Source organism: Rutilus rutilus, assembly GCF_951802725.1.
Source record: "Rutilus rutilus genome assembly, chromosome: 2".
In the NCBI taxonomy this organism is placed as follows: Eukaryota; Metazoa; Chordata; class Actinopteri; order Cypriniformes; family Leuciscidae; genus Rutilus; species Rutilus rutilus.
The window spans coordinates 40,451,404-40,503,225 of NC_140210.1; the positions used below are offsets into that span (position 1 = coordinate 40,451,404).

At 37.9% G+C, this 51,822-nt stretch overlaps 1 protein-coding gene across 4 annotated transcripts; it reads right to left on the reverse strand.

The window, feature by feature from the left end:
• Nucleotides 1–763: 763 nt before the first annotated feature.
• Nucleotides 764–51,601, reverse strand: npnta (nephronectin a). Of its 4 annotated transcripts, XM_084403251.1 has the most exons (14): nt 51,279–51,597; nt 41,217–41,317; nt 37,722–37,772; nt 31,933–32,025; nt 25,195–25,287; nt 19,951–20,070; nt 17,066–17,185; nt 12,414–12,548; nt 10,763–10,885; nt 7,373–7,810; nt 5,256–5,345; nt 3,233–3,331; nt 1,790–2,049; nt 764–1,707 (listed from the first exon to the last, which is right to left on the reverse strand). In XM_084403251.1, the coding sequence occupies exons 1-14, from the start codon at nt 51,344–51,346 to the stop codon at nt 1,597–1,599; spliced, it is 1,902 nt and encodes a 633-aa protein (XP_084259377.1). In that variant the 5' UTR covers nt 51,347–51,597; the 3' UTR covers nt 764–1,596. The 4 variants fall into 4 exon arrangements, with proteins under 4 accessions (XP_084259377.1, XP_084259378.1, XP_084259379.1 ...); XM_084403252.1 differs by lacking the exon at nt 37,722–37,772 and having other exon boundaries at nt 51,279–51,601; XM_084403253.1 differs by lacking the exon at nt 25,195–25,287.
• Between the last annotated feature and the right edge of the window lie 221 nt (nt 51,602–51,822).

Here is a 51,822-nt window from a genome sequence, read left to right on the forward strand (position 1 = left end):
AAATAGTCACTCAGATTAGCTGCAAACTGGGCTAACAAATCACGTCGGTCAAGTTGAAAAGGGGATTTTGAAAGGACATCATCATCATTCGGGTGACGAACAGCTGAACTGGGCAACTTACATTTACAACGGCACGATGGCGTCTGCTCGACAGTTTGACAAAAAGATTTGAGGTGGGAGACAAATTTGACATCTACAAAATTAAAATGTAAAAAAAAAAAAAAATTACATTTCAGACTTTGACATTTTAGACATCTCATCCATCAGAGTGCTGCATTGATGACGTATTTTTGTAAGTCGTTAGCTACTCTGGTTGCCTTGACACCCTATAGGATTTTTCCATTGGCTTTAGGATTATTGCAGAAAATAAGCTCTGTGAAAATCCAGTGAAAGTTTATGATTCTTACACGTTTTGTTCATCATGATAATCTTCACAAATGAATACAACTTTCGGGAATTTTGAAGCCTAAATACAGTCAACAGAATTAAAAAACGGTCGCATGACTTCAACATCACCGTCACTAAGCCTCCGACAACTCTTTTCAGTCTTCAGACTTTTTTTCTTGCAATTGCAAGTTTATATCTCGCAATTCTGACTTTATAACTAACAATTCATACTTTATAACTCACAATTGCGAGTTTATACAGTATCTTGCAATTCTGACTTCTTTTCTCAGAATTGTGAGATATAAACTCGCAATTGCGTGTTATAAACTCCAATTCTGAGGGAAAAATAGACAGCATTTTTATTTTTTAGTTTTTTCAGAATTGTGAGTTTATATCTCATTTCAGAATTGTGAGATGAAAAGTCGCGATTACCCCTTTTATTTTTTATTCGGTGATGGAAACAAGCTTCCACAGTTTCATAAAAAAGCAACATTTTGAACAAAAATCTAGTTTTTTTCAAAGACTACAACATGCATAAGCTTTTATCGCTTGTTTCTGCTCCTTTTCGCCTGTGTTTTGTTCCGGAGATTAAGTACTCTTTCAGAAGATGCGTACCCCTACCGTATAACAGTGAAAAGTTGAAAACAGAAAGTTGGAAAATTCCGTCAATGGCAGGGAAATAGTTAAGTAAAACTGAGCCAAAGTTCTGAGAATATTCCCTGTTAGCTGGGTCGTGTATAGATGAGTTAAATGTTTGGCACGGTGATGTTTAATGCCCCCCATAATTTCTGTAGTCCCATTTAGCCACTTGTTAGCAACGGCCTTTTTCAAGACAAAAGCTTTTAAAATATCACAAGGATGTATTTACTGATGTACTTTATGTTGTAGAAAAAAAAACATGAAAATATCTTGAGCTTAACCACATTTAACCAAAAACCCATTGAGAAAACCCACTGACTTTGAAACGATGGAACCGGACGTGCTAAAATGCTAACTTGTTTCGGGGTTTTGGCCTACAAAAATACGTCGTCCCTACAGCACTCAACTGAGCACATGCACTTGTAGCCATTGAGGAAGGCCAGGGGAAGTGCACCCATAACCGTACCAGGACTGACAGGAAGCCACGTCCCTTTCCGTAAGGTGTCCGTCTTCCTAGAGTCCCGTGAGTAAAGCTGGCGTTAAAAGTCTCTGTTCATGGTGTTGTCGGTGTTAAAGTCTCCTCAGATTGTGCTCTTCCTGACAAGAACCTCGTTTGAGACTCACGTCGTCCAGAGCTATTTCGCCCTTGCGGCCTCTCCGCCGCTCGCCCTTCACGATCACCTGTAGTGACAAATCAAATAACACCTTGGTGAAACCTTTCGCAACATTCACAGACGTGAGTGTATTCAGTGTTGACACCTACACTTTCTAGGCCATTGCCCCAGATGGTGATCTGCGTGGACCTCCAGCCGTTTCCTCCCGTTCGACCCCAGACCGCGGGGCTGTGCTGCCGTCCCTTCTGTACGAACACCTGCAGCATGCCCACGTGATGGCCCGCCATGTTGTGTCTGAAGGCCAGGCACAGGTTCCCCTCGTTCCAGGGCGTCGTCAGGGGGAGGATCAGCTGAGCGCCACGCCCACCTCGCTTCTCTCCGCCCTCAGAGATCGTTAGGTAACGCCCACCTGCCAAAGAGATCATGATGGTTAAACACTGCCTCCGAAACTTTCGTCCGTCAAAAAAAATCGAATCGGGTTCAATTTTCTGCATTTTTCGCATCTGTAGCAAGCATTTTGAGAGGTGTTTTGACAATTCAGAGCCACCGAATGACGAATACGAAAAAACGCATACGACAATTTCGGACTCAGTGTGCAAGGACCTTAACCATGAATAAACAAACCATGTATAAGAATGAATAAATGCGCAAATATATACTGTATGTATATAACTGTGTGCAATTAAAAATAAAAAACGTCACGGCATGGTAAACTAAAAAAAGCGAATTAAGTGCACGATTACATGACAACAATGTACTAACAACGGAAAAGTTTTTCTTTTGCTTTTTTCGCGCACAGATGACACCGCGAAAACGATTAAAAACTCTGTATTCTGCTGCCAGGCCAGTAGTTGGCGATGTCACTGTGTAAAGAAAAACTACACGCCTGTAGACTGAACACATAATATGCATGAGCATGGCATCACCGTTTTCACAAACTCGTGTTTTTGTAGTTTACGGTATCGGTTTCAAAAACGTGCATTTTGAAACCCGTTTTCAAAAGTTTGTGTTTTCAGGCCCCCAAAACGCCATTGTCGCGTAAATAAACGGCCAAAACTTCTGTTTTTACTTGAAAACGTTTAAAGGTTGAATTTCTTAATTAAAAAATAAAATAAAAATCTTTTGGGGTCATCTTTTATTAATAAAACAGGAAATGACATCACATTCAAGACCCCCAAGAAGTCTCTTTAATATATAATTTCAAGGGGATAATAACTTTTTTTATGGAATGGTAAGAGTTTAGGTTGATATCTCAACAATATTCATATTTCAAAAATGCATGATAATTAAAAAAATAAGGGAAAAAACTGTACCTTGAAAAACTTTTTTTTTATCATTGTTTTTAAGATTTAAATGTGGAAATATTTACTATACATAATGGTTTCAGCACTTGACCATTTTAGAGTCATTAAATAAATGCGTTTTGAAAACATTATTACAGTATGAAACTGATGATTAATACAGTATGAAAAGACTGCATTTCTGTGAAAATGGCAGCTGTAGCACTTTTTAATTCTTTTTTCTTTTCTTCATCTGAGAAATTCTCATTTGCCATTGACCCAATAACTTTTTATAGAAAAACACCATAATACCTGAAGGATCTGCAGTCGTCTCCCAGTGAAGATCTCCCTCTCTGTGCTGGATCCATCCACAGAGACCATGAGTAAAAGAGCAGCTCAGATGGCCCGTGTCTGTGGAATATGAATATGGAAAAATAATTGTAGAAATTACTCTGAACAAAAATATTTGATCATGAAACTGGGAACAAAAATATTCACTTCAACCAGTGTGGGAAAATACATTTTTGTCCTACAGCCACGTGGATCATGAACCACTCAGAATTGAATTGAGAATGCACGAGGCGGCGAACAAGGCGGAGATTTGTAATTTGAAGGAGAAATTGAAATAAAATAAAATTCAATTTATAATTTATAAAAGTATAATTGTCAATAAAGCATATATTTTGTCTGTATGAATTACTCATACATACAAAATATTGGGTATTTCCAAAAACATTAGATGATATTATAATCTTTATTTCATTTTCTTTACATTTAATTGACTTTCCTTTTGTTGAATAAAGAAGAATATAACTGATAAATGTATTTGTTTGTTTGTTTGTTTATCTGCAAACAATGAGATATAAACGAGATATCCTTGCAATTCTGACTTTTTTCTCAGAATTACGAGTTTAAAACACAATTATGAGAAAAAAAAGTTCATGATAATGGACATCATATAAAAATTGTGAGATATAAACTATTACATTCTTTTTTATTCAGTGGTGGAAACAAGCTTCATAGTAAACAATGTAGCACTTATGGATGGATGGATGGATGGATGGATGGATGGATTTATGTATGTATGTATGGATGGATGGATGGATGGATGGATGGATGGATGGATGGATGGATGGATGGATGTATGTATGTATGTATGTATGTATTTATGTATGTATGTATGGATGAATGGATGGATGGATGGATGGATGTATGTATTTATGTATGGATGTATGTATGTATGGATGAATGGATGGATGGATGGATGGATGGATGTATGTATTTATGTATGGATGTATGGATGGATGGATGGATGGATGGATGGATGGATGTATGTATTTATGTATGGATGTATGTATGTATGGATGAATGGATGGATGGATGGATGGATGGATGGATGTATTTATGTATGGATGTATGGATGGATGGATGGATGGATGGATGGATGGATGTATGTATTTATGTATGTATGGATGGATGGATGGATGGATGGATGTATTTATGTATGGATGTATGTATGTATGGATGAATGGATGGATGGATGGATGGATGGATGGATGGATGGATGGATGTATTTATGTATGGATGTATGTATGTATGGATGAATGGATGGATGGATGGATGGATGTATGTATTTATGTATGGATGTATGGATGGATGGATGGATGGATGGATGGATGGATGGATGGATGGTCAAAATTAATGGTGTGACAGCATCATCTAAGCATCTTCAGCGCAAAGGGCTTTCTTGACAGAAATCAAGCCGAGAATCACACTCCGCACTAACAAAATGAAGCATTTGACTGGGGACGGGTGTTAATTTCACACCCTGTTTGCAAACAATACAAATATTGGTTAAGGCTCTGGGCTGGTATTCCCAGCATTGCAGGCTCAATTCACAATGGCCATTAACTGAGATCCTCTATTATCATCATGCCCTTGAGTAACACACTGAACAGAGAAAACTCCAGGGAAACTGGCCTTGCAAGCAGCATAAGTGAATCTGCTAAATGAAAAGTAACTTAGAATTGCGCTATTCCTGAATTTCCCACAGGGATCAGTGAAGCACGGGTATTTTCATGAAGGCCAAAGAAAGCTGTTCGCCTCACAACACTGATCCAATTCATCTGGAGTGACATCAGAAGTCAAGATTAATACCTACAAAATGCCTGTGATGTAAATAACACAATAAACATTGCAAATAGGCAGTCTCACTGTGTGTTCCCATTTGCTGTATGTCTATGTCTATCTACAGACTAGTCTGCACCAATAACCGAACACTAAAATACAGCCGCAATTTCAGCCAAAAAATTAAATAAAAACAGCCTTCTTTTACCTGGGTCATCCTTCAGCTCCTCTTCTGTGTTGCCAAGTTCAATGTCTAAATCGATATCAAGCACATTGTTTTTCCCATGATTTCGTGGTACTAGAGGGGAAAAAAGAAAACAAAGAGTTATAGTACTACACTATAGATACTATAGTGATTCCCAACAAAAAGTCAACAAAAATCTTTTTAAAATATATTTATTCTAATATTTTTTTTATAAATAAAATAATTATATATATAGCCTAGCTTAAGGACTGTTTACTTTAAGCTATTATTACTAAAGTTATTACTAAACCATTTTATAAAAATCAATTATTATTTATATGTGACTCTGGATCACAAAACCAGTCACAAGTCACACGAGTATATTTGTGGCAATAGCCAACAATACATTGTATGGGTCAAAATTATCGATTTTTCTTTTATGCCAAAAATCATAAGGACATAGTAAAGATCATGTTCCGTAAATTTCCTAAATGTAAATATATAAAACATTTATTTTTGTGAGTGAATGCAATCGCGAACATAAATGGACAAATTTAAAGGAGATTTTCTCAATGTTTTTGCACCCTCAGATTTCAGATTTTCAAATAGTTGTATATTGTCCTATCCTAACAAACCATACATCAATGGACAGCTTATTTATTCAACTTTCAGATGACGTATAAATCTCAATGTCAAAAAATTGACCCATGTGACTTGTTTTGTGGTCACATATTATAATTCACTATAATTTGAATGTAGTCAAGGGTGCGCAGGCATTCAGCTGAGCCATGATTATATATCTCGGCCTCATTGCTTAATTGAAACAAATAAATGTTGAGGACAAGACAAGTTATCCCCTCAATTGTTTTTTACCCATAACTCAAATATGGGCTTAATAGAGGATTGGAGATAAGTGAGTGTACATCAAATATATGTGGCAGGACATCAGCAGAAAGGAAGTCAAGTCTGTGATTAGTCTATTGATTTCGATTATCCCTCAAGCCTTTGCTTGTGACAGCACTATGTACAGCCCTCCAATAGAAGCAATATCCTCACAGCTAATAAGAACATGTAGTAAACCAACTTCACCCTAAGGTCATTTCCAAACACTGCAGGTGTTCGTGTTGGGGCTATGCAACTTTGACACGATCGTTATGGTTTATAATTGATTAAGGAGATATAATTATATTTAAACCCTAGCTGTATATTTGATATTTCCCCACTGTTTCAGAGCCATCATTATTTATTAGGCCTATTGTGAGCCCTCGGAGGCAGTGCGGGGTAACTGATTTATATATCCTGAGGCAGGGCCAACTGGTAATGTAATCTCTCTAGGTGAGTCTTCTGTTTTCATTAGGTGCTGTCATCTGGATAGGAGGCTTTGGGATGCAATTTGCTTTCCTGAAAAATCTGGTTTCGCCTTGTGGGAAGCCCAAGAGACACCCAAAAAAGAGCTTATGTACATGAAAGATACGGCATATAGTCCTTTGGGCCAGGAAATGGTTTTCTTGGAAAGATCCAAAGGCCTTCATGGCCCTGTCCCAAAGGGTGCACTCAGCGGTCCTCCTCTAAATTCACACATTGGTTACAAAAGACCACATGGACTGTTGCACAGACAAGTGCGAGTGCATCAAGGCCGTATAGTAGCAAAGGGAGCATTTGTGAGCATGCTTAAATGATATAGGACACCCTACAGTCTCAGACTTCACCGAGAAACAGGAGTAAAGGATGTAAGACCACATCATAATCCACATGACAGAGCCTTTAAAGCACATTTTTGCAAATATTTGGGAAACTCTCATGGAAGCTATTTTTTGGAAGCTGCCCTCAAGGAGCAGGATTGTACACCCGTGAAAAGTAATGTACGTGTACCAATTTTTGTGAGTGAAATCCAGTCATTATAGGAATTTACGTGATTGGGAATTTTGTGTTATGCAAAGGATTTTTCCCATACAGATTTCACAACGGGTTCAAGTTGGTCATGCCGATTCGCCATGCATGTTGACCAATAGAAAGCTAGAAAGTGACTTCTGTGTAAACTTATACATTGCAACACTATGGACAATGGACCATTTTTGCTTAAGACAGAGGAATTGTGAAAATCTGAACAAAATTTCCCCCAAAAAATTAAATTTACTTACTGTGAACGTCACCTCTTTGTTTCTGGGTAATGTTTTTGATGCTGTTATCAACTGGCGTCACAAAGGGGATTAAAGGTCTGCGTGTTGGGATAAAGGGAACCGCTGTAATCACTGGGGCTTTTGTGGTAGTTCTGGTTGTGGCACGGTACGGGACCTTAGGTTTGATTGTCACCACAACAGGGGGTTTACGTGTCGGTATGAAAGGCCTACGGGTGGTAGTCGCCGGGACTCTCGCTGGAGGGGTGACTTTTTTGGTTGGAGGAGATTTAGTGGTGGTCGTTGTTGTAGGTGAAATCCGTTTAGCTGTCACTGGTGGTCTGTTTGTTGTGGTGGTTCTCTTTTGGTCTGAGCCTGGAATTTTGTTGCCCCCTTTGTTGTCATTGTTGCTTGGCGTGGTCTTTCCAGGTTGCGGAGGGTCAATAACCACTTTTGGGATAGCTAAAAGGAGAACAAACAGGATTCTCAGTTTAATGTGAAGTTAACGTGACATTAAAATCAAGTCTCAACCTATTTTTATTCTCGTGTTGAATAGGTCTCATCTGGTTAAAAAAGTAGAAGTCTGGGGCTAAATTAGGCCCAATTGAAACATCACCATTTATATTTTAAATGAAACTGAAAAGGACACTTTTAGCTCATATGTACAATGAATGCACGAAAGTCATTCATCACATTCGAAATCAAGACCAGAAGCGTAGACCCTCGACCCTTCTTAAGGAGGGAACACTAAAGAAATGAATGTGACAATGCTATCTCAGGTTTCACAGGAGCTTTGATATGCGATTCCCAAAAGGCAGTAATTCAACACTTCCAGGACTTCTGAGTCACACCTGGCTGAAAGTTTTCAGAACAGATGCTAAGGAGGGATGGGTTGCCTCATTGGTTTAACAATGATTAAATCAGGTGTCAGACTCACAACAACTGTATTTTTGTCCACTTAACAAATAATAACAAGATTGAGCAGGTTGCAACGATGCATGCATAATACTTCATACATAAAGCCACTGACAGTGGTTTGCAAAGGCAGTAGAGAGTAAAGGCACAGCAGACAAAAGAATTCCAGACAGGGAGGAGATATACGCAAGAGATTTTCTTTCATCAGATCTAAAGTGTAATAGCACCTAAAACCAGCACCTTTTTCATACCACATACACCCAGACATGTCATTTATTAATTTTAAAATATGTGATGCGATCTGGGAAAACCCGTCGAATGTCGCGCTGGGCCGTTTTCAGTAAATTCCAAAATAGTTTGAATGTCAGTTTTTTTGTCAAATTTTTTTTTCCATTAAATTATTATTGTATAACATCTTTTCTCTTATCTCTGAAAATATATTGGCAAAATTCCCTTGTTTAGTGCAGAAAAACAGCGATTTATAGTGTCAAGCTGAAAATACTCTCTTTCTCTAATGCATTCTATGCGACCATTAACGCCCGGCAGAGGTGAAAAAAAAAAAAAACAATCGCCGTATATCCCATACACCTGTCCGTCTCGTAACACTACAAAGATAGTTTACCTTTAAAATAAACCACATACATGTACAGTGAATGTGTAGCCTATAGTGCGCATTTCGCGCCAATCCTGTTTAAACTATAACGTCACGCAGTTTCATAACAATCGCGAGATGGACCTGTCTCAACGGTGACAGTTATTTAAACCTGTTTTTCTCAAAATTCCGTTCCAGAAAATCATAGAGATCGGCCGACTTCAGATAAACATAACTTCTGCTACCAACAAGCTATGATAAAAATAAAAAATATTTGGAAAGGGCTTGATACCAGGCAGCATCCATATGATATCAAAACCTGTAATAGGTAAAATTTCGCCATGTGGTGGGTTTTCCCAGATCGCATCACATATTGATCATTTCGAACAGTAAAATAAAATTAATGAGTGTGTGTGTGTGTGTGTGTGTGTGTGTGTGTGTGTGTGTGTGTGTGTGTGTGTGTGAAATATAAATAAAAAAATATTATATATACTCTACAGTTCAAAAATTTGGGGTCAGTACTATTTTCTTAAATAAATTCATTCATTTCTTCAGCGAGGATGCATTAAATTAATCAAAAGTGATAGTAAAGCCATTTATAATGTTACAAGACATTTCTATTTCTTCAAATAAATGCTGTTCTTTCTATTCGTCAAAGAAACCTGAAAAAAATGTGCCACAGTTTCCACAAAAATATTAAGCAGCACAACTGTTTTACCATTGATAATAATAAGAAATGTGTCTTGAGCAGGAATTCTAAATATTCATGTGACTGATGAAAAATCACAGGATTAAATTACATAAATTACTAAATTAGAAAACAGTATTGCTATATCACTTCACATTATTACACATTTTTCTGTATTTCTGATTAAATAAATTAAGCCTTGGTTAAAAAGACTCCTTTCAGAAAAAAAAAATCTTTAAAATCTCATTTTTATCCCAATATTTTGAACAGCAGTGTTTTTTTATATATATATTTAAATTTTTACTACTAAAATGTTTACTACATTTTGTGCTACATTTTGTATCATTTATCATTATCTACAAATATGCATTGTAACCTTTGAGGGACTGTCTGATTTAATTCATTCCAGAGATTTTTTTAAGGATTTCAGTCAGGACTCTGACACCTCCGCTCATGAACATTCTCTTTCCTGTCATTCAGCCACTATACGCTCCATTGGGATTGTGCTATGGGATGCTGTCACGTTGAAAATGTGAACAATCTACCTAAGTTCAACATCCTGGCTGAGGCTCTGGCTTTTCGTCAAGTTTTTTCATCATCCATCTTCTTTTCTTTCCAGACAAGTGCCCCAATCCCAGGCCAAGGGGAAGAACATCTACAAAGAACATGCATTCACCAGTGCAAACTGCAGTAATGGTTCACCTCAGCCTACTTTGTCACCGTTCATGCACAAAAGCCAGATCAGTTTTTGCCACAAAAAGGCCTAAAGCTCCATCAAAGTCCATCAATCTCCTGTGATCAGCCTCTTTGGTTGTCTACTTTCGAGGTCCGCCTCTTAATGATAACCTTGCCTTAGATTTTGTGCTTAAAGCCTTTATACTAATGACTCCTGACTTAAGCCTTTCCAAACCTTTATCCTGAAGTGCCTTTGAAAGCACCGTTCCACCTTATTTTACTTCATACAGCTGCTTTTAATCTAAATTAATCAAAATCACTGCAACTGAGAACAGATGGGGACCAATTAAATTGTTGCCTGAGCTATAATTTGATCAGTTTATGCATGGAGTGTGTTCATTAATGCAAATTAGATATTTTTATTGTTGTGATATTGATTTTATTCTCAGTTTAAAACGTGTGCATTATAACAGTAACAAAAAGTAAACACTTTGAAGTGGATCTCAATATTCCTTCGCAGTAATTATTTGGTTTGCATACTTACGTTTGCAGTCGTAGCCCACGCCTCTGTAGTCATCCTTACACTTGCACTTGAATGAACCAGGTGTGTTATAGCAGGTGGCGTAGGGACCACACTGGTGTTGACTCGAAGAGCATTCGTTCACATCTAAAGGATCATTAAAGCAGAAAGAATTGCTTCTGTGAGATCAGGTAGATTTTCAAATAGAAGTCATCAGCTCTGTTCCAAAACTAGTGAACAACACTAGGTTTTTTTTTTTTCTGAACTCCTAAAAATGGCTTTATTGTAGTCTTGAGTTTTCTTTCGGGAACAAAAACATCACAATATTCCTCATTTAAATAATTCCCACCCAAGGCATACGCAAAAAAAAAAAAATAATAATAATAAAGGGGCTTGGTTGAGTTGAGTTAGTAGTGTGTTGAAACTAGCGGTTATGGTAAGGGGCACAACATTTCCCAAACATGCTGAAAGCGATTGACCAATCACAACACACTGGTCCAGCCGACCAATCAGAGCGCCATTGTTCCTGGAAGAAGCACTAATTAAACGTTACTAATGATTAATGACTTTGTCCCTCCAAAGCCATTTCAGCCAAAACACGAAAATTATTTTTTGTTGTTGTTGTTGTTTTGGCCGAATATTTTAGATTTTTGGTAGTCTTGAGTTTTCTTTCGGGAACAAACACGTCACAGTATTCCTCATTTAAATAATTGCCGCCCAAGGCATGCGCAAAAATAAATATAGGTGTGATGTCTTGTTGAGTTGAGTAAGTAGTGTGTTGAAACTCGTGGTTATGGTAAGGGGCGTGACATTTCCCAAACACTTTCAAAGCGGTTGACCAAATACAACACACTGATCCAGACGACCAATCAGAGCACAGTGTGCTTTTCAGAAGGAGGGGCTTCATAGAGACAGGTACTAAACAGAGCGTTACTGACAGACTGGGAAGAGAGGTGCTGCAACAATGGTTGCTCAAAAATGATGTTTTATGAACATACAAACACCAAAAACTAAATCAAGACTTTATAAAAGGGCATAAAATGGCCTCTGTAATGTTTTCAATAAAACATTTGTTTTTGTTGTTATGGCCTAATATTTTCGGTTACCGAAATTTTGGTGCATCACTACTTAGCATAGTGCAAACAGGTTAAAAATAGTTCTTTTGATTAGCTAAAACAAGATATCACAATAACATGCCATTTTTCAACAGGCATTTTTTACTTGGCTCATCTACCATTGGATAGATTTTCTCAATGCATTATGGTTTATTGAAATGTCTTGTCAGTGAAGGACACATGCAATAATTTCTTACAATTAGCTAATACGAGGTAACTTATACTGTTCACACAAACACAAAACATAAAATGCTTCTTACAGACCAGCTCTCTGAGCTTTGAAACAGAGCAATGTTGATATTATTATTATTGTTTTAAAAAAAGTGGCACAATAACATTTAAAACCTGATCTTGGCACAAAATGTCCACTGTTGGCAAGAATGTGAGTTAAGTCAAAGATTTTCTTTGGAATTCAAGACAAGCAAAAGCAATTGCAAGTGTTTGAGAATCATCAAATCAAACAATGCTACACTATTCCAACAAATCACATTGTTTGAAAGGTTTTTGGATGTCGTCTATGAATGTAATGTTAATGTACACTATATCCACCACCAGCTTACCTGTACACTGAAATTTCCCATTGATGTACTGCAGGTCAAAGCCATCATGGCACTTGCAGATGTAACTCCCAAATGTGTTGATGCACTTACGGAAACGGGGACAAACCGCATGACCCGTGGCGCATTCATCCACATCTGCGAAACAAACACACCAATCCATCATTTCTCTAGTCTTTTTCAAGCTCCAGTTTGGATCAAAGTAAAAAGGTCTCAGTGAATTAAAGGGATACTCCACTTTTTGGGGAAATAGGCTCATTTTACAACTCCCCCAGAGTTAAACAGTTGAGTTTTACCGTTTACCGTTTACCGAATCAATTCAGCCGATCTCCGGGTCTGGCGATACCACTTTTAGCATAGCTTAGCATAGATCATTGAATCGGACAGGACCATTAGCATCTCTCTCAAAAAAATGACCAAAGAGTTTCGATATTTTTCCTATTTAAAACTTGACTCTTCTGTAGTTACATCGTGTACTAAGACCGACGGAAAATGATAAGTTGCGATTTTCTAGGCTGATATGGCTAGGAACTATACTCTCATTCCTGCGTAATAATCAATAATCACGATGTAACTACAGAAGAGTCAAGTTTTAAATAGGAAAAATATCGAAACTCTTTGGTCATTTTTTTTAGAGAGATGCTAATGGTCCTGTCCGATTCAATGATCTATGCTAAGCTATGCTAAAAGTGGTACCGCCAGACCCGGAGATCGGCTGAATGGATTCGAAAACGGTAAAACTCAACTGTTTAACTCTGGGGGAGTTATAAAATGCCTATTTCCAAAAAAAGTGGAGTATCCCTTTAAGGTCAGCAACACATTGGTTTTGATCACCTCAAAAGTATACTTATATAATTCATGACCCTTGAATTATTGTGTTGCATAATGCTGTCAGGATTAATTGTACACTCTGATGTTTTGTGCTGGCATATGCTGCATTTAAGTATTATCAAAAATCTGCATCAAGCAGTGTGTGAACGCTCTGCAGGAGTGCCATTCAAACTCAACACTTATGTGTGCATGTACAGACATCCATCTAACAAAAGCTGCCCTCCTCGGAGCGATAAAAGTCCTCTGCTGAAATGCCTAAAGAGCTGAACACCTGTGCCGTGAAACATTAAGATGGTCAGTCTCATGATTTATGGTGCCCTTTTAAAAAACTCACACTGTTTTCTGCACTCCCCTCATCATAGCCTCCAGAAAAAAGGCAGAAAAGGGGAAAAAATGTTAAGAGTCAAGCAAGACAAATGTGCGTAGAAGAGCTTTAGGTTAACTGACTCAATTTGTCGCATTCCGTTTGTGATTTAGTGATCTGTGTGGTGAAGATGTGAATATCTGCTTCTTCAAACTGTGTATGTAGTTGCCGTCTCTAGGACTACGGCATGCCATTAAAACAGTCATTAACGAACGCCACAGTGACATTTCCAAGCACTTAACGCATAATAAGCATATCAAACGAAAGAAGCACAGCTCTGTTGTCAAGGACTGGTGCGAGCCGCACGGTTTTGTAGCAGGAGAAAGCGTGAGTGAAAGTGAAACTGTTTTGTGACGTTCGTAATAGCAAAGGTTTGTCATCTTTTCTTGTCACACCTTCAAAAGATGACTAGACAGAGCGCAAAGAGATCGTGCTCATTCTTCTTTTGACTTAAAGGGGTCATGTCATTTTTTATTTAATGTTTTTTTTTTTCTGCCTGAAGTCTACATCGATTTACATTTCAGATGCTTCCATCCAAAGCAATTTACAGTAGCCTATTCAAGTTTCCTGGAAATGGCATTGCTAGTGTCATATTATTATTAGCAGTAGTATTATTAGGAATGGCATTGCTAGTGTCATATTATTAAGTTGGCTTGAGAAAGCGGAATGCTATTTAAACTTCTTCTTCTGAGACTAAAATTTCTGACAGCTACTCCTCCTAGAGCTTTAAAGGAACACTCCACCGTTTTTTGAAATAGGGCTTATTCACCTTCTTTCCTACATTTAGATAGGTGGGCAAATGCATTTTTGTCTCAGTGCATGCATTGTTTTAGTTTGACAGGGTCGGCGCTAGCTTAGCTTAGCATAATCAATGGAATCCTTTGTTGCCAGCTAGCATGTCCTGAGTAAAAGTGATATAAAAAATTAAAAAAAACCCACCTAATTACTTCTTGTGGCCTGCGTATTCACAACAAGTACAAATAGCGATGCAGATTAACACTAGGTGATTTCCTATGCAGATATTGACTTGGGACTATATTAGGGGGAAGCACAGGCAAAGCACTGCTACTTGGGCGCAGAGATATCACACCCAAGTAGCAGTGCTTCGCCTGTGCTTCCCCCTAATATAGTCCTTAATATATAAGTCAATATCTGCCTAGGAAATCGCCTAGTGTTAATCTGCATCGCTATTTGTACTTGTTGTGAATACGCAGGCCACAAGAAGTAATTAGGTGGGTTTTTTTTAATATATATATCACTTTTACTCAGGACATGCTAGCTGGCAACAAAGGATTCCATTCATTATGCTAAGCTAAGCTAGTGCCGACCCTGTCAAACTAAAACAATGCATGCACTGAGACAAAAATGCATTTGCCCACCTATCTAAATGTAGGAAAGAAGGTGAATAAGCCCTATTTCAAAAAACGGTGGAGTGTTCCTTTAAAGCTAGAACCACCAAACTCGGGTCAGACCTTCCGACTGTTCTGATTTATCATGCTAACAACATTCTAGCAATGTGCTAAATCAGTGGTTCTCAACTCCAGTCCTCGGGACCCACTGCTCTGCACATTTTGTATGTCTCCCTTATTTAAACACACCTGAATCAGATCATCAGCTCATTAGGAGAGACTCCATGAACTGAACTGAGTGTGTCAGATAAGAGAGACATACAAAATGTGCAGAGCAGCGGGTCCTGAGGACTGGAGTTGAGAACCACTGTGCTAAATTATGCTAGCAAGATGTTAAATTATGCTAGCAAGATGTTAAAGGGGTGGTATAATGCCATTTTCATAAGATGTAAAATAAGTCTCTGATGTCCCCAGAGTGTGTATGTAAAATTTTAGCTCAAAATACCCCACAGATATTTTTATATAGCATGTTAAAATTGTCGCTTTTTGAGGGTGAGCAAAAACGCACCGTTTTTGTGTCTGTCCCTGTCCCTTTAAATGCAAATGAGCTGCTGCTCCCGGCACAGGGGGCGGAGCTACAAAAGCTTGTGCTTCCACACACACACTGAAAATTCCTAAAAACTTTTAGCCTTTTATGTTCAAACCGGATTCAGACAATGATGGAGAGACTCAAGAAGAAGTGACAACATGTAGAATGAAACAGGACATTTCTGAATGGTTAGTTGATGAATTTATGTAGCTGATGTGTAGTTAACTATCTTCTAGTCATTGATTAGCATATTCTGTCATGATAATCTATAAATCACATTCCCGGGGGCGGGGTTTATGTAAATTCTAGGGTTGGTGATGTCACTAACCCTGGAGGAATGTCGTGTAGTCCCTACCAGCCGTTTGTTGTAGTCCTTAAAAAGCAATTTCTTTAAAAGCAAATATCTCCCTTTGCTTTGAACTTTGAGCGTTGGAACTTTGCAGATGTTGTTTATGCTCAAACAGCAACATTACACACTAACTAAAGTTAGAAAAGTGAAATCATAATCAACCACCCCTTTAAATTATGCTATGCTAGCAAGATGTTAAATCATGCTAACAACACGCTAAATCATGCATGAAAATGTTAATCATGCTAGCAACGTGCTAAATAATGCTAACAAGAGGTCATATCATGTTAGCAATGTGTTAATTATAATAAAATGCATAATACTGCATATTTTTTGTATATCATTTATAAATACTAATACAATTTATTATAAGTATAAAATATTGACACTTTTGATGGCAGATTTTTAGATGCGCAGCGTCCAAAATCGAATACTTCCCTACTGTATATGCAAAAAACAGTACGCCAAAAGAGTATGTCTGAATGCATAGTATTCGAAAAGGCCACCGGATGACCTACAACTTCCGGTGAGATTCTGAAGTGTGCTTACTCTTTACTATCCCATGAGGCCACGGGAGAAGATTTATGAATGGCAGTGAAGCGACAGTAACTGACGCTGGTAGATCACATAATAATTACAACATGGCGAATGTTGTACGTCCAGATTACATTCATACTACACACACACTCATACTAAATAGAACATACTTTTTTAACGGTCACAAAGTAATTTCAAATTCAAATGTAGAAACTGCTCAAGAAAGTGTGCGATTCCAGGCGCAGCTGTGGTTATTTTGGGAGACGTACAGTATGTTCTCATGATTGTCACAATCATGTCCTGTTTAGTAGTTTCTGTCATGTCTGTATTCAATCTCATTAGTTGCTATGGTGTGTGATTGGTAAATCTCTATCCAGCTGGCCCTGTTTAGTGTCCTCATTTGCTATGTGTACTTATACACACTGTTCTGTTCAGTTCAGTTATTGTTGGTGTTATCAGTGTTTGTACTCTTCTGTGTTTGCTGTTGGATGAAAGACTTTTGTATTTGTTCACCGCCATCTCCGTCTCTTTCTACAGCCTCAAGCCTCCTATCCGTGACAATAATGAGCTTTCTTTCTAAAGATCAGTGGAAATTCGATTACCAATTAAAGTAATGCATTAGCCATGAACACATACCCACACAGGTCCTGCCATCTGGAGCGAGCTGCAGACCTGGAGACGGGCACTGGCAGCGAACCTCTCCTTTCATTACTTCACAGCCGTACTGGCAGTTCGCCATGCTGCATGTCCGGGCATCTGACAGAAAGATGCGCACACCAGGTTTAGCACTTATGATACACATTTCCTCCACTTATACATTAAAACACAGAACCACTCAAGTATACAAAGCACACTGTACATGGAAAGCAAAATGTACCAACAGATGTTCCACATATAAGCATCCAAGCAAGAGAACAAAGATGAACAGCCATTAAATAGGGTGCAAGGCCACAGGTCGCAGAAGGGAACACACTTTTCCATATTTAGCTTGATGGCCTTGAAGGAAACGAGCAGTGAAGCAGATAACCTTGCGTTATTAGATTGTGCAGTGATCTATAAGCCCTGCGGAGAAACATTCTCAACTGGTGTGTCGAGGGGGTCGTCACAGACAGCACAGCCCATTTTACACCAGACAGCGAGGTAAAAAAAAACACTCGAGAGAAAAGAAGATGCCACGTTGTTCCTGCTAATGCTGGTTGAAAACCAAACAAAACCAAACCAAAAAACTCAATTATTTTCTAAAGTCTTGAAGGAAATGAAATAAGAAAGAGATGGGTTACGAAACCTTTAAATTTGTGTGTACTGCATAAGTAATAGATCTCAATTCTGGGCCAGGTTAAAATATCACAGTAAAAATAAATCAAATAACATTAAAATAAAATTGTGTTTGTATTGAGTTTTGAGCAAATGTTGTTTAACATAAGTTTGACATTTAATTTTGAGGAATTTTGTGTATTTCGTGAATAATTAAATAGTTTATTATTATTATTGTTATAAAATTCATATTTTCTACATTTATTTTTATTAGCCTAATAATTATTTTTAATTGCAGGTGGAATACGTTTAATTAATTATAATTTTAATTAAATTGAATTTAATGAAAAGAAGTTTAATAATAACAAAAAAACGTCAAATAACATAAACTTTTCTCTTTTTTCAATGTGGAAAAATAAAACCATTTAAATGCATAAAATAAAATAAAATAAAATAAAATAAAATAAAATAAAATAAAATAAAATAAAAAATAAAAAAAATAAAATAAAATAAAATAAAATAAAATTAAATTAAATTAAATTAAATTAAATTAAATTAAATAAAATTAAATTAAATTAAATAAATAATATTTGGCACTTACAGTATTTAACTTACAGTGATGAAGCTGATTTCAAAAGAGCATTTTTTTACCATCAAATAACATAAAGTTTTCTCTTTTTTCAATGTGGAAAAATAAAACCATTTAAATGCATTGCATTGCATTGCATTGCATTGCATTGCATTGCATAAAATAAAATAAAATAAAATAAAATAAAATAAAATAAAATAAAATAAAATAAAATAAAATAAAATAAAATAAAATAAAATAAAATAAAATAATATTTGGCACTTACAGTATTTAACTTACAGTGATGAAGCTGATTTCAAAAGAGCATTTTTTTTACCATCAAATAACATAAAGTTTTCTCTTTTTTCAATGTGGAAAAATAGAACCATTTAAATGCATAAAATAAAATAAAATAAAATAAAATAAAATAAAATAAAATAAAATAAAATAAAATAAAATAAAATAAAATAAAATAAAATAAAATAAAATTAAATTAAATTAAATTAAATTAAATTAAATTAAATTAAATTAAATTAAATTAAATAATATTTGGCACTTACAGTATTTAACTTACAGTGATGAAGCTGATTTCAAAAGAGCTTTTTTTTTTTTTTACCATCAAGTTATGAATAATTTGAGCTTGTGCAGACTTTTATCAGATCAGCACCCAGCCTCTCCAAACTATGCAGTAATCTGCCATCTGAGCATTGACAATGATTGTACCACCCACGTTACCATACTTTGATTAACTCTGTAATTCAATGGTGTTTACTGAAGTGTGAGCTGTGGGAAGGTGAGAAAATATTTATCAGAGAGTGTAATCTTGAAGCCTCTGGAAGCACACTTAGCACCAGGCAAGCACAGGCACAGTCCACTTGGCGTAGGGAGGATAGCTTAAGGCCAGCAATAACACTTAGCCTTAGCCTGGCAGGGTTGAAGTTCACAGCTTTCTCATATTTTTTTTGTGAGTCACTTGAAAGCTCTCTGCAGGGTTGAGGGACGCCCTGAGCTCTTAGAATGATTTGTGTATGGCAGAAGAGACTATAAAAACACACTAAATAAAATAAAATCCCGGAAGGAAAATTGTGACTTTCTCTTTAATAAAAGGGAAAATAAATGTAATAAATAAAATAAATAATAAATCAAAACAAAAGGAAATTTGCGATTTTCCTTTTCTTTTCTTTTCTTTTTTATGTAGAAAAATTTCAAATTTCTTTTTTTTTTTTCTAAAATGGAAAAAATATAACTTTTTAAACAAAACAAAACAAAACAAATTTTTTTTTTTTTTTATGTGGAAAAAATAAAACCTTTTAAACAAAACAAAACAAAAATATTATTTTTTTTAATGTGGAAAAATAAAACCTTTTTCACAAAACAACACAAACAAAACAAATAAACAAATAAATAAATAAAATAAAAAATACAGAAGGAAAATTGCAATTTTCTCTTTTTGGTGTGGAAAAATAAAACCATTTAAAATAAAATAAAATAATTTTATGTTGTCTGTATTTTTGCATTATCTTATTATTCTTTGTAAAGCTTTTTGGAACAATATACTTGTAGAAATCCAGCTTGTAGAAACAAAACATAGTGGTTGACACTGCTGGTAGCACTATAATCCGTTTCAAGCAAAGCACTGAAGAGCTATTAAACCATTGACACAGTAGGACAGCACGCGTAAAACAGAGACGTAACTCACTTCCACAGCTCCCATCAGGTAACAGCATGTATCCGTTCAGGCAGTAGCATTTGTAGCTCCCGTATGTGTTCATGCACCTGTGTTTACAGGGCCGAGGCTTGAGGCCGCACTCGTTCAGGTCTGCAGACAGAAGAACAGAGAGGGGGAGGTTAGAACATCCTCCTGTGAGAGAGCAAAGGAATTAGGCTTAAACCAGAGGTCAAATTTAAAAGGTCAATCCTTTTAAACCTGTGAGGCGGCGTCTGCTAGAAGAAGGTGAAGCCGCAGGCCACCGTGTCGGGACAGGCCCACCTCTGAGCGCCTCACTCCACAGGACGCTGCACTTCAACAAACCTGAGCTTTAGCTTCCAACACTCTGCGTCTAACGCAAAAAGTAACTTCTTCCTTTTGAAAACTCTGCTCAACTCTGCAAAGGTCAACTACGAACTCATTACCAGACTTTAAATATTTTACAATATTCTAAACTCTGAAGCTGTTGAACTATTTCTAGACTTTGAACACTAACCTTACTGCCATATAGAGACAGTTCGAACCATAACCACCTTAAAACTGTAACTTCAGGACAGCAGATTGAGTGCCAGACCAAAGAGGTAAATCAATAATAGAGTTATGCATAATAGCAAAAAACATATATGTATATGTGTATATATATATATATATATATATAGACCAATTTCTTCATGATTTCTTTATTCTCAATTGCTGAATTGGTGTTATTGTTACTAAAACTTAACTAAAATTATTGAAAATAATTTTCATATATATATCAGATATATCAGATTAAAAAAAATGTTAAATTGAAATAAAGTGAGTTTAAGTTAAATATAAAAAAGAATTTGAACATTTGAAAATTTAAAAAATGTAAGAAATATTAGAAAAATAATCAAAATGGGGAAAAAATGACTAAAATGAAAAATAAAAGGTCATTTAAAATATTAATAAGTACTATAATAGTATGCTAATAATACTAAAATAACACTGAAATGCTGATCTGAAAACTGCATCATTTATGTTTTGATTAATTAATTAATTCATATCTGGTGTTTTCTATTTTACAAAAGGAAAAGTCAGTGTGAAAACTTTGTGTAATTCTCCCAAAGAAATAATAATTTCAATTTTATCAATATAAAAAAAAAAGATTAGTTCAATATTGTAAATAGTGAAACAAACACTGTATTTACAATTAGCTTATTAATTTTGATTACTTGATAAATTATTATTATTTTATCTATTTATCCACAAGGTTAAGTGATTGTTTAATTGTTTATCCATTCCTCAAATGATTATTGAGTAGCGCAAAAGTAGCCCTCATCTGTTGAGAGCTGGGGGAAAAAAATACAAGTAAGAGGTTTTCAATCACCAAGGCAAAGAAATGCTTGATTTGTATTGGGGAGGGAAAAAAAACGATATAGTTCAATCCGTGCGCAACCATATATCCACATGGGCCATCAGCTGGGCTACATATCACTTACATCTCAATATCATAAGCTACACAGCCAGGTTTATAGGCCAGACACGTAGCATGATGCCTGCAGTCTCATTTGCACCGGACTGAAAATAGATCCTCCTGGCTGGTGTACATGAGGGTCTTTGGCATGGCCCAGTTCTGAGAGAATGGCGCCATCTTTAGCGGTCGGTTATGCGCGGAATGCATTCCTAGAGAAGCGCGTGCTGGCTATATTTGACAGGTGGTACTGATTTAAATAGATGAATAGCAGTGTATTACTGGTAATTGGCAGTGGTGGGAGGTCACTCGACTGGGATGATTAGCAGAGGTGTGCGAGGACAGCTACAATCACTGCCATTCATCTTACCGAGAGTCCACCACTAGGACCAAATCAATCTCTCGGTTTCAAAGTGGAATCAAAATCGAGTCTAAATCTTTGACACCTTTTCAAACCGTACCACATTCTCCTGTAAGTATATATTGCGGCTCTGAGCTGCTGAAGCCGTGATTACGCACTCCGAATTTCAATTCCCAATTAGGCTGCAGTTTCATGATGATTTGGGACATAACTGACTAACGTTGGCCCTTGACACGTTCTTTGCTTGTGGATTTTAGCTGGGCATGTGCAACACTTTTTGGAAAAAAAGTCTTCAAACACTAGTTGGAATTGTGGCCAGACACTTCTATGAAGTGTTTTTAAGAAATGAAAAGTCTTCTAGGGGAATAATCAAATAATAAAAGAATCTTAAAGTATTAAAATATGCATTATTATAATTCATCCTAAAAATTCATATTAATATCAAAATATATAAATAGAATATTAGAGAAAAAGTTCTCTATGTGCTCATGATTTCTAAGCCTGTAATTACTTAATATATATATATATATATATATATATATATGAAATACAACAGAAAATATTTTGAAAAGACAAAAATGCATGGATAATGTTTTTGGCATTTATATGGTGTTTTGTCATTAATTGAGCTAGAATTCATATTCTTTGTATGGAAAATTATTATTATCATTATTATCACCATCATACATCAAGATTATTATTGTTATTAACGACATATACATCAACATTTCATACATCATCCAATAAAAATAAATGTAGAAAATGATGGCGTTTTTGTCATTAATTGAGCTTGTATTCACATCCATTGCAGGGATAAGGGCAGGCAGAACATTCTGTCAAACGTCTGCTTTTATGTTTCATGGAAGAAATGAGGGAGAATGAATAATGACACAATTTACATTTTTGGGAGAGCTTAAGAAAAAATGATGTGAAAACAAAATATTTAATCAGACCAAAGTGATATCAAATCATCTGTAAAATCGCAGAATCTCATCTACTGTACCACGTCTATATCGCACGAAGTCTCAGTGGTTCAGGCTGTAACTCAACTCTCTGAGCACAGCAGCAAGTAAACAAATACATTGCAGAAAGACGTTTAGAAAACCGAAGCAACTCCTGTTTCTGTCAGCGGAGGTGAAGAGGAAACTAACCCATCATCACAGGAGACTCATTGGCCCTTTGCTAACTAAAATACCGCTGAAAACAGCAGAACTGAAATGTCACATTCCCAGAATAGCCATTCTTCACAGGAGACAGCTCTGAGCTGCAACACATGGCAAACTAATGATAAGGAATGATAATAATAAAAACGCCTAAATTGTCCAGTTTGGAACGGGGAAAATGGAGGGTAGGAGGTGTGAAGGTGTTGAAAACCACAAACAGAGTGCAGGTAGACTGAACAAGTTTACACCGTATAGAAGGTGTGACCGCAGACTATTTCTGAGTGTTGCTCTTATGAGTAGTGAAGAAAAATGAGAGAGAGAGAGAGACAGAGAGACAGAGAGAGAAGGATGGATGGATGGGTGGATGGGTGGATGGATGGATGGATGGAGGGATTGTATTGTATTGTATTGTATTGTATTGTATTGTATTGTATTGTATTGTATTGTATTGTATTAGATTTGGATGGATGGATGGATGGATGGATGGATGGATGGATGGGTGGATGGATGGAAGGATGGCAGGATGGATGGATGGATGGATTGTATTGTATTGTATTGTATTGTATTGTATTGTATTGTATTGTATTGTATTTGGATGATGGATGGATGGATGGATGGGGGTGGATGGGTGGATGGATGGATGGGTGGATGGATGGATGGATGGATGGATGGATGGATGGATGGCAGGATGGATGGATGGATGGATTGTATTGTATTGTTTTGTATTGTATTGTATTATTAGATTTGGATGATGGATGGATGGATGGGTAGATGGAAGGATGGATGGAAGGATGGATGGATGGGTGGATGGATGGATGGATGGATGGATGGATAGATGGATGGATGGATGGATGGATGGATGGATGGATGGATGGATGGGTGGATGGAAGGATGGATGGAAGGATGGATGGATGGATGGATGGAAGGATGGCTGGATGGATGGATGGATGGATGGATGGATGGATGGATTGTATTGTATTGTATTGTATTGTATTGTATTGTATTGTATTGTATTGTATTAGATTTGGATGATGGATGGATGGATGGATGGATGGATGGATGGATGGATGGGTGGATGGAAGGATGGATGGGTGGATGGATGGGTGGATGGATGGATGGAGGGATTGTATTGTATTGTATTGTATTGTATTGTATTGTATTGTATTAGATTTGGATGGATGGATGGATGGATGGATAGATGGATGGATGGATGGATGGATGGATGGATGGATGGATGGATGGATGGATGGATGGATGGAAGGATGGCAGGATGGATGGATGGATGGATGGGTGGAAGGATGGATGGATGGGTGGATGGATGGATGGATGGGATTAGATTTGGATGGATGGATGGATGGATGGATGGATGGATGGGTGGATGGGTGGATGGAAGGATGGATGGAAGGATGGATGGATGGGTGGATGGATGGATGGATGGATGGAGGGATTGTATTGTATTGTATTGTATTGTATTGTATTGTATTAGATTTGGATGGATGGATGGATGGATGGATGGATGGATGGATGGATGGATGGATGGAAGGATGGCAGGATGGATGGATGGATGGATGGGTGGAAGGATGGATGGATGGGTGGATGGGATTAGATTTGGATGGATGGATGGATTGGATTGGATTGGACTGGACTGGATAGATAGATAGATAGATAGATAGATAGATAGATAGATAGATAGATAGATAGATAGATAGATAGATAGATAGATAGATAGATAGATAGATAGATAGATAGATAGATAGATAGATAGATAGATCATCACCAGAATCAAAATCATGACCAGAATTACCTCAGAGGCAACAACAACAACAACAACATGACAGACGCTTTTTGATTGACAGGATATTTGTTTGGGAACTGGAGATGGGCCTGAGATAGAGGAGACAGGCAGAAGGTCAAAGAGGAGGAGAGCAGCCGGACAGCCACTGGAGTGCTCGCGGATAAAAGAAGTTCAGAGGAACTGACAGACACAGACAGGATGTGTGTGAAGGAGAAAGAAAGCAGGGTGAAACATAACAGCCTCTTAAAGGCTTAATATGTGTGTGTGTGTGTGTGTGTGTGTGTGTGTGTGTGTTTCTGCCAAGGCATGCATGGCTTTCTCCATGTCATTCCGGCCATGCCTGTGGAGGCTTTGGGGATCTGCTGAAAGGAAAGTCCTGACTCTCGCACCATGCACGTGGGCCAGAGGGGTGGCATTCGGGACGCAGGCGTCACCCGGTGAGTGCTCTTACATGAAAATCACACACAGAGGATTAGCTCACCCTCTGAAGGCGCCGCAATCGGCTGGTGGTCCATGGGAACAAAAACAGGAGGGTGACTGTGCCATAATGGGGGGATAACATAGCCCTGCTCTTCTTTAGGAGTGAGGAAAACAGACAGATAACAGCACACAGGATACCGTGGACAAAAACATTCATACAAATATTCCTGTAGAGGAGAATAATAACATTATTCAGTAAATAAAGATTATTAGTAGATAAAATAAGAAAGCCCTGGACATGTTTTTAGCTTCTCTATATTCTGAGCTAAACAACGTAGGACTGGGTTTGATTGTGAAAAGTATTCATTCATATTGCCTTGGTAACACCAAAAGAGAGTCAATACTACGGAGCCCCTAAAGGGACCTTTGCAAAAACTCACGAGAAACTTTTTACATGTGCGCAGTGCTCAAACGTTACAATTTTAGGTTTATGTATACAACAACCTATTTCATTTGTGCATCCACTGCCATTTTACTATGGAGAAAAGGAGAGTATGGATGCGCATGAATTAATACAAATGTGGCTTTTGTTAGAGCAGTATATCTCTAATTTCACAGCCTTTAACGCATCCTCTGTGACGGCCGAGAAACCGCGCAGAGAAATGGGGTTATTTCTCAATACGGCTGTGTGTATTGTCCTATTTACCAAGTGAAAAGGTTCTCGTGAGCATGCAGAAAGTGTGTATACGTATATACATATACATATATACATATAGGGATGTTTCTGAGGTGGAAAAGATCATTATATTTGAATAAAAAATTTCTTCATATTAGTCTTTTTAATTTTTCATCAAAATGTATTACCACCTCTGAAATGACTTTCCTTTTTGCTCCTTCCAACCCCCTATTCACATAAAGAGCACTTTTCACAATCCATTCCATTAATCATAAAACTGAAAGTCTTGTCCGACATTATTTATTGTCAAACACAGAAATAGAACAGAAATGGGCTGCCAAAGCTGTTTCTTGTTGAAACTCAATTTTGATTTTATGATTTCTTGGAAGAAAAAGTTACAGTAAGATCCCTCGTCTGCAGAAAACGGTTCTTTTTGGATATAAATAAAAGTGGGCAGGTTTAGTCTCAGCTGCATAATTACACGGTGAGCACCAACCATAATGACTGGAAAAATCCTGACCCCTTTTGTTCTGGAGCAGCTGAAATTAGGTGATGAACAAAAAGACAAAACCTAAAAATAGTGGAGAGTGACTGAAGGGTTTGGTATTTAAAGTGTTTATAGTCCAATGTAACCCTTCAGCTTTCAAAAATACGAATACAGTACCGACAACTGTCTGTGATTGACACTGGAAAAAAAGATGAGAGCCGGTAATGTCAGTGTTACAGAACAATGTCGGCGCTTTACAGCTTAATTATATGATGACATGTAAAGAATCCCATATAATCCCCTCAGCTGTGCTTGGCTTTCCAACTCCTAAATATCACACGGAAATGAACATTGTTTTTCAAAAAACAAAACACATTAACCGTTATTATGCCCCTGGCTTGCCGAAAATCTAACATTTAGGATGTAGACTTTGCAACTTTTAAAATCTGTGGGTCCATATGTGAGTTTAATGATTTTTATTTAAACATTTTTATTTTATGTTTGCCCTGAAGACTATGTATGATGTTAGTCAAAAACAGTTGTAGTTTAGCTTTAGATTACTATTTTTCATCTTTTAGCTGTTTTTTTTTTTTCTAGAATAATCTGCTCTCTCAGCCTGACCAAATTAAAAAGGCCCCAAACTGTCCAACATTCAGTTCAATCAGACTAAAGGTGTACATTTTGTATGAGCCAACCCATTTGATATCTTACTATTTTGCATGAGACTGGAACATCTATTTTAGTATATGTCATGTGCATAAGACAATTTATGCATGATGTTAAAAACAATTTCTTTAAAGGAGAACTCCGGTCAATTTTAACATTGAGCTCATTTTTTTGTACATTTGGAGTGCTGTCAGTACATAGAACAACGACAAAAATCGGTGTTGCCTACACCGAGTTATTCTATTTTTAAAATTTGCGCCCTGTAGACTTCAATGGGGCAATGTTTAAACCTGCTTTTAGCCTCTTAACATCCTTGATGTGTCATTACAAGTGCACAGACAATGTGAGTGATTCCTTCAGAGTGAACATGGTGAATCTGACTGCAGTAGATGTGAAAGATATTAATAAAAATTAAGTTAATTCAGCCAGCGCTCATACCTGTATTTACTTCCTGTTTTCGGTCGAAGCCCACAGTAGTCGATTGTCGAGTTCTCCACTGTTGCTTAGTTACCTATGATCACACGCGTGAACTCGACAATCGACTACTATGGACTTTGACCGAAAACAGGAAGTAAATACAGGTATGAGCGCTGGCTGAATTAACTTAATTTTTATTAATATCTTTCACATCTACTGCAGTCAGATTCACCGTGTTCACTCTGAAGGAATCACTCACATTTTCTGTGCACTTGTAATGACACATCAAGGATGTTAAGAGGCTAAAAGCAGGTTTAAACATTGCCCCATTGAAGTCAACAGGGTGCAAATTTAAAAAATAGAATAACTCGGTGTAGGCAACACCGATTTTTGTCGTTGTTCTCTGTATTGACAGCACTCCAAATGTACAAAAAAATTAGCTCAATGTTAAAATTGACCGGAGTTCTCCTTTAATAGCCATTTAATAAACTAAGCATTTAACATGGGCTACGGAGAAGTGCACCCTGGATAACGCATTGTTAGACCATAAAGCAGATCTATCTTCATATCTGAAAGCATTTTACAATATTTGATGCCCCATAATGGATTCCTGACCGATTCCAGGAACAGCAGGTAAGCAGATTCTCATTAACAGAGACCTCCTCTGAAAATTAGCATCTTATTAAATTGATTTGATCCATGGAGAGCCGAATGCAGCTCTGTCTAACTTGACTCCTAAATGGATTAGCGCTTTAATGAGTTTATTTGTTCTGGGCAAAGATGCCCATCTGCCTCAGATCATCTCCATGACAGTGATGTTACAGTGAAGAGCATCTGGAGCCATTAGCTTACTGGCAAAATTGAGAATCAAAGGAGGTGAATGCTATTGTGCTTAAAAAGGATAGTATTTTGTAGAATGTCAGTAATCAAACAGTTGATGGGCCCCATTGACTTCCATAGATTTCCTATTATGGAAGTCAACTGTTCAACTGTTTGATTACTGACATTCTTTAAAATATCTTCTTTTGTGTTCAGCAGAAGAAAGAAATTCATACAGGTTTGGAACAACTTGAGAGGGTGAGTAAGTGATGACAGGTTGAACTATCCCTTTAATTGCATAAAACTACAATTTTGAGTCATAAAATCGATAGTTCAGTTTCCACACATCAGTTAAGTATTAATGTGGCAACTGTAAACATATTTTGGTTATGCTCAAGTCATGAAGCTTCTGACAGCTCTAAATATGGTTCAACCAATTAGAATTAACAGAAAGAACCAGTGTTTGGGAAAGTTACTTTTAAAAGTAATGCGTTACAATATTGTGTTACTCCCTAAAAAGTAACTCATTGCGTTACTTAGCTACGGAAAGTGTGTTACATTACTTTAGAGTTACTTTTAGTCACATGGGCTGGGCTTGCGTATTTGTTTTTTTAATAACAAAAAGTATTTTGGAAAATATAAAGGCCCTTTTACACCAAAAGTGAGATAAGTAAATGCATGTTCACATGTAGTCTAGAACTACAATAACTGTCATGTTAACACAGCGCACACAACGCCTCAGCACTTACTCACGATTAATCTCAACATGAGGACAGGAGAGCTATCACTCAATAAATTGGAAAACAAACTTTTTGAAAAAGTAACTCATATATTTTGTTGAAAATTTAAAAGTAATGAGTTACTTTACATGTAACTTGGAAAAAGTAATCTAAGTACTTAACTTGCGTTACTTGTATGCGTTACACCAACACTGGTCAGAATTATCAATTTTTAAAAAGTATGGTAAAATCTCTGCGATGCACGGCTCATTGCTTTATTACAGATGCTCTTCATGGCATTTTGCAGGCTGCACTTTTGAGTTACATGAACTGCTGTCCTACATGTCACATGTTCTATCAAATATACAACATAACTTAAAGGTAAAGTGTGTAACCAGCCAAACCACGAACCATGAGAACGTGATCAAGATAAACGGATGCCCCAAACGCGCTCCATTGTTTGAGCCAACATTTCTGTGACAGGTTCATCATTTTATATTTATGATCAAAATATATTATATCCTTTAATAGCACTACAGAGCCCAATGCTCAATCACATACTTGTCTTTGCATATTAAACTAGGATAGGTGAAAGTATTTTAAGATCGAAAAATGACACTCATCACCTTTAAATCCCAATTTGGCTATTAAACTTTGGGGGTGTTATCCCTCATTGTAATTGGGATTAAGCACTAAGCTCTTTATCATTGTTTCTGTTCAGCTCTGCACGTGGTTTTCTCTGCACTAATCACTTGTGGTGGATCCTTTTAACATTGAGGCCCTGCTTTATAAAAGGGTTTCATGTATAAAAAATAAAAAAAATGCAAATTGATGGCTGAGCTGATGTATATATACATATACATATGCAGGGCCTAAAATTAACACTCGCCAAGCACCAAATGCGAGTAAAAATCAACATTGGATTGAGCTCTCTTTCACATCTTCTTGCACTTGAAAAGACATATTCAAACAAAATGATGTCAAAATGCCCATCTTGGCGAGTATCCTTGTAAACATAGTCATTTATATCTTAACTAAGCGTAATCAGTTGAGAAATAAAACGCATGTGTATTAGTGTATTGGATCCGTGCATTAGCTCTTAAAGTGACAGCAGCCTAATATACCTGCTGCTGTTTGCAGTAGCACCTCAATGCAGTCCACAAGATCCAGGGGGCGGGGTTGGATCCACATCTAAGGGGTGGAGATTGGTAGGTTTAGGGGTGGAGATGGGTAGGTTTAGGGGTGGGTTTAGGGATCAGAGGGTGGAGATGGGTAGGTTTAGGGGTGGGAGGGATCAGGGGGTGGAGATGGGTAGGTTTAGGTGTGGGTTTAGGGATCAGGGGGTGGGGATGGGTAGGTTTAGGGGTGGGTTTAGGGATCAGCGGGTGGAGATGGGTAGGGTTAGGTGTGGGTTTAGGGATCAGGGGGTGGGGATGGGTAGGTTTAGGGGTGGGTTTAGGGATCAAGGGGTGGAAATGGGTAGGTTTAGGGGTGGGTTTAGGGATCAGCGGGTGGAGATGGGTAGGTTTAGGGGTGGGTTTAGGGATCAGCGGGTGGAGATGGGTAGGTTTAGGGGTGGGTTTAGGGATCAGGGGGTGGAAATGGGTAGGTTTAGGGGTGGGTTTAGGGATCAGCGGGTGGAGATGGGTAGGTTTAGGTATATGTAAGGTGGGAGGAGTTGGATCTGGATCCAACTCCTCCCCCTTGATTTCGTGTTCTGCAGTGAGGACCATCTCGCTATTTGTGTTATTAATCAACACAAATTTTGTCTGTCAATCAAACAACAAAAGACAGAAAACAATCACTCTGCTCTTGACTGAATAACTTTTGTAACTTTATGTTTCATGGCTGGTAAAAAATATTTATAAGTCACTGGCCATTGGCAGGTGTGGCAAAAAGTTAGTTTTAGGCCCAATTGTATAATATTATATTTATTAATCTAGAGATTGTCAATTCAAAAATGAACTAATATGTAAAACACATTTTGATTACATTAGTATTAGTATAGAGCTATTAACAATCAACGTTTGCATTGCAAAGTATCGACTATGATTTCACAAAGGATTCAAAATAAATCATGAATAATATTAGCAATTATTACAATAGCTTATGAAATACAAGTGATTGGGCATCTTGTGTGGTATGATTTAATTTGCATGCTGATTGTTGTGTTACAAATAATTTCAATCAATAAATCAAAACAATTAGCGGCTTGAAAAACACTTCAGTCAGTCACACTGAATATGAAAGGCTTGATTATTTCCACCGCTCATTTTAATATGCCACCCAGGTGTCCGCGCTAACCAGCACCTGTCAACGTTTGAAACACGCAGGACAAATAAACCCTTGGCATGACAAATATTTGTAATTTCCTATAAATCCCATCAGATTCTTTTAATCGCTCTCGCCACGGAAGCCAAGTGAAGCTGTTAGAAACGTCATCTGTTGTGATGATCTTTTTTTTTTTTTTTTTTTATTCAATCATTTCCACCCAAGTCCAGCAATGCTAAAGAAGTTTAATCGACTTGACATGAAACCATGACGCAAGGGAAAACCGAAAAGATTCTATTCCACATTCCAGAGGGGATTGTTTTCCCTTTCCTTCCCGTCTTTTAATTACACCTTCTCCCTTTGCCTTCCGAGGGCACAGAATCCTCTGTTTAAATCTCCCAGCCTTCTCCTCTCAAATGGAAATGTGCCTGTTAAATCAGGGGTTATCTCCGACGCCAGCGTTCTTCTGATGAGACAACTACAGACAGAATTTAGTCCCTTGGCTCCGTTTTATTTTCGGTACAGCGTTCTTAGTTCAGTAATTGAGATATTATCAGCTTAAGGGAAACCTCGCATCCTGAATCACTACATCACTCAATACAACAGATACATTGTTTTGTGTAGTAGACCTACAGGGTAACATCTACATCCAGAGGCCTTTAAATGAATGCAGTGACAAATTGGTGCTTTAGAATAGAAAGAGAGATTGATTTAAACGTACTGTAAGCACACTTCAGCACTTACCTTGGTTGCACGTTTTTCCTGTATAACCTGGATGGCACTTGCATTTGTTGGGTCCCACGCATTCTCCGTGTTTGCATCCGTGCTGACATACGGCTGCAGGCAAAAAGATCATCAGCATCATTTTACTCCAAGGTCTGTGCAGTAGATATGGAACCATGTAACAAAAAAACAGGCTTAAGTTTTTGTGCTAAGAAAAAATCAAACCGTTCTCACTGTGGGAAATAAGTGTCCATACAATTAGACCTTGAGGATATTGTGGCGAGAGATCCACAAAACCATTATTTTGGAACGCTGGCCCCCTACATCAATAATTCATTGTTTGCCTTGGTCATTTTAATGAACCGAGTGTACGGTCCACCTCACTTCTGCTTTATGTCTCATTACATCTCACATTTGGATTGGGAAGAAGCCCAGAGCTGTGCAACATCAGAAACATTTTAGATCCGAGACTGAGGGAACTGCATTGTATTGCTCAAATAAGTACTGAGTAATATCAGTTAACTACATGTACTTACCATAGAGTTAGGGTTAGGGTTAGGGTTTGGTTTAGGGTTAGATACTTGTAATTATGCATAATTTACTGTTATTACAATAGTAAGTACATGTAGTAACGTGTAACTACGTAACCTTAAAATCAAGAGTTACCGAAAACATCCTCAGGGTTGAATATGGGGTAAATACTGCCTCTGACATCTTCAAAATAGAGACAAAAACATGCAAATTTCAAAAAACAAAAGCTACATCCCATCCCATACTGCTCTTCCTAATGTTGTCAGAATGATTCTGTGTTTGCAGCCCTGCTGCTAAATAACAGCACAGGAAACTGATCGGCCTTTTATAGCATACCAGATTAGGTTCAGAGCAACGCAAATCAAATTATGTTTGAAGTAGTACGTCAAACATGCCCAAATGGCATATTCATTAGTGAATTAATGAAAGTATGCTTCCGAGCACATTTTTTATTGTTATATAAATATGCCACAACATGAGTCTTTTCTTTAGTATGAATAATACTGGTATTCTATTTTGGTTTATTTTCATATTAAATGTTTTGTGATTATATAACATAAAATAATTGTTATTATAATGATTCCATATTTTGTTTTTGTGTTTGTGGAACATTTATGAAGAATAAAATGTATATTTAAAAAAAAAGTTACCCAATTTACCCTAGTTACTTGATCACCTGCATGTGCAATGGTATTTTAATGGTCTCAACCATTTTAATCACAAATCACTGGTAAGGGAATTGCACAAAGTGACTCAGCAGCACAGAATAGCTTTCTTCCAGACAGCTTTTTACAGGAAGAAGAGTCAGTGTTGTTCCACTCGATGTTAATGGCTTCAAACAGTTCATGAGTAGTTGGAAAATGTCTCCCAGTTTGTTTGAGTTTAATGCGAGACCAAATATTAACTATAGGCTTCAAATCTGGACTCTGACCGATGTCAAAACATGAGCCTGATGGACTTGTTCTCAAGCCATTTCTTGGTTGTCTTTGCACTTTGGGCAGGAGCCTTGTCTTGTTGAAGAATAACATCTGATCACTCATCTTTAGAAAACTAGTCATTCTGCATTATTCTCCTGTACTCTAAAGCATTAAATGACTTTTCACAGTGAAGAAACTCACCAATAGCAGCAGATAAAAAGGCTCCTCACACAATAACACAGTCTCTTTCTCATGCTTCACTGTGCTAGAAATGCATTTATTATTATATTTCTCAGCAGATTTCTGAAGACAACGCTCTGAAGCTTCACTATACATTTCGTGTTTCATTGTGATTCATCACTCCACACACAACTTCCCATATTCTGACAAAAATGTTTTTCTGAAACACTAATGGCTTTTTAAGTAGTGCATTTGTTTAAATTTTGCCAGTTTTCTGACCAATACATTGTCGTTAAGCTTAGTTTATAGCCATTTTTGGCTTGGCCTTTTTGTATTATAAATTTTTCGCCCAGGAGTGTATATAGACCTCTATATAAATATATAGGCCATATAAAAAAAAATTTGGATTTTTTTTTTTTTTTTTTTACTCAAAGTTTTAGTCATTTTTGTTGTGTTTTTGTCAATTTTATTCGTTTTTTATTTATTTAAATATATTACATTTTTATTTCTGTTTTAGTAAATTTGCTTTGGCAACTAGTTGAAATAAAGTTAATTATTTTTTTAATGTTTGATATATTTCAGCTAACTTTTATTTTATATAAGTTCAGTTTCAATTTACCAACCCTGGCTGTAACATTAGGCTGGACTAGAGCACTCAGTGGTGGTTCATACCAGAGTCTGCAGTCGACTGAGACTAATTTCCATTGAAAGCTTCGTTGACTCTCCAATTATAGAGGCCTATCAGAGCTGTTAATGTCCCTCACTGGTGCCATTCTCAGAGTGAAAGAGGAGCTAAGAATACACCACAAACAAACACACAAAATACTACAAGAGACATGAATGAGAAAAGATGCTATATAACCCCTTGACCCCAGATGGTGTACCTCAGATGTGATAAAAGACACACATATATCTACTTTCAGACTGTTCAAACTGCATGAAGGCGGAAAAGCATTAGCCCACTCTGGCAAAATGGTGAGATAAGAATCAGCCCGTCTCATTCCACTTTATTAGATTGAGTAAGCTAATCAAAGGTACAGTACATGTTGACCTTGCTTTTAACCTGTGCTATTTAATATAGAGGTTAGACAGTAAGATCAAACCCTACGGTTAAAACACAAAAGGACATGAGCCCTAATTTGGTGGTAAACCCCAAGCTGGCAGGAGACAAACAAGAAAACCGAAACGAGTTCTCTGACATTGAGTTTATCCGGGCGGCTGCCTTATCTCGCTAGCCAGACAGTTATCAAATGTGATGAAATCATGGATTAATCCTGGTGGGACGCTGTGTGATCACAAGCAGTGGTTATATTTTTAAGTGCTGACGAATGAAGAGCTTAAGGACAGGGCTTTAAAGGGAAACCTATCTGCCGCGGTCCGGTTCAGAGAAATGCCGACACTTGGAACACAAACCACAGGCGAAAACGGGCCAAGGGAAGTACCCGTTATTGACAAACCACATCAAACGGTCCCGCTGGCTTCAAAACGCCTAGCTCCTCTCTCACCACATGCGCTCCTCTACCCCTGGAGACTTTCATTCTCGGCATTGCATACCTATCAATCCATGCGCTCTGATGACGCATGACCGGATGATGGCAGCTTCAAAGCAATGTCCGAAAGTGTTGTTGGTGAATTTTATGAAAATAAGATTCATAATAAGGCTCACTAAGAATTTAAAAAGCTAATAATGATTTTTCCAAGCTGGAAAAATCAATAAACCTTGCAAAGCACATCTGCACCATGTCCTAGTGGTTTGTGCCAGACCTGTAATACCATCCATTACCATCCTGTAATACCATAGAATTTAAAAATGACATACAATTGTATTAAGAAATTATATTAAAAGTTAGCTTTAATATTTATAATCTTTTTACTTAGATATTTATATTTAAGTTTCACACTAACTACGCTACAATATCCCATCTAAAAATAAATGCATATATAACATATTATCTGCAAATCAGGTTTATTGGCAAAATGTACAGACTTTTGGCTGTTTGCAATGAACAAATCAAACAAAAGTAATTGAAAAGTAGTAGAAGTAATTGTTTTAAGTGGTTTCCCCAAATTCAACTGAAAATGCAAGTTTTAAACTCTTCTTGTTTCTTATCGAAAGTAACAAAACGCGGAGCTTATTGCGATTATTTATGGTGGTTAGGCAACAACGCTGTATTAGTGATGTAGTACTCGAGTCTCGAGAACGATTTCTGCTTTCTCAGACTCGTCTCGGACTTGTTCCTTCAAAGACTCGGTCTTGACTCGGTCTCGACCCTTCAAAGACTCGGTCTTGACTCGGACTCGGCATAGGCGGTCTCGTCCCCATCACTAGTCCACTAGAATACATACCCCTAGAAAATTTTTATTTGCCCTGCATGTCCTAACTATGATTAAAAAAGTCAGGGTAGGCTTAACATGTTGATGACAGAGCAGCACTGTTGAAGCAGTTTAGAAAAATAGGCAGAAGATGATGCATGTAGGGATTTTTTTAATGATAGTAAAAGCATAGTCCATATTAAGATGTTAAGACTGCTCCTCTAAACAATTCCCAATCTAGTTTAGACTGTAGGCCTAACTGTTGATTATTAACTGGGGTGATATTAAATCATGAATATGAAAACTGACATTTTTATGGTCTTGGTCTCGACTCCTAAAGACTCTGTCTTGACTCGGACTCGACCCTTCAAAGACTCTGTCTTGACTCGGACTCGACCCTTCAAAGACTCGGTCTTGACTCGGACTCGACCCTTCAAAGACTCGGTCTTGACTCGGACTCAACCCTTCAAAGACTCTGTCTTGACTCGGACTCGACCCTTCAAAGACTCGGTCTTGACTCGGACTCGACCCTTCAAAGACTCGGTCTTGACTCTGTCTCGACCCTTCAAAGACTCGGTCTTGACTCTGTCTCGACCCTTCAAAGACTCGGTCTTGACTCGGACTCGGCATAGGCGGTCTCGTCCCCATCACTAGTCCACTAGAATACATACCACTAGAAAATTTGTATTTGCTCTGCATGTCCTAACTATGATTAAAAAAGTCAGGGTGGGCTTAACATGTTGATGACAGAGCATTTTTTTAATGATAGTAAAAGCATAGTCCATATTAAGACGTTAAGACTGCTCCTCTAAACAATTCCCAATCTAGCTTAGACTGTAGGCCTAACTGTTGATTATTAACTGGGGTGATATTAAATCATGAATATGAAAACTGACATTTTTATGGTCTTGGTCTCGACTCCTAAAGACTCGGTCTCGACTCGGACTTGCTTCCTCAAAGACTCGGTCTTGACTCGGACTCGACTGAATTTGAAAACCAACGGACTCGGTCTCGACTCGGACTCGACCCTTCAGAGGCTCGGTCTTGACTCGGACTCGGCATAGGCGGTCTCGTCCCCATCACTACGCTGTATTCATCTCCCTGAAAGCACTCGGACATCTTAGAGACGTCTATTTGACGTCTACATTTACATCTGAGAGATGTATTTTTTAGAGTGTTTGCTCATCTGCAAACCACCTCTGGGACATCTTAAACCTGTATATGTATGTAAAACTGCTTTTTCTACGATGTTTATCAGATGTATTTACACTGCAGATGTTTTCCAGACCTCTAGCAGACATCTTACAGACGTACATGTGCTATCTGAAAAATGATATTAAATGTTAACTTTAATATTTAGAATATTTTCTACTTTTATATTTATATTTCAGTTTTAATTATACACACGTCACATCATAAATGCCTCTACAGGACAACTAGATAGCTAACTAATTAAGTAGTTAAAATGTTTGTTGTAGTTGTTTTTGCTTTGGACGTGTTATCCGCAGGAAGCCAATAAAGCGCTCATATGCCAGTTTAAATCTGGTTTCCTGATTCCATCCTCCATCATTCCTGTCCTCTCTCTCTACTGCTGTGTTAAAAGACCCTTGATGTGAGATCCTTTGAGGCTGACGTGGGGGAACAAACAAATATGAATATAAACAGTGATATCCAAATATCCTGGAGGGTCCAGATATTCAGATGGAAGCTGGAGCAGGTGTGAAGTGTTCACAGGATATCAGGATATTCTCAAAGGAGGAGTGCGCGCGGGGGGACTATAAATAAACGGGAACTCGGTATTCAGCGGATGCGTGCTCTGAATGACGCTGAGGCAAGATGATTGCAAAGGAAATATGATGTGGTGCTAACCTTGGGGTTGGCACCTTATCCCGATTACTCTGCGGGTTAAGACGTAGAGGGCTGCAAAACAAACGGCCAGACAAAAAAAATAAAAAAGGAAGAAGCTTCATCTAAATGTGAGATGAAAACATTACATGGGAGCCATGCTGATGATGGACAAGCATTATGAACGCAACACATACAATACACACACAGATTATAGATTAAAGTCTCTCGCATTTCACGTGGTGATAAGAACTTTTTTTCAGGGAAAAATCACAAGTGACATTTATGTTTCAAAAGCTTTCTTTTCGATGCTGAAAATTCTTTGCATCACAGGAATAAATTACATTTTAAAATATATTCAAATTGTGTAATAATGTGAGTAATAATTTCACAATATTACTGTGAATGGACACATTGTTAGAAGTGCAAAACACTATATCAAAGCTGTGTTCAACAAAGCTTAAACTGTTTCCAAAGTACAAAAAAAAGAAGACATTTGTCTTCAAATTTTGATTCATCGGTCCACAAAACCGAGTTTCACTCCTCTAGTTCCTATGTTCTCTTGCCCAGGCAGGGCAGCCTCAATAACAAAGGTTTCTTTGCAGTTCCTTAGTCACACAGCTTCACACACACTCCCCTGTGAACTACTGATGCTCAAACATTTGAGTAACATTTTGCTGAGCTGGTATTTTAGGAGCAGCTTAGGAACAGGATAGTCGGTGTTGCAGATGTTCAACTATTAAATCCCTCTTGTCCCGCCTGACCTCACTGGTCCTCATGAGGGCCAATTACTTCAAATTAAATGATGCTTTAAACTACAGAAGTGACGACTCTCAAAGCTAACATTACCCTTCAAAAGATACCATGGTGCTATACACCATGTTACTGAATGATTACCATATTTATTTAGTTAAATTGGTCTTAACTGGAAGTATAAGTGTTATTATACTGGTTTCGGATTCACCTGACCTAGTCTTGCATATCCAGACCTTCAAACTGACGGCAGCTTTCATTGGCCAAGGACGTCTGACCGACAAATCATTCTAATATGCTGATTTGATGCTCAGGAAACATATCTTATTATTATCAATAGGAATAGAAAGTTATATATATGAATAGAAAGGTCAGCATTTATTTGAAATGAAAATATCTTAGTCTTCTTTTCATCAATTTAATGGATTCTTGCTGAATAAAAGTATTAGGTTATTCAAATAAATCTTACTGACCCCAAGCGTTTGAACCGTAATGAAGAAATTTTATATGTTGACTGCCTGTGTCCTTAAGCACTTGCAGTGTACGTGCTTTACTGTAACTATGATTTTTGCTCTTTTTATAACCTGAGGGATGAGCCGAAATGATCTCCGTTGGTAATCCACACTATGCTATGAAAGCTGTTGATAGAGCTTAACTTGTATTGAACCCGGAACATTCCTTTAAAATCCCGATTTTAGAGAGAGAACGAGAGAGAGAGATTACAGTCCGAGATGTCCTGACGCTTGAGACAGATATTTCACTCTCGCACTGAGCCGTTCTCGTGAAGGAACTTCATCAAAATTCATCCTCAGCTGGAGATCTTGTTAACTCTAGATGATTAGGTTGTTATGATTGGGGAATCTAATTTAAGCTGTGTGAGGTATAATCTAAATCACAAATTCAGCCCGAGAAACCGAGGGCTGCCCCCTAAACCAGCTGTTCTGAGAAAGTCAAATATTGCAGCTTCATGTTCCTGTTATTGAGGTGAGAATGGAGCCAGATAAAGTATGACTGCGGCGCCTATCAAAACCTTTGACTGGATGGATATTTGAAAAGCATTTCGGAGCCGAGCACTTTCCCTGAGGACTCTGTGTTCGGGGATGCATTTATTACGGCCTTCATTCTCAATATGCATCTTCAATATGATCACCGACCGGCCAAAACAAACTGCAGCAATTTCAATTCAATTCAATTCAAATCGAACTGAATTGAAATTGCTGCGGTTTGTTTTGGCCGGTCGGTGATCATCAATCAATTTCATCAAAGATATGAGATGCAGGGATCCCGTAATCAGTCATGATGGAGCCATTAACGCCCTTAACGAGTTCAACCGCTGGCTGTCTTGCTGTCCGTGATTGACGACAGAATCGGTTTGTTTGCCGCCCCTTGTGCATATTTATTTACTTCAAATGACCGTTTTCAGCGTTTTCAACTCTCCAAAATACGCAATCTGCAAAGGCGTACCTCGGCCACGTGAAGTGTGAGAGACATTTGCACACATACACACCACAGTCACACAAAGAAAACATTGATTTGTTACAAAATACGGTATAAAGACGAAATGCTGAGAATCTACTAGCATAGAAGCATAAGCATTAGCTTTTGGAGCCCCTCAGCATGTGACCCTCGTGAACTGTAATTCTTTGGCAAAGGCAACAGCTGGGCTATCATGTGCACAAGCCATGCAGAGAATCTTGCATTTGTCAGGCTGCCCGATACATTGTGCCGCTAATAGTCATGCATCACAAAGTAGCCCATGAATCAGCGCTAGGCTTGTTCCATTTTTTGATACGGTCAAACATTTGTTCAGAAGCATGGCATATCTTTTTTAGATTTGTAGTGAACATATGGCAGCTGATAAATGAAGCATAAGACGCTATTAATATGAGCAGCGGGAGCACATCCTCTGATTCCATGATAACGCAATAAAATGAGCTAATCCGTACTTGAAGATCATTACGTGATTAATGCGGTGTAAGATTTGAGAGGCATCATCACTTCTAGTGTGAGATGAATGCATTTATATGGATCGCACATTACAGATCGGCATAATCCATGCTTGATCCAACTAAAGGTATTACGGGTAATACAATGGCTGGAAGTGATACAATTAAACTTGATAATATATATACATATATATATATTATTATAATTTTTTTCAGTATCAATTTATTTAATGTTCTTTATATTTTTCCTATTATTGTACAGCACTTTCAGTTGTTTTTAAATGTGCTTTCTAAATTAATGCTTGGCCTTTTTTAGACCTCAAACTAATCCTGCAGGAATGTGGTGCTGTTGCAGCAAACTACTCGTTGTACCTTCTAATTATTCCAAATGACTGAACCACATAATATTGGGTGTCATGCAGAATATCTCAAAGACAAAGCAGACAACCGGCGGGCGACTAAACCAGTTAGTAAGCATGAAATTTAGAAGCATTATTTCCCAAGACATAGTCTTGCTTATTTTCAGCCATCATTTTCTACCACTTCTGTGAAGTCACCAGTTCATTATACAGTATTTGGTGGAATCAAATGGATCCTGCAATCAAATCAGCATCTAAAACATTATGCCAGACTTAAGAGTAAAAGACTTAAAAGAGTATTGACAATTGAACTATTTATTCAATAGAACAGAATTTGGCAGCTACTCCAATGAACTGGTGACTTGCTGTGAAGTGTTGTTAAGTGTCGGAAGAAGGTTAAAGCAGCATGGAAGTCTAGAAGCCCCTACAGCACTGTTCACCCTATAGCAGCAGTTACTCACGCTGGCACTGGCCCCAGGAGAGTCGTGTCCAACCCCAGCAGCAGTCGACCCGAGCGCCGTATCGACACAGCCCATTGGACGAGGCCATCTGTCTGGGCCACCTATCAGGAGACAGTTTGATCAGATCTTGGCCAATCACTGCACAGAAGACAGTTAAACGAGTAACAAGTAACATTGTGCATATCTATCTATCTATCTATCTATCTATCTATCTATCTATCTATCTATCTATCTATCTATCTATCTATCTATCTATCTATCTATCTATCTATCTATCTTTCTTTCTATCTATATATCTGTCTGTCTGTCTGTCTATCTTTCTGTCGGTTAGACGGTCTGTCTGTCTGTCTGTCTGTCTGTCTGTCTGTCTATCTATCTGTCTATCAATCTATCTATCTATCAGTTGGTCAGGGTGGTCTGGGACCAGGATGTTCGGTCTGTCTGTCTACTGTATCTATCTATCGGTCGGCCTGTCTGTCTATCTAAGTCTATCTAAGTCTATCTAAGCCCATGAATCTGTAGATTCAAGATTCAAACACATTTGCAAGTCATGAGGTAACTTCTATTGTTCCAGTTTTTACTGTTGTCTTATCCATTGCATCAGTCAGCCAGTGACGCGTTATCTATATTCACAAAGCTTCCGTTGTACTCAGTGACACAGGTGCTGCAGATAAGAGCACTGTGAGTTATCACTCTTCCACCAGAGGCAGATCTTCTCGTATGATGCTGGATGCACACACAGCGCAGAGATCAGATGAAGTCTGTCTGTGCTTATGCTAGAGGGAATTTATGAAAAATAAGGGTGTTCTTAGAAAAAGATATGTTACATGACCCAACAATGTGAGTGAACAAGACAGATTTTTGGAAAACATCATTCTTGGAAACAACAGCGAAGGCCGTTTAAAACCGATTTTCCATAAAATGGAAAATAAAGGTACAGCTGAAGTGCTTTTGAATCGGAGAGTTTCTTGGCAGTGCACGCCAGGACGAATCTCTTTTTTTTCCACCAGCAGAGCTCCAAATGTTTTTGTGAAGAAGTAAAACCATTTAAGGTCTGTGAAAATAAGCAAAAGGGAATGAACACGGGTCAAATGACGTCATGTAAATGGATCATCAAGGGTAATAGATACAGGGAAAGCACAGCGCACAATCTAAAATTAAACTTCTACTTAATATGGCTTATGGCTATATACTTAACAGAGAAGAGAAAACAAGAAAGAAAATAAACTGAGCTAATCATATATCACATATAAACATTCTATATTTTTTATTGAAATACTTTATTTAAAAAAATAAAAAAATAAGATGATTTTTTTATTTAACCCTTACATACATACACTGTGATACTTTTTCCAGGATTCTTTGATGAACAAAGTTCAAAAGAACAGAATTGATTTGATATTGAAATGATTCATTTCTTTCAATAAATCTTACTGACCCCAAACTTGATTTTTTTAGGTAGATTTTTACTTTTTACATTAAACATTTTGATTCTACTAGGCAACAAAATATAATACCATTACAAGAATAAAAAACACTGGCATATCTCTAAAAGTTGCATGTGTTATAGTATGCATAAGTGAAGAGTATGCAAAATGATTGTGAGTTTTAGCCGCACGCTCACTGTCCTCTTCCGTTTACTCTGGATCGGAAGCCAGTGAAAATGCTAATGCGGCCACTATGGCTGCCAGTCACTCCAGTAAGAAAGTGTGATGGTGGCACTAAATGAGAGTGACAGGCCGAGGGGAAAATGTTTGCATGTGCAGCTCGGCGAGGAAAAGGAGACGGCTCTAAAGACACAGAGCGCATGCTAAGAGGATTGAGTCCGGGCTCCTGCCTGTCACTCTGCTATATCTTACCTGAAACACACATTTAATCACAAACATACACACAGAGAGACTGGCCGGACTCACCATGTTCCAACACAATCACCTATGTATGCATTACAAACATCACTTCTAACTCACTGAAAAGATGCTGGGTGCAGAATACATCATATATCACAATGGCTCAAGGTTGCAAATGTATTTCTATTGTCTTTTGCCTTCAGTTTTTAAAAGTAAGAAAACCAAATGGTTGTTGTCAATTTATGTGGACTGCACACATAGCAGAACATATGTACTGTACATATATAATGACCCCATATACCCAATCTTTAGTCATTTTAATTGCATTTCTCCACATTGCTTTAATTGCTATTTTCTAGCTGACCATGACCCTATCAGAACAGAATTTAGTGTCTTAAAAATGAAAGAGAGGGATCATAATGCATACTAACATTCATTCAACTCCAAATATGTTCCAATTGGCTGTGATTTTGTCTTTTCACAAAACATTTGACTTTCAGGGAGGACAGAGAAAAATGCTTGATGGAAAGCTTTTTAGGACACCATGCTATTACAATAAGACAACAGAGAATAATTCACATAAACTGCAGTGCTTAAAGAGGACGTATTATGCCTTGGTTTTGGTATTGGGCTCTGCTAGAAAAGGACTATTCAAAAAACACATTATTTTTCACATATTTCACATTGTTGCAGCACCTCTCTTCCCAGTCTGTCAGTAACGCCAGAGCCCGTCTACGGAGAGCCTTGGCACTTCCTATTAGCCCCATTGTATCGATCTTGGTTGCAGTTCCATTAGAATTCCACTGGAGGTGATCGCGGGCGAGTGCAGACTTAATGGGAGTCAATGGGGCTAGACGGCTAAATGTGTCTCTTTCACCCGATTGCCGTTGAGAAATCTCAGATTTTATTGTAGGTTTTGCAAGTTCAACATGGGTTATAGGTCGAAAGTTGAATGAACGAGTACTTATTTCTTTTCGATTTCTTACAGGTTGAGTTGTTGTTGCCCATAACACGCTAGCATTCTGCTAATGACGTCAGCATTCTGACGTCATTGACATTTTAAAAGACTTTTTAAACCAAATAAGTGACTCTAAAAAATCTAACACCCAGCAATGTGTAATTTCTTTGCATCTCCTTTCGAATACAACATTCAAATTACTAGACAAAAAATTATATCCTGAGAAAAGTGGATTTTGAGGGTTTTTCGCCATAGACCTCCATTCATTCTGCACTCGCCTGCGAGCGCCCCCGCATGGACGGAGACGTGTTACTGCAGCCAGTCCAGAAACCGGAAGTAAGCAGAGAGTGCCAATTCTCTTCCTATTAGACATTCTCTGGTAACGCTCTGTTTAGTTCCTGTCTCTATGAAGCTCCTCCTTCCGAAAGAGCAATGTGCACTGATTGGTCGGTTGGACCAGTGTGCCGTGATTGGTCAACCACTTTGAGTGGAAATGTCACGCCACTTACCATAACCGTGATTTTAAACACACTACCAACTAACTCAACCAGGCCTCGCCCATTTTTTGCGATTGCCTTGGACAGGAATTATTTAAATGAGGGATATTTGTCGTGTTTGTTCCCGGAAGAAAACTCAAGACAACAATGGAGGCGTTTCAGGGAGTTCAGAAACAGTGTCACTGATATAGAGAATAGAGAGTGAATTTGTGCTTTGTAACTTTGCAGACCTTTTTCATGCTCAAACAGCAACATGACACACTAAAGAAAGTAAAAAAAATGTCAAAAAGCAAAATAGGCCCTCTTTAATAGAAAAGAAAGCAAGTAAGAAACAAACAAATAGAGGGGGGTGGGGGGGGGAGAGAGAGACAAATCTCCTTGTATGCAGTGCTTGCCCCACTAGAGACAAGCGAATGCGTGCCAGTCAGCAATCTGCAAACTCTGGGCTCGATCCAAAGAGACTCCAAACTGAGAGAGAGAAAGAGAGAGAGCGTCGCCCAGCGAGAAACCGGCGCCACATTCACTGAGGTAACAAGTCTGTCACAACAAATCCCTCGTCCACCTGAGTTAGAGTCTTTCCTCACCTTGTTAAAGATGCAGCTATTACACAGTTTCATTTTCCAGCTCAATCTGGCATTAGCGGATTACACAAACGACAAATATCTACATAATGCAATTCTGTCCCGGCTGCTCAAAGGAGGCAACCGGGTCACGAAAATTAGACGTAGATGCCTTTATTTCTGTGCGCTGGTACATTTGAGTCATGAAAAATTCATGCAATTCGCATTTCTATTTGTCTGGAGCGGGCTGACACAATTCATGCGGTTCCGTAGTGAGTCTGCACATGTATATGAATGATGACATGCAGCAGGGCTCGGGTGCAAGTGCAGGGGGGTTTAATTACAACCCTTCACATTCCTCCACCACCTCCACAAACTGCCAGACAATTAGACACGCGCCTTTGAAACATGCGCTCGAGTTGAGCTGTCTTCATTCGCCAGCCTCCATATAGAATATGTGCCTCTGGAGAATGACACACCGGTCAAGCAAAGTCCATCTCATCCAGAGCTGAGCGGCAATCAGACGCAGCAGGTACAAGTCTGAAATAAACGCCCCATGCGGTGAAAGGGACAGCTTTTCGAATCTCCCACAGTTTCTGAGATGTTTATGAGCATTTGAAGACAACAGATATGAGTTTTGCAATGGTCAGCGCAGTTATTTAGTCAGCGGTCTGGCTGATAGGGTTGGAAATTTAGCCTAAAAGAAAAGAGTGGCAATCGAAAAAGAGCATTTTAGCATCGCAAGTGCAGTCACATTAGACTTTGTTCCATTCATATGCATGCAAACGTGGGCGAGAGGAAATGCAGGCCAAAGTTTCAGCTCTGGCCTGTGAATTTGCATGGGGAGGAGATGGTTGACCAATTAAGAATCCAAATGTCACAGATTAAATATTTGGCTCAGTAAAAAGAATGCAAATTTCACAGCTGCATTGCTTACAGTGTTTCCGGAAAGTGGAGTAAACAATACATTGTACCCCTTAAAATGGCCGATTGTAGTCCGGTAACGAACACGTCACAATATTCCTCGTTTAAATATTTCCCACCCAAGGCATACGAAAAATAAAGGTGTGAAGCCTGGTTGAGTTAGGTGGTTATAGTGAGTGACGTGACATTTCCACTCGAAGCGGTTGACCAATCACAACACACTGCTCCAGCTGACCAATCAGAGCACATTGTGCTTATCAGAAGGAGGAGCTTCATAGAGACAGAAACTAATCAGAGCGTTACTGATAGACTGAGAAGAGAGGTGCTGCAACATAAACATGTGAAAAATAATGTTTTTTTTAACATTTAAGCATGAAAACCTATTCTAGTAGAGCCCAAAAAGAAAACCAAGAAAAGGGCATAATATAATAATATATACCCTTTAATATATTCAACTTAAAGCCATTGAACGTGACAGCATATCTTGTTCCCCATATTGCACACTCAAAGTCGTGTGCGACTGCATCAGAGGCGTTGTCATGATAAGTAGGGTGCATCTTATTTTCAACAGACGGACTGACGGACTGACGGAGAGGGTCAAATCCAAACATTGAAAATAATTTGACTAAAGACCAAGTGACAATGCATTTTCAGTCAAATGCACATTCATTGGCCATGGCTGACTCTGCCTCTGCATGACAGCAAAGTCAGGCCTGGGGGCAAATTCTGCTCCCTGAGACAATTCAGATGATGAAATCAATTGAAAGACCGGACATGTGGACATAATTCGAGCCCTTCTGAACGGGCCTGTAGGGTTTACCCCAAGACTGAGTGAGGGAGTAACAAAACACTGTTGATAAAATATATTAGAACAATTAGAGATGCGGGGAATATCCATTCTGGTCCAGTGAGTCATAGGAACCCACTGCTCAACGGTCCAAAACCCCATGTTGCAAGAGTTGAAAAAGTTGGACACTTTAATGAGTCTGTCTATAATTGATTACTCTTGTTATCATGTCAGCAAATGACAAGTTGGCGGTTTAGCGGCGAGTCATCCCTCAGGTGTAGCACAAGCCATTAGACAGGAGCTTAACGGCCCCTGCTAAGGGCCTGGATATAATGAATGGGCCCCTCACAGTGCGCTCATGCACTATATTCTCTCTATGAATTTAGATCGGGGCAGTGAAGCAGGTTTGTAAGCAGGGCAAATTGGCAAATAATGGCCCTGGTGACAAGCGAACTCCATCACGACTGAAATTAATAATGTGCGCCAGCAGGTTAATGTACACGTTCATTACAGTGGGCAGCTCCCGCTCCTGAAATGCCAGCACAAGCCATGCCCTGAAGAAAAAGCATCAATATTGTGTCTGTGAGTTACACAAACATTAAGCTCATGATGTATGGGATGACAAAGAGAAGTCAGAATGCATAGAATGCAATGAATAACAGAGTCTTGACTAAATGAGTGTGCTAAGGTCATTTGGACAAATATAGATGACACATTAGTTGTTCATTATGTCTCTTAAAGAGCGCTGCTAATGTTGTACCAAAAAAACCATTATTAATGTCCCCCTAACTGAGTACGGATGTGTTCGTGAAACCGCATCATAGCTGTGCTCTGCCTCTGGGCAACTGGCAATGATAAATAAGTGGACAATAAAGAAGCAAAAGAACCAAGCTTGAATTTTAACACAACAAATGCTTCTGCCAGTGAATAAATTTCCAGTCCATTTGGAAGGACAGCTATTGCTCATCTTGCCAAAAGGGCAAAATGCTTCCCAGCAGAGCGGAAGATAGAAGATGCCATAAAGATCACTGCAGGAGTTGTATTCACAAGTCCACACTTGGGTGGCCAGTGCCTCAGTGGAACACCCTGTGGGAACCGAGTGACTGTAACAGTGAATGGGAAGAGATGCATTCACAACAATGACCTACCGGTAATTGCTGTTGGCAATGCATACATAATACATGACGCAATTTGGCGATGCATACTTAATACATGATGTAATTGGGCAATGTATACTTAATACAGGACACAATTAGAAGATGCATACTTAATACATTACGTAATTAGGCAATGCATACTTAATACATGACGTTAGGCGATGCATACTTGATACATGATGCATTTAGGCGATTTAAAACTTAATACATGACGTTAGACGATGCATCCTTGATGTTGTAATTAGGTGATGCAAACTTCATACATGATGTAATTAGGCAATGCATATATAATTCATGACGTAATTAGGTGATGCAAACATAATACATGATGTAATTAGGTGATGCAAACTTCACACATGATGTAATTAGGCGACGCATACATAATACATGACATAATTAAGTGATGCAAACATAATACATGACGTGATTAGGTTATACATGCTTAATACATGACGTAATTAGGTGATGCAAACATAAACATGACGTAATTAGGTGATGCATACTTAATATATGACGTTAGGCGATGCATACTTGATACATGACGGAATTAGGTGATGCAAACTTCATTCATGGCGTAATTAGGCGATGCATACATAATACATGACATAATTAAGTGATGCAAACATAATACATGACGTAATTAGGTGATACATACTTAATACATGACGTAATTAGGTGATGCAAACATAAACATGACGTAATTAGGTGATGCATACTAAATACATGACGAAATTAGATGAAGCATTCTTTTTTTTTTTTTTTTATTAATTAATTGAAGGTAGTTTTATATACCCTTTGAAGCATTCTTAATACATTACTTAAGTAGCCAATGCATACTTCATATATGACATAATTAGACAATGCATACTTAATACATGACGTTAGGCGATGCATACTTGATACATGACGGAATTAGGTGATGCAAACTTCATTCATGGCGTAATTAGGCGATGCATACATAATACATGACTAATTAGGCGATGCATACATAATACATGACGTAATTAGGTGATGCAAACATAATACATGACGTAATTAGGTGATGCATACTTAATACATGACGTAATTAGATGATGCATACTTAATACATGACTTAAGTAGCCAACGCATACTTAATATATTACATAATTAGACAATGCATACTTAATACATGACGTAAATAGGGTATGCATACTTAATACATAACGTAATTAGACGATACATACTTAATACATGACTTAAGTAGGCAACGCATACTTAATACATGACATAATTACACAATGCATACTTAATACATGATATAAATAGGCAATGCAAACTTAATACATGACGTAATTAGGCCACCCATACTTAATTCATGACGTGAATAGGCAATGCACACTTAATATATGACGTAACTAAGCAATGCAGTTAAATGACAAAGAATCGCTAAATTAATAAATTACATTGAAACGCAATTTGAAACCAATTATATTTCCATAATGTATTTGCATAATGACCTGAAAAGGCAGTTCTCACAAAAAGGAAAAAGCTGTCATTTATACTGTCATTTTCAAACCTTCCTTTGACAAGGTACTTTATTTTTTCTCATACAATGAAATGAATGGAGTCCATGTTAATTTGTGTCCCACAGAAGGAACAAGTTCATATTTTAGGGCAGGAATCAGTGCAGAGCAAGATGTTAGACATTGATTTAAAAAAATAATAATCTTGGATCTTGAAAAAAAAGATCTGCACATATACTGTAACAGGACCATGGATGTGCATTAGGAAAGTAAATACTTTTAAATAATGCATATACATTTAATTGTTATATATACATAGGCCTAATTAAATACATAAAGTATTTAACTTTCATATTTAATGAGTAGGCCTAATTAACAATGTATACTTGAATGAGGTAACTGAGCATTCCATAATAAATGATGTGATTCAGCAATGCATGCTCAATAAGGATGAGTCACAAGCACTGTTTTAAAAGTTTCTCCAAGTCGCAGGAGAGATCAATGAACCCCTCTAATAATGGCCCTAGAGCCATTCAATCTTGAAAGTCTCTCAGATTGCACCTTTTGGATATCTCTTTTATTTAGCACATCTTATTCAACGATCAGTCTTACTAGCAGAGGGATTCATGAACAACACTGTGTCAGATTAGTGAGACCCCTAAAATGTGCAGACAGTGCAGGGGGGCCTGTAGGAACGTACAGAGAAACCTTGCCCTAAGGTATACTGAGCTACTAAAGCACATAGTTAATTTCAAGCATGGACATTCGATCCCCTTTAATCTCAATGAAGCTTTAAGCAGATTTGAATCTTTGGCACGTTTCTGTTCACCACATATTTCACATTACATGTTTGGGCACGAAACAACCGGGAGCATGTGCGCTGACTGTCTAAAAGGGAGAATAAATGCTTCTTAAACACGTTTTTTTTTTTTTTTTACTGCCATTACATACAGTATTCAACACATACTGATAAGTTAAAGAATGAATGCTAGTATTTTGCATTTGTGAAGATCTTTAAGAGCAGCTTTAGACTGATGCAAGTTCACAAGTTCACCGTGCTGATTGACAACACAAACTTTAAGCCCGTCCTAAACTGAACTGATCACAACAGCACTAAACGTGAGGCTAACCTGTTATGCTTTCAGAAGCGTATTTATGGCTCGTTGCATGAAAATTTTAACTTCTGTAAAAATAAATCGTTAACATAAACATTGATTTTAAGAATTACTTTTTTAGAATTTAGGTTTTGTTATTAGTCAACCCTGTTACCAGCAACTTCCTCACGAACATAAAACATTTCTAAAATTCTTCTAGTAGCCTAAAAAAAAAAAAAATAACACTGTCATAATGGTATCATTATACTTTCAGGATGTTGACTCCTTAAGCATAAGTGTCTCATGGTTTTTATCTCATTCTTTTGTGAGGCTTGTCAGAGGATGATCTTAAAAAGCCCTGTTTCCGCGATTTCTTTACATAATACAATGACTTATTCAAAACTGGATGTTTGAAGAATTATCAGCATTAAATTCTCTCTCTAATAAACACATTGTAGTGTTTTGACCTTGACCACAAACCTAATTATGCCTAAATGAACTTTAAAATGGTCAACTCTGCCATAGCCCAGCATATATATATATTTTAATAGCCTATATTAAATTTTGCCTGAGATGCAATTTATTAATACTTACAAGACACTGAATGTTTAAAATCTTAAAGCAGTTTACTTTAAAGTCATCTTTTTAAAAACAGCCAGAATCATAAAATGACTCTTAAAACAAACTCTATGCTCTATCAAAACTCTTAACATCACATTGATACAATCGTCTAGACGTTTAATTGCCGTCTCACCTGCCGTCGAAGTCCGCGCTCACTCCGAACCAGCAGGTCCAAATCAGCATGAACTTTATGATCCACATCTCCTTGCGTGTACGGTGCGTATATCCAAACGACGCCGCTGGTTTCTGGTGTTTAAATGGGAATGATGGTGATGTTTAGATCCGTCAGTTTTCAAAGCTACGAAGCGGGTCGAGCAGAAGGCGTTGACTGCTGTTCATGCACGAGATACCGGCAGAGTCTCTGTCTGCGCTCCGCTCCTCCGGTGGAGAACCGTGGACTGGAGCGCAGAGTCGATGCGCTCAGCACTCTCTCTCTCTCTCACTCTCTCTCTCTCCATACACACACACACACACACACACACCGAATGAGCACTGAGCCCAATAAGGAGAGACGGGAACGCTTATTCTACATACCCCTATAAACCCCATATAATTACAAGCACATTCATGTATGAGGTTATAGCCTATATAGGGCCATGTATATGCATATAGACAATATTCACACATACACACACACACACACACACACACACATATATATATATATATATGTATAT

Bases quoted from the DNA above. Each gene is read 5' to 3' on its own strand.
- npnta (XM_084403251.1), bottom strand. From the start codon at position 51,346: ATGTGGATCATAAAGTTCATGCTGATTTGGACCTGCTGGTTCGGAGTG. The intron at 25,288-31,932 runs GTAAGTGCTGAA...TCACTCCTAAAG, and splicing joins AGGAAAAACGTGCAACCAAG to AAGAGCAGGGCTATGTTATC. The intron at 7,811-10,762 runs GTAAGTATGCAA...TTCTCCTTTTAG, and splicing joins CGTGGGCTACGACTGCAAAC to CTATCCCAAAAGTGGTTATT.